The sequence below is a fragment of the Cyrtonyx montezumae genome, unplaced genomic scaffold, assembly GCF_038088225.1.
Source record: "Cyrtonyx montezumae isolate F1298 unplaced genomic scaffold, pur_monq_1.0 scaffold_8, whole genome shotgun sequence".
Classification (NCBI taxonomy): domain Eukaryota; kingdom Metazoa; phylum Chordata; class Aves; order Galliformes; family Odontophoridae; genus Cyrtonyx; species Cyrtonyx montezumae.
Genome location: NW_027072089.1, coordinates 14,224,115 through 14,296,203, shown reverse-complemented (window position 1 = coordinate 14,296,203; position 72,089 = coordinate 14,224,115).

Below are 72,089 nucleotides of genomic sequence, written 5' to 3'. Positions count from 1 at the left end.
TGTGTTATCTTTTCAAATTTTAACCTGAGCATCAATACAATCATCGTTAAAACACAGATCTATTTTGACTAATATCAGTAGAACCTGTGTTGGGTTCAGTTTGGTATTTTTAAATATATATTCTTAATAAGAGGAAATATATTCCATTAAGCTTTCTTCAATTATTTGGCAGGATATCTGTGTTTAAGGATCAGTTTTCATCTGTAGTCCTATATATTAGTTTACACTTCTTTACAGTTCAGTCTGGCAGCTTCTCCAAGTTCATAGATTGCCCCACTAAAGGATTCCAAAGCAGTGTTTGACACATGTTGCTGGTCAAACTATTCATTAGGTGTTAGTGTTTGTTACAGAGACATGTAACCTTGAAAATTGATCTAAGGCTGCAGTAGAAATGTTGAAAAGCTCGGGTAGAAGAAAGTAGCTGGTTATGATGGCATGGTAGAGAATCCAGTATGAGCAGCAGAAAGTTTCCGAAGCAGACACAATGTATACATTCCTAAAGCGACTAGCAGCATGGTTAAAGAGCATTAAAGTATGTGGCATAATATAAGAACCATTTATTTTTTTATAACATGACTGTGGAAGTGGATGTTAAATCAGTGAGATTTGGAACGAGTGCCTGTAAGCACTGGCATACCAGTAGGATTGTATCTGAAGAGAAAATGCTTTCAACTTGAGCAGAAAGTGTACTAAAATTACATAATTTGGTTTAACGGTAACAACTGTTGAGAAAATATTCCAGTACATTCATGTTTTATTTTCATAAATATTGTCATAAATGCTTTGATCCATTTAAGTTAGAGCATAATGCAGATGCAAATCAGATCAGAATGAGATACTATTTTCCTTTAACATTCAAATGCAGAGGAATGCTGGAACTGTGGCCAGCATTGAATAGTTTGTTGCATATAAATGCAAAAACATTTTGGAGTCAAAATTTTGGTAAGTAATAATCTAATATGGGAATTTAGATAAGCTTCTCAGTTCTGTGTCTGCCGTTGTATCTTACAGCTCATGCTAGCAAGCTAAATGTGGTCACATAGATTCTTGTTGCTATGACCCTCAAAAGAGATGGTTTGCAGTTTGAAATGCCTGCCTGTTTCAACAAGAAAGAAAATTACTGCTTTGATCTCACTTGATTAAAGTTAATATTTATGCAACAGAACACATGCTTAAAAATGAATCATCAGCTAAAATGCACACAATCGCTTGTGGGTATATTTCATAGTACAGGCATAATCGATATGACAACCCTAGTTAGACCCTGTAGTAACCATGGTTCTAAAGTGTCTTTCAACAGTCACTGTTAGATTATGTGGCAAACCATTTGACGTAGGCTACTACTGATTACATCAACTCAAACAGTGCAAGTCTTACATCTCAACAGCAGATTTTTACTCTTCAGTTAAAGAAGTAAAATGACTAAAAACTATTTGTCAGTGATTTTATTTATTTTTAAAATAAATTAAAAGGTAAGTACATTTCTTCAAAGACAAAAATTTCAGGCAATCTATATTTCATTTTCTTTATTTCTGTTTATACAGCATTTTTTTTCTCACTCTTGCACTTTTTTTTTTATCCCATGCTAGTCTATTACAATTTTCTAGACTTGAATGCACATCTGCTAAACTCTAAGAGTAAGAAAAGTAACTTTCTATGAGAAAATGTCAGGAAAGTCAGAATCTGAAATTTATTAACCGAGATATGGTAAATGTAAATGTCAGCTTGCATAACTCTGGGTACCTTGGGTTGCAATAGATTTTTCGACTGTCTGGGGAATGAAAAGTGAACTTTTATTTCACTGACAATAAAATAACACTACACCTAATGTAAGAAAATTCTCTCTAGCTAGAGGACATTTTTGAAGCATATGAGTTTATGTTTCTTCATACCCCAAAGTTTTCACATTAAAAGGATTGTTTTTTTCCTATCTAAAATACACAAATACATGTTTTTCATGCTCTATCATTAATATGTTATTTATTTTAACAAATACAGATGAAGAGATGTGTCAATATGTTGCATAGCAAATATGTTTTCAGGCTCAACAGTTAACTAGATGCTACTGAATGAGGGTTTCAGAACAACTCAGGCAGAAAGGCTTAATGGGCAACAGTTGGAAGAATAGAAACAGTGAAATGGTAACTTCTGTTCTCAAACAAGAGACAGAAAAACACATGAAAAGTTTATAATAAAAATAACTTTAAATTTGTGGTTTGAAATCTTCCTTCTCCTTTAGTATAAAAATGCAGATATAAAGCACATTGCATTAGAGTTTTATGTCCATTTATAGAGAAAAGAGACAAAATCACACCAAAACAACTCTTTTCTTTTAGTAACTTCAGTGAAGTGCCGTATAGGTTTCAGTTACAGAAATATTAGTCTTTTCTCTGATGGAATGTAAATGAAATGTAAAATTGTGCTACGCTTAAGGAGCTAACTAAGCTAATAAGTCAGCTAACTACTCCAAAGTAGCTGCAACTCTGTAGAGTTCATGAAGTTATGTGTGAAAAAAAAAAAAGGAAAAAGAAACAATATAATAAGTAAGCAAACAGGAATAAAAAATATCATTATGAATTTCTGTCTCATATAGTATGAGACAGAAATTATACTATATATATATAGTATTTTAGTATAGTACATGTCTTCATATACAGTAGAGTTGGGAACTATTCACATACTCTGTCCAGCTTGTTCTCTTCTGTACATACATGAACATTGTTTACTGTTTTGTAAATGCATGGTAGAGTTTTCCAAAGAAAAGATTTTTATTTCACAATTACATCTATTTCTTGAAAGCGGTATGATGATGAAACATTGCATGTAACAAATGATATTAATAAAAAATATATCAAATCATGTGTTGTTTTCTTGATTACTGAATTAAGATTGCTGATACGAATTTCCTCATCACTGTAAAGGCAGTGACCATCTCGATATTTTTTCTTTTACAGCTTGACCTGTCATTACTACTACTGCCATAATTCCAGTTCAACAAAGTGAAGCCTTCAGTGAAAGACAAAACAGATTTAAAAATATTTTTTCTCAAAGCAGAGCTACACAGTGTAGTTATAGCAAAATAACCCAAAGCATTACATGGATTAGAGAGCCACTTACCTGTACATGCTGTGAAGTATAGAATGAGAATCATAGGAACATAGAATGGCCTGTGTTGAAAAGGATCTCAAAGATTACTTAATTCCTACCCCCTGTTGTGGGCAGAATAACCAGCCACTAGACCAGGCTATCCAGAGTCACATCCAGCCTTGCCTTGAATGCCTCCAGAGATGGGGCATCCACAACTTGTTCCAGTGCATCACTACCAACTTCTTCCTAACATATAACCTAAATCTCTCCTGTCTTAGTTTAAAAACATTCCCCCTTGTCCTATCATTATCAACTCATGTAAATAGTTGTGCCCCCTCTTATTTATATGCTCTTTTCAAGTACTGGAAGGCCACAGTGAGCTCTCCCTGGAGCCTTCTCTTCTCCCAGCTAAATAAGCCCAGTTCCCTCAACCTTCCCTTACAGGAGAGGTGCTTCATACCGCTGATCAGCTTAGTGGAACTCCTCTGGATACATTCAAAGTGTGTCTTTCTTGTGCTGGGGCCCCAGGCCTGGATGCAGCACTCCAGGTGGGGCCTCAAAAGAGCTGAGTAGAGGGGGACAATCACCTCCCTTTCTATGCTGGCCACACTTTTTTAATGCAGGCCAGGATATAGTTGGCGTTCTGGGCTGCAAGCACACATTGGATCATGTCCAGCTTTTTGTCCACCAGGACCCCCAAATCTTTCTCCACAGGGCTGCTCTCCAGTAGTTCTTCCCTAGTCTGTATAGATCATAGAATCATATGCTGTGTTAAAGGTCTACGAAACTGACCTAAACCAGCCAGGGCCAAATGACTGCACTTCACACCAATGTGGTGAAGCAGCAAATGGCGTTTATTGTTTGCAAGCACTCGCTTATATGCATTGCGTGTCCAAGCCCCCAAGCATGCACAGTATCCTACTGCTAACGTGGCACTTTGTACGAGCTGCCACATAGCCGGAAGCTGAGCAAGGGAGGAGTTCTATCACGTCACACCTGGAGTTACCCCGCAGGTGCCTACTCCTATCGCGTTGCATCACGAGATTTTGCAATCGCCTATTGCAACAATCATAGAATCATAGGGGTTGGAAGGGACCTCAAGAGATCATCAAGTCCAACCCCCCTGCCAAAGCAGGTTCCCTACACCAGATACCTGGCATTGCCCTGGCCCAAGTGCAACACATTGCACTTGGCCTTTTTGAACCTCATTACGTTCACACAGGCCCACTTCTCTGCCCTCTCCAGGTCCCTCTAGATGGCTTGCCTTCCCTCCAGTGTATTGACTGTATCACCCAGCTTGGTGTTGTCTGCAAACTTACTGAGGGTGCACTGAACTCTATTGTGTGTCACTGATTAAGATGCTGAAGAGCACCAACCCTAGGGGAGCACCACTCGTGACCGGTTTCCACACAGACATAGAGACATTGGTCATAACCCTTTTTCTGCAACCAATCAACCAGTTCATAATCCATCAAACAGTCCAACTTCCAAGTCCATACCTCTCCAATTTAGAAAGGTGTGGTGAGGGACATTGTCAAAGGCTTTGCAGAAGTCCAGGTAGATGACATCCATCGCCCTTCCCCCGTCTACTGATGCCTTCACTCCATCAGGAGTCATCAGGTCAGGCAATATCTGCTCTTGGTGAAGCCATGCTGGCTGTCTTGAATCATCTCTTTCTCTCGTATGTGCCTTATCATGGTAACCAGGAGGATCTGCTCCACGATCTTAGGCACATAAGTGAGGCTCACTAGCCTATAGTTCCCCAAGTCAACCTTTCTCCCTTTCTTAAAAATGGAACTAATGTTTCCTTGTATGTACAGATGCACAAAAGAAACAACATAGAAATTAACCCTAGAATATATATGATAGCATAATTCAAAAGTTCAGTACCTCTGTCAAAAGAGTTAATGTAGCTTTCAAGCATAGTTTAGTGCTCAGTAGAGAAGCTTTTTTGTTGGTAATAAATGCATCTTTCCTTGCAACACAGAGAACAATTCAGGGACAGGAGATATATTTTAAGGTAATTGAAGTCACATTTGCTTCCAAATAATCAATAGTGCATTCAGAAATAATGTATTTGTTACAAAGTAAATCTGTGTTGAGTCATGTAAAATTACTTTTAAAGAAAATTTATATCTATGACCTAGATTTAGATGCTTCTTTAAAATAAGAACAGTGATGGCAAGTACAAGCAAACATATCCTTTATGACAAACAGCATCTATAATAAAAATTACATTTTCAAGAGGAATTCACTAAACAGTTCTCAAAAATAGGTGACTATTCTCATTTCACATGTTCATAAATCAAGGCAATAACTCTAAAAAATGAGAATATATAAAGAAAATAGTTTTCAAAATGCTTAAATCAAAGATAAAAGTCTATAGTGTTTGTAAAAATGAAGTGCTGTAAATATGAGCATATGGTTGTAGCAGCTCAGTTGTTAATCCTCACTTATTTATAAAGTTTCTATTTAGTAGGAATGAAAACTACACAGGCATTTTCATTTAGTGTAGCCAAGCTAAACACTGTATGTGTTTTTGTGAACTTTAGAATTAATTTGGAACATGCAACTTGAACGAAAGATGCTTTTTTAAGTGTGTTTTGTTTTATGAATGTTTTTACATATAGACAGCTTTTCCCTGAGTGTGAAAATTGTGTCATGGTTGTACTTCTCATTTTACACCTTTATTTTAATTTGCTAGTTATTTTGTTGTGATTTGGTATGCTTCCCAAAGTGGCATCATATCTGTGAACAAATGGAAGCACTTACCTGCTTTATTCTGCTCAAGAATTAGGTCCAGAACAGACCTGTGCTGATAGCAAGGTGATAACTGATATACTGAACACTGCAACTCAAGCTACTGTGAGTATGTTGAAGTTAGTTAGTTGTGCATGTATCACATGTAGGAATAACTGTTTATTCACTCTGCTGAAGCTTTCTCACAGCACAAGACAGGAAGAATCCAAATATTTTAAGAGAATTCATATCTTATTCTCTAAAACAGAGAATGATATTCTTCATTTTAGTGGCTCTACACATATGCAGCGTGGAAAGCTTCTGCACTCCAGCCCTTCGAAATTGCTTCTGTAGTGGATATATTCAGGTCTGAATCAGGAATCAGAATATCCAGAGTTATGCATTCAAGGAGACACTTCTGTCAATGTAAAAGGTTTGATCTTTTTTATGCCATTTGTTTTCCTTACTGCAAAGTTTCCTTAGGAGCTGAGAATTTCATATACTTGAAAATACCTGTTGAGTAGGTCAGTCCTGCAGAATTAATCTCCACTCCTTTTCAAAGGGCTTGTTCAACTGATTGTAAAACTTGTTTTAGATGCAAGGTAATTATTTAAAAGGAGGGTGGTAGCACTGGTACCATGTTGCTAAAAAAGTCTGGCATTCCATTTGGAGCCTGTCAAGGTAATGACATGACAAGAGCAACTCAGCCCCCACAGTGGAGTTAAATGAAGTATACATAATTCCTTCACCTTGAGTAGGCTAAGGTGCAAGCTTGAGCTTATTTTTATAAGCTTTTTTTATAAGCTTTTAAGATAGCAACTTTAAATATAGGCAACTCAATTCCACCTACATTCTATTTTAGGTACTGAAGACCTCCATAGGATCAAGCTCCAAGTTTCTAGAGGAACTGAGATTATATTCACTGCAAATCTTTTAATCTTAATTAGTGCTCTCACTTACAGAAGGATAGCATCTGCCTATATTAAAATGTTAAGCTTCAAAAAGTCTCGTAAATGTCTAGTTTTGAGAAAGAAGGAAGGAAAGAAAGGAAGATGAAAGGAAAGAAGGAAAAAAAAACCAAGAAATGGAAGGGAGGGGAGGGAGGGGAGAGAAGGAAGGAAGGAATTCGGAAGGAAGGAAGGAATTGGAAGGAAGGAAGGAAGGAATTCGGAAGGAATTCGGAAGGAAGGAAGGAATTCGGAAGGAATTTGGAAGGAAGGAAGGAATTTGGAAGGAAGGAAGGAATTCGGAAGGAAGGAATTCGGAAGGAAGGAATTCGGAAGGAAGGAATTCGGAATTCGGAAGGAAGGAATTCGGAAGGAAGGAATTCGGAAGGAAGGAAGGAAGGAATTCGGAAGGAAGGAAGGAAGGAATTCGGAAGGAAGGAATTCGGAAGGAAGGAATTCGGAAGGAAGGAAGGAATTCGGAAGGAAGGAAGGAAGGAATTCGGAAGGAATTCGGAAGGAATTCGGAAGGAAGGAAGGAAGGAAGGAAGGAAGGAAGGAAGGAAGGAAGGAAGGAAGGAAGGAAGGAAGGAAGGAAGGAAGGAAGGAAGGAAGGAAGGAAGGAAGGAAGGAAGGAAGGAAGGAAGGAAGGAAGGAAGGAAGGAAGGAAGGAAGGAAGGAAGGAAGGAAGGAAGGAAGGAAGGAAGGAAGGAAGGAAGGAAGGAAGGAAGGAAGGAAGGAAGGAAGGAAGGAAGGAAGGAAGGAAGGAAGGAAGGAATTCGGAAGGAAGGAATTCGGAAGGAAGGAAGGAAGGAAGGAAGGAAGGAAGGAAGGAAGGAAGGAAGGAAGGAAGGAAGGAAGGAAGGAAGGAAGGAAGGAAGGAAGGAAGGAAGGAAGGAAGGAAGGAAGGAAGGAAGGAAGGGAGGAAGGGAGGAAGGGAGGAAGGGAGGAAGGGAGGAAGGGAGGAAGGGAGGAAGGGAGGAAGGGAGGAAGGGAGGAAGGGAGGAAGGGAGGAAGGGAGGAAGGGAGGAAGGGAGGAAGGGAGGAAGGGAGGAAGGGAGGAAGGGAGGAAGGGAGGAAGGGAGGGAGGGATTTTTACTACTAATTGAATTTCAGTAAATAGTTGAGAAGTTTGACTTTTCTTTTTTAATGTTTGGAAATAGCTGTTAATACTAGTTGTAGGAAAAAAAAAATATGCGTCCTACCTGGCAGTATTTTGTTTAATCATTATTAGAATACTCTAAGCTATAAAGATGTCATTGTTTTTTCTTGTTGACTTTTTGGAGATGAGTGGAAAGAGTGGAAATAGTTTGCAAAATCTTTTGAAACTTCAGTAGAAAGAAATTAAGCTAAAAACTGAAAGACCATTGCAGAATACTTCAATTTTATAGTTCAGTACTGAATGAAATTCCTAGCATTCTCATAGGATTACTCCTCTCATTTTTTATTCATATTTATAGGGAACAACAAAATACTTAAATTTAATTTTAAATTTAAATTAAAGTTCTAAATTCTGGTTTTTTTTGTTGTTGTTTTTCAGGTTCCATCTAGATTATTTCATTTAAATTACTCCATAACCACATATAATATATAGTGTCAGTATCCTGCCCTTTAGCATTTTCACAAAATGTAAAAAGAACAAGAAAATAATAACATAGAAGATATGCAGAAAATGTATTACTTTTGAGGATTTGATAGAACAAAAACTGCAGTATTTTTTTCATGCTAAATGACTTTAAACACCACCTTTCATATTTCAGCAAAAATAATAATAACCAAAAAAACTGACGATATCCTCTCTGATGCTCCTTTACAAAACAAAAATGCAGAATCCATCTACTTCCATACTTATTTCTAAAAAGCAGTAATTTCAGAGGTACCAGAGGTCTCCTATATATGTGGTGGTAGAAGTAAGCAGGTATTCATACCTTCCTGCTGTGTTAAAAGTTAATGTTTCACCATACAGACAGAAAGTAAAGCCAGATGTAGTTCTCTCATAGTTTGTGATGAGGCAGGTTTGCTAGTTGCACAGTCACAAAATCATTTCTACACTTTATGTGTAATTCAAAGGTTACAGCAACATTAGTATAATCTCGTGCTCAACTACTGTGACAGCTGAAACTTCTGCAATATATTTTAATATATTGAGCCATAATATGTTAAAGAAGACTTGAGGAGTGTAACCAGAGACTTGGGCATGAAAAGAGGAAAAGTATGAAAAAATGCTTGTGAATAAAGAATGAGGTAACATAATTGTCACGTAATAGATTTTTAAAACTAATTCTTTCTAAAATGAAAATGAGAAATGCAGTTTCCTGACTTTTACTGTGTGCATGCCCATTGAGCATGAGAATAAACACCACTGACAACCCTTGATATAATGCAGAAGACAATTAACTAAAAATATCCAAAAAAGAAATACAGAAGAATAATTCATAAGTACTATAAAGAATGTACATTCAGCTTTTCATAATGATCATAGCTTTTCAAAATCATAAGTAAGTCTTATATTGCAAAATACATTCTGAAATTTATAACTTTTTTGAGAGCTAGGTAAATAAATAAATAAATAGATAGATAAAATACAGGTAATTATATTTTAGTGCAATCACTCCAACACTATTCATGCATAATTGGAATTATGCAAAATATATGCCATGCTGTATATGAGAATTCTTCTTCTCTTCATTTTCGTGTTCTACATGCCTAAAGGTCTATACATATGTAGTCTAGGAGATCCAAAAAGGATTTAGAAGTGTTCTTTACATCAGTAATTTTGACTGAGTAGGTCCAGCTCAGCTGAGATTTTAACACTTTTCCTCAGTGTCTGGTTTCTAGAGAATGTGGTGATGAGTGCACACAGCACAGCAACCACCACCATATCTTACTCTCTGAACTCACAATGAGTGTAAGATATGCAGTGCTTCAGGTGGGCTAGTGGTGGTTTTTAGTGTTTCAGCGACCAGCTTGTTATCATGTGGCTGCTTAGAGTGCACAAGATTATTTTTTGCATGCCACATCATGACATTTTTGCCCAGTTTCTGCCACTATATTTCCATATGCGTGTGGATATTAGCAAAGCAAAACAGCAAAATAAGACAATAAATATATATTATACTAATGTAAGTGGAACACTTACAGCTTCAGAGTACTCAAGTTATAACTATTGAAGTAGTGATGATGAAAAGATTAGTCATATCAAAAAAGTATACCCAGCTTTAAACTGTTGCCATGTGGATTTATCATAAAATAGGATAAAATACTGTGAACAATTTGTTGTGTTGATTTTTTTCATATCAATATTGTATTTTCAGTACTCATTTACTCATTTGATTTTTCACCTCCACCTTTTAAATACAAGGAGCAAAATAAGAAAACATAAAAATTACATGAAAACAGCCTTGACTGCTTCTGGTATTGTGCACCGTAAAAAAATAATAGCTAATTTCACTGGATTTTTTTTGTTTGTTTGGTTTTTATTACTCATCTTCTTCATCAGTATTGTATTAGTACTCTTCCTGCCTATTCTGATTCTGTTCTTAGAGGATGATTAAACAATGTATTAAAATGGTGAATATCAGTACCTTTGGGTTTATAACTGTGAAATTTTCAGTACTGAGAGAAAGTATATACGAAGATAAGAGGAGAATATAAGGATCAAATTCTGTATGCTCACTAGGCTTTGATACAGAGAAAAAAAACCCAAAACCAACAGAATGGGGTGATATATTTTTGCCCACGCCACTTAAAGGATCTTGATATAATGGACACATCCATTTCATAGAACCACACAATGGTTACAGTTGGAAATGGCCAAAAGGTTCTGCACAAACATGCCCCACCATCACTACAAGCAAAGACATGCTCCACAAGCATTCTTAGAAAGTATTTCCATAGAGTTGCACTGTTTTCATCACTATTCTCTTTCTTTTGGTTCTTTCACTTCTTATTGTCATTTCTGCTTACTCATCAGTACTGAAGTGTAGCTATTCAATGTTAACACTATTCTTCACTTTCTGCTGTTGTTACACTGGTCAGCAATGCTTGCTAGTAATGAAGTGAAGATTAATTTTAACACACAGAAATGTGTCACACACATCTCTTCACATGCAAGAGATATGTTGAACTTTCACCTAAAAATAAATAAATAAATAATCACTTCCTCAAGTAAAGGATCATGAAAGGGAGAAGGTGGAAAAGCACAATTAACCCATACTAAAATGATTTTATTTTATAAATGTTGAGTTTAACATGCAGTAAGAAAGAATCTAATAACACTGTTTAAATAGCTGTTTTCTTGAACAAAGATTGCTAAGGAATAACTTTTTTTTTGTTATTTGTTTGTTTGTTTTTTTAACAAATGAGTAGGTCACACCAAAATACGTTTAAGAAATCATGACACTTTCAGCTAAAAACCTTTCCACATACCCATTACCTGCTTCATTTGAGTGCACAGATTATGGTTTGATGTCATTATGGCTGAAATTACAACTATTATGCTATTGATAAATATTGATAAATACATTTTAAACTACATTGTAGAATATCTGAATCATGACTACCAAAAAAGTCCTCATATGTTTCTGGATATCTTATGGTGGTCCAGTTATTTTTGGTTATGTCTCTTTTCATTTTCAAGTAAAATTAAAAAATATGATACAATTTCAGAAAGAAGTAACCAGATACTACAGAGTTAGTGCTGCTAAAGGTTTACGAATGGTAAATTCCCAGAGAAAATTAAAATCTTTTGATGTTAGTTATCCAAGCTTTGTCAGGATTTGATTAATTTTTATGAAAGGGAAAAAAGGTTTGTTTTTGTTTTGTTTTGTTTTGTTTTTGTTTGCTTGTTTGTTTGTTTTTTGTTTTTTGGTGGGTTTTTTTTATTATTCCTTTGGGAATATGTCAGCAAACAAGAAAGCTAAACTCCTCAGACACTACTGAATCTCTTCTGACAGCAAGTAAAGAACATTCAAAGCCAATGCAGTTCTTTCACTACTCTCCTGGGAAGGGATAGTTTTTCAGAAGCTTAGCTCAATTTAATCAGTTCAGTTTATTGGTTCATGACATTTTTAACAGATCTGTACTGAGTTTTAGGTTTACTGTTAAATACTTACTTTCTTGAATGTATATTTAATATCCATGACTTCTGTGTTTTGATTATTTGCAACTTATATACTGCTTTGTTTTAATTTTGTGGATTATTGAAAGCATCTTTGTATGCAAGATTCTACTTTATTTTTTTTTCAGGGTGGAAATGTAAAAGTAAATGTATAATTGTATCTCACAGGTTTTGGATAAAAAGAAAGTATGCCTTAAAAAACAAACAAACAAACAAAACCAACTAAGATGGAAATTGTCTGTTTTAAAACCTCATGCTTAAATTCTTACACTTGCTACATAGTGCAAAGTTTGAACATTTCCGATAGTGTCAGCTCAACATGCAGCTACACAATTATCCAATGGCAAAGACAAAATAGCTGAAAACATTAAATTGTTTAGAGCTCAAACTTACTCTTTTCAATGTTTGCAACTATGAGATGTCCAGCTCAGAATTTTGAATACTCAAGGCAGAAAAATTATACAAAACTCTTTCATTGTGTTTGGTCACCTGCTTCAGCAGACAACAAACATTCATTTGGACCATTGATGTTTATTTAGTGTTGCTGAGTAATCGGCTATTTTTTGGCTATGCTGATTGCACCTGATCAACTCACTGCTTAAAGACAGCTCTTTTAGGAGATGTCTTTTAGAAGTCTAGAAGCCCAAGAGAGAAAAGTCAGCTACTGTTTTATGTCGTGGAAATGTTTAAGTTGGAAAAGAAACTGAAGATCATCAAGTCCAATTGTCACCAAGACTACCACTAAACCTTCTAAGTGCTATTTCCATATATCTCTTAAATAATTCTATGGATGATGACTCCACTACCTCACTGGGAAGCCTTGTACAAAGGTTAAGATGCTTTCCATGAAGAAATTCTGCATGACATCTGGTATAAGATCCTCATGGTGCAAATCGAGGCCTATCACTTTTCACTTGAGAACAGTGACAGACACCCAACTTGCTACATCTTTTCAGATGGTTATAGAGAACAATAAATTCTCCTTTCAGCATCCTTTTCTCCAGATTTAACAATACCTTTTCTTCAGCCACTCCTCATATATATTCTTTCCTAGTCCTTCTCCTCTTTGCTCTTCTTTGAGCATGCTTCAGCAGCTCAACATGTTTTTTGTAGTAAGCAGCCCAAAAATGAACACAGTACTCCAGGCACAGTTTCATCAATGCCAAGTACAGAGAGATAATCTTCCCTAGTCTTGCTGATCATATTATTTCTGATGCAGCCCAGGATGCCACTGGTCTTCTTGTTCATCTAGGCACCAAACTAGCTCATGTTCAGATAACTGTCAATCAGCACCCTGGTTACTTTTCTTTCAGGCAAACTTTCAGCCACACTTTCCCAAGCCTATCCAGCTGCGTAGGGTTGTTATGCTCCAAGTGTGTTATCTGACATTTAGCTTTGTGTCAGCATTGTTCCTGCTGGTTCAGCATGATTCCATGACTAATGGAGAAGATGGACCCATGGGCCTACACCCCAGGAGTGGAGTAAGGGAAAAAGGGGAAAAGATAGGGAGATGGGCCTGAAAACAAAACAGCAGCAACAAGCTAAGAGAGAAAACTATTTACTAAATATGATACTGGAATACAAGATAACATAATATATTGCAATATAATTGGAATTGAAGCTAATAAATAAAATAAACAAGAGAGAGAGAGACAGAGAGAGAGAGAGCATCCAAAACTGAAGGTCTTACTCTAATGCTGAAGGCGAGAAGCCTAGGTAGCACACACTACAGTGACGAGCAGTAAAATAAGGGGGAGTCCTGTGACTTGTGAGCAGTTTTATCTTTCCCTCTAAATGGAAAATGGATCAGTGAATGTATTCTGGGATGTGTAGTTCTTATTCTCTTCTGAGGACCACTTGGGAGTATTAACAACCCACAGAGCTGGAGCAATTCACTCAGCTCTGTAATAAAGGGAATACCTGCTTGGCATAACTCACTGGTGTGTGTCAGGTTACTTTGATGGTTGTCTCGGTTTCAAAATTCAGCCTAAGCATACAAGATGTCCATACCACCAGGGAATATAATATGTGAAGAATTAAACATTATTACTTTTATAATTACTTTTTTTTTTAATTAGTTTTACTAATTAGTTTCTGTGGACATTTTTTAGGTTAATAGATTTACAATGTCATTTGTTCTTTGACATTGCTGCAACAAAACAAGTAAAAATTCCAATAGATTAAAAAAAATCATATTTTTACTTACAAGATTACAGCAATGCCTACAGAGTTTGTAGTCTAGAGGTGTAAGTTAAAAATGATGTATACTAAATGCATAGCTTGATTTAAACAGAAATAATATAGAAATAATAAAAATATAAATATATAAAAAAATACAGAAAATCAGATGATGTACGGTTATAAGTGTGGATTAGATGGTCTACATATATAAAAGCTGTAGTTCATGATGTATGCAAGTTATCTATTTGTATGTATGTGTAAATAAACAAGATCATATATAAGTAATAGAATGAAATTTTCTTCACTGACAAGTGCATGGATTACTGAAAAGACAAGAAGTAATTAGCGTGATATAGTTATTTGATCAGATTTCTTTTAAATGATATTCTGGAAAGCATAGTCAAACAAAACCTTCAAAGATATCTTGTCAAGTCAGTTCATAAAATTTATTGAAAGAAGAGTTAACACAAGAATCAAATTTCAGAGAAGGAAAAATTGCATACTAAGAGAAAATGAACAAAACAATTACATTTTAACGTATTGAGCTGTTTAGATAAGGAGTCAGAAGAATTCCTTTTAATAAATGGTTTCCAGAACCAGCATAAAAAATTGTTTCAGAAATAGCCTAGCTGTTCTGTTGGAGATAAACTATTGATTACATTTTGTGGAAGATGTCTTTCAACTGTATGCAAGATTTGGTGTATCATTACTCACACCATTTATGTTTTAAAGTGTTGAATATGTATTATTTGAGGTTGTGGATGCCCCCTCCGTGGAAGCATTCAAGGATGGGGCTTTGAGCTGTTTGGTCAAGAAGGAGGTTATAGCAGGGGGAAACTAGATAATCTTTGAGGTCCTTCATAACTCGAGCTATTCTATGATACTCTGATCAGTCACTAGTCTGCAAGGCAGTTTGTACTTTGGAATATATCAGAGGAACTGTAACTAGGTGATCTTAAAGGTCTCTTTCAACCCAAACCATTCCTTGATTCTATTATAATGTTAAATGTATACATGAAAATTTGCAAACAAAACTGAATATGTTCTTGAGAACCTGTAAGTTGTTTATAAAGTCACAGCTTTTAATAAAGCTGTGATCCCCAATAAAATTTTACCTTTCTCTCAGCTTTTAACTTAAGTGAAAATGACTTAATTGTGATCTAAAAGCTCCCATGTAAGCCCTTTAAATTAAGAGAGAGGGTTGAAAATATTTGTCTCGGGCTTGCTTCGTAAGGGTTATAAACATGTCCTGTATCTTTTAAGAAACATTTTTCAGTGATGTAATCTATCTTTGATGTTTTCTCAGATGTCTCTGTGATGTTATCTGTGAATTTCCTCAGGCATTAGGAAAATCAAGTACAGGTGCCTAAAAGGTCCAATAAGGTAAACAGTATATGCAGCTACAAGCAAACAAATTTCAAAAATGGAGTGCTAGTATTTCAGAGAGCGGTTCATACACATTTCAGATGTAATCATTATCATTAAATAGTTATTTAATGACTGGACTTTTGTGGATTTATTTTTTTTTAATAATCAGGTGTAGAAATTCATACAAGCTTCATTAGTTAATTTAATTAAATTATGTAATCATAGAATCATAGAAAGGTTTGACTTTAGAGTGACCTTAAAGTTCATCTTATTCCCATACTTCTAATATTAACATTATGTTATCTATAAAATATAATATTAAAAAAAACATATAAATAAGATTTCATATATATATAATGAAAATATATTATATATTTTATAATATTATTACATTATATTATGTTATTATATATTTTATATATATTATAATTTTATAATATTATATATAATATATATATATAATGAAAAATAATATCTGGGTTTTCAATGAATGACTTACTGGTCAAAATAAGTGTTCTAAATACTAACTTGTTTAACATCAATACCAACTATTAGCAAGTATCTGGGGTTAAAGATGGTGAACTAGACTTCCAAAAGAAAATTGAGTTGGTCATGACAAGACATTACACATTTAAAATTGGTGTTGGAATTTGCATAGGGGATTTTTTATAAATATAGTATAATTTTATTTCACTTGTTTGCATTGTCTGATCAGTTAATAGGATATCATGTATTTGTGGTTTGAACTTGTTTTATTTCCTATTATGGTAATAATTTATGATTATGGCACATAATATGGTTCTAGTGAATAAAAAAAAAGGAAAATAAAACAATTTTGAATGCACATGATGCTTTTTTTCTTATTTTTCTACTTTGTTACTTCTGTTTTTCGTATCTCAAGCAGTAGGCAGACACTTGTTGATTCAAGGAAAACTATCCGCCACAAAACAAATACAATTTATATGCCTAAACAATAACCAGAGAACTGGAAATTACTCTTCCCTAGCCTCCAGCAGCAATGTTTTCTGCTCCTACAGTTCTCATTCTTGCTAAAATATTTTTATGCATGGATCTCTTTAACATAATATTTTATCATAAAAGTATTCTGACAATATAGGATTCTAGCATCACTGCTATGTTATCACCACCACAGTGCAGGGAGCTGAAACACAGAACTTATTTATTTCACGGTGCAAGTTTACATAAATGCTGTATCTCTAAGCTGTGGTTGAATCTAAGTTCATGGCTACAAAGACATGATCAGGCTATCTGTGTCAACAGTTCAGGAGCAGATCAGAATCTCAAGGCCTGTGTGTGCTTCCTTGGAATAAGGTCAATAATTCTGAAGTGTAAACTGCCTTGCAGTCAAGTCGCTAATCATAGAATCATAGAATAGTTTGGGTTATAGGGGACCTCAAAGGTTATCTAGTTCCAACCCACCTTCCATGGGCAGCGTTATTCACTAAATCAGGGCTCCTGAGCACCTCCAGGAATGGGGAATATACAACTTTCACCAAGCAACCTGTCCCAGCAGTTCACCATCCTGTCAGTGGAAAACAAAATTTTTTGTACTGAATAGCCATCTGTAGCAAGAGCGTGGGGTACAGATAATCAGTTGTGCTGTAACCACAAAATCTATTCTATACAAGTCACTCCAAAAGTAATGTCTCTTATTCAATGTCATGGGAAGTATAGTAGATACTAAGAGTAAAACAACACTATATGATATAGCAATATCTCTGTTTATAGTCACTACCATTGGCTATGCATTTTTACCACAGTATGCTAGAACAAAACAGCACCAGAAGAGGAGACCCACTGTCACTGTTGTCAGTGCTAGAAAACATGATCCACCATCTCAACTGTACTAACACCCGCTATTTGAACTCCAGAAACATTCAGCTAGCCCTGATGAATGCCAGAGCATGCAATTTTTTCTTCACAGGGAAATTCAATGACACACCTTTCCTTCATCTGGACTTTCATGTCAGATGCCATTTTATCAGACTGTCTCTCTGCTGCCATCTGTCACATGGCAACAACATGTAATTAAATGATAGCAGGAAGATTCAACCTCTAATGTTATACCACTAACACCCTCCTCTGACATGATGGTCCAAGATGATAAAATAGGAGGCATTCTTTCCAGAGCAGCCCTCATATATCACAGACAATTCACTGCAAAGGAAATGTTCTCAAGCTAGGATAAGTCCCAACATGGTGATTAAGTCAAATAGCTGCATGTCAAACTCCCTCTGAATTTGAACTTTATTCATCTTATCTGTGAATTTTTTGACTATCTCTCTTCAAGAAGTGATTTACTCTCAAGTTAGATGAAGAATAATTCCTTCAACTGTCCTCATAGATGGTCGCATAACCCTTCAAGAACTGTTCTCTCATTTGCTTGTGTGAGAGTGACAGCTTGCATACAACCAGGCTTTAATAGAGGATTGTGCTATCCCAAGCTTCCCAAAGATTTCTATTATTGTAATAATGTATTTTTGAAGAATGAAAAAGCACTAATGTAGATGATTATTATTATCTTAAAAGTGTATTAATAGAAAAAAAATGTAACTGGTATAAGGATAGTGGCTAACATAATGGTGATGGGTAGATATTTTAATTAAATTTCTATTACATAATTTTAATCTTTTACTGGGAAATGATAAAATTGCTACAGTGTATTGATGTACCTTGAATGGAATAATAGATTTCTGTCCTATTTATAATTCTTAAACTATCATAGATGTCTTAATTCAGGGGAAAAAAAATAATAAAAAACGCAAATCTTTAATGTGAGATGCTGTAAAACTTTCATTCATATCAGTTTAATTCTGATGATACTTGGGGAATGGTTCCATTTTCATAGAACTGTTAAATCTGTATAAAACTGGTATTTATGGAAAAAATACATTCCCTTCAAATTGTGTAATTAACAAAATTTGTTATTATTTGGAAATATAATTTTGGTGTCAATTAGGAGTCATTCACGTAGCACAGATTCACAGACAATGCTACAAACTACTGAAGATGAACAGATCCAAATAATAATCCCTACTCTAAAACCTGAACTGTAGCTTTCAGTGAATCAGTTTTCTTAAAGATAATTTTTCTTATCTAGGAATTTCAGCTGGTCACTCAGAAGTCCACTATATGAAAAACAGAAGTGTTGGCATGTTTTTTCACTTCATGGACCTTCAGCATTTATTCTTTGCCCTTATTTTTATGTTTTATGGTGAACAGTTACTTATCAGTAGGACACTGCAAATAACTCAGAGAATCTTTTCAGAATGGATTATAAAATTAACCTACGCTGCATTATACAATAATTCAACTGAGAGAAAGCAGCTTAATGGATTTCTGATATTCTATTTTGTTACTTCTCTTACTTTTTTTTTTTTTTGTTAAAAGTCTTATAAACTTTCTCGGATTCAAATCAAAAGAGAAACCTTGAAAGTAGGTGACAGAAATAAGTCCTGAATGGACTGGAAAAATTAATTGAAATCTTGAATATATTACAACATATGGATTCGCTGCAGTTTCCCTTCCTTTCCCTTCCATTTTATTTTATCTATGCTTATGTCATTGCCATATCCTTTTATAATGTCTTCTTGAATGTAATGCAACTTAGCACAACTATTTTTTCTTACTGGTACTTAATTCAATAAATGCTAAGTGTTCTGACTCCTCATATGTATGGTAAATTATGGAGTAATATAATCTGCACTAGGCATCAGATTTATTTAACTCTGTCAGAATGTTAACGTCCATGGATTATAAATCAGTTTTCAAGAGTGCTGATTTGTACCACTAAGTTCAGTATAGTTTGTAGGATTCAATAAAGTTTTATCTATTTATTTATTCATTAATTTATTTATGTGATTGGAAATCTCAGTCCAATCACATAAATAAATTAATGAATAAATAAATAGATAAATAAATAAAGTCCCAGATTCCTTCCAGTTTGTAAGATTAATGATATAATATTTCCCTAATACAAAGCATTACCTATCCAAAAATTAACATTATGTTTCTATATTTCATGAAAAGGAAGGTGTTTTCCCACTTCAAATCTGTCTTCTGCTTCTTTTCAAGGTTAATCTCTTTTCTGTATCCAACCAACACTTTCTTTTCTGTGATAGACTACCTAATACATGACCTGTTTCTTCTAAATTAACATTTATGAGAAAAACAACAACAACAACAAACCCTGTAAACTATCAAGGGCAGGCATTCATTTTAGAACTGTGAATAAGATTCTGATTGAAGTGTAGATACTGAGAAGAAAACTGTAAAGAACTTTCAGAGATAATTATACTGTAATTTTTACACACACACACACACACACAAAAAAAAATCTGAGATACTTAGAAAATATTTTCCTCCCATACATTTAAGTCTTTATTACTTTTGCACTTGAATTAGCCCATTCTGGATATCATAATGATGGTGGATAATTTATTTACTGGACATTATATCCAACATTTTATTGTTCTGCTATCCAAGGGAGCAGCACTGACTATAGAAAAAGTCTTTTGTATTAAAAAACACAGTGACTCTTTTAGATATGAGTCAACTGACTTGTTCCATTTAAAACAAATATTTAGTTGGCTTTGTTTGTGAGAAGTCATCCTTAGCTTCAAACTGATAACTCATGCGTAAACTCAAAGGGAAAAGAAAGGTCCGTGAAATGTGGAAAAAGGGTCTGATGACTTGTGAAGAATATGGGAATGTTGTCAGGGCCCGCAGGGTTGTGATGAGCAAGGCCAAAACCAACCTGGAATTGGACCTGGCAAAGGAGATAAAGGATAATAAGAAAGGTTTTTTAAGTATATCAACAGTAAAAGGAAGACTAGGGAAAATGTGGGTCCCCTACTATCAGAGGCAGGTGTTCTGGTAATGGGGGATGCAGAGAAGATGGAGATGCTGAACGCCTTCTTTGCTTCTGTCTACACTGTGGGAACTCCCCCTCAGGTGTCCTGGGCAGTGGGGGGAAGTGAGAGGGTCTGGGTAATGGAAAGCTCCCCTTTGGTGAAGCAAGAGATAGTCCGAGATTGTCTATGCAAAATCCATGGGCCCCAATAGGATACATCCATGTGTGTTGAGGGAGTTGGCAGACGTGATTGCTGAACCACTCTCTATCAACTCTGAGAGGTCCTGGAGAATGGGATAGGTGCCTGAAGACTGAAGGATAGCTGAAGTTACTCTGGTATTCAAAAAGGGCAAGAAAGAGAATCCTGGGAACTACAGGCCAGTCAGCCTCACTTCCATCCCTGGAAAGGTGATGGAACAGTTTGTTCTGGATGCCACTCAGCAAAGCACTTGGAGTTTATCCATAAACAGAATCACTGCTCTGGTCTGTGTAGCGGCTGCTTTCACTTTTGTTCATTTGCACTTGACATTCATGGCTCTGAGCCTTTAGTTTACGCTGCCAACAGAAATGCCTTCCAATGGCACTGTGACTAAATATGCTTTGGAGGAATGGAAAGCTGCTTATGAAGTTAAGTCTAGAGTACCTTTCCAATTTCAATCTGGCTAAAGAAAGCAACAGCTTTTCTAAGGATTCAAGTTATTTTTCCACAATTTATATGATATATATAGTACATGGCATATGATATATCATGTATAATGTACCATATATCATGCATAATAGCATGATATGTAGCATATAATACATTATAGAATATAGAATATATATTTGTTTTTATTTATCATCATTGAGGTCCAGGAACTTTTCCTCTGAACTGTTTATAAATTTCCTATATATAGGATATTAACTCAATATATAGGAAATAAGGAAAAACAAAATTTGCATAGTGATAGTGCACAGCTTAGTTCCTTCACTAATCTGAACATATCTGTAAGAGTTAAACTCCTAAATAATACAATCTTCTCCTGGATATGAACAGTATTTTCAACTCATCTGCTCTTTTAATGACTTATAATTTTCCAAAACATTTACTTTCATTCTCCTTGCAATTCTTGTAAGGCTAATGTCTAGTCTTGCAGAGACTCAGTTAAAAAATTCATTTCATATGTAAGAAACATTATTACGTGGTCAGAAGTGTCTGCATATTCTGAGCCTATTTGTTCAACCAAGTAATAAAAAATAAAAAATTTAAACTGTAAAACAGTTAAGAGGATGCTGAAAGAAGGTGAATATGATGCAAAACGGCAGCCCTAATATTTTATATTTCTTTTTCCATTTTCTTTGCATGCAAATCCTGTACATTTGCATGCATCCTACGGCTGCCTGTACTATTAATGAAGTAAGCCTAAACTCTGAAGAAGAATCTCAAGCTCAGGTTATACAATTAATTTCTGAACTGAATATTTAACTCTGCTGATGCTCTTAAGGATTGTCTACCATGAGTTTAAGAAGCAAGCAGCATTGGCCTATGTCTCACTCCAATTTGTAGGCGGGAGAAGAGGTTCTTTTTTAAAATATTTATATGTATACCCAATGGCAAGATCAAGACACAACAGGTCAAATGTTAGCCCAACCAGTTTATTACAAATCCTAGTTGCTTAGGGATATGGGGAAGGGAAGGTGAGTGATAGAAAAGAGACAGGAAATGAAAAGCAAGGAGTCTTTGTTGAAAGCAAAAGAGAAATACCACCGTGGGTCCAGCAAGGTTTGTAGTCCAGGCACTGACCTCCAGTAGCGATTGGTCATTGGCGATTGTGTTATTTGTTTGATGATAATGACTTCTTTTTTCCTCCTCCCCTTTCTTTTTTCCCTGAATTCTTAACGAAAGTATAACTTATTTATAAGCCCAACATTGTCGAGTCAGCTCTTTTTGGAGGAGCAGCTCCTGACTTTTGGGTCTCTACAGGAACTTCTTTGTTCCCATTTTCCAGGCCTTGCCAGCAGATTAGAGGTGACAGGAAAATGGAAAATTGTATCTTACTTTCACAGGATATGATGGTATCATTCTTCTATCTCCCATACCACTTTCAAATGTAAACACTGTACACAAAGAGTTGGCGGCTACTTTACACCCCCCTAGATAATATGCAGTTGTCAGTTAAAGTCTTATCACTAGAAAGGCCTTACGAAGCAAACTTTGAGACAAAGAAAAAGAAAAACAATTTTTGTCTTCCACAGCCTATCCCTAAGAATTTGGAGGAAGTGAAGAAGTTTTTTTTTGTTGTTTTGTTGTTGTTTGTGTGTGTGTGTGTGTGTGTGTGTGTGTGTGCGCTTTTTTTTTTAACTATTATCAAGTTCAGGGCTTGCCTAGTATTGTGTTATCTTTCTGTGAGTTACAGACAGACACAGCCTCCGTGGTAACAAGGAAGTTTCTATGATTGCACAGTCTGTGAATGTGAATGAACTGTGTTGCTGCACAGACAGATTTGACCTAGAAATCACCTTCTTTACAAGGGTCTTACAAAATCTAACGCATATTCTTTAAACATTTGGAAACAATATGAGAGGCTCCATGTAAATACAGAGAATTGCTACAGTAATTAGTCTTGTAAGCTATCAAAATACCTTACTTGGAAAGGAATAAAAAGGAGATTTTTAATTATATCTATTGATAAAAAACAAAGGTTGGTTATATTCAGGGAAAATAGTTAAATAAAAAAGATGCGTAACTATGTAGCTATTAGTTGTGACCTCTGCTTTTGTTAAACACTAACTAGAATGCAATAAGGAGGCTGTACCAAAAGGAACAGCTCAGTAGTTACCAGTCACACAATTAAGGCAATTGTCTGAAATCAGTCTGCATTAGCTAAGCTCTAAAAATCGTAAAACAGTGGGTATCACAGAGATATATAGTGTAGTCTTCTGTTAATGCTGCTTCAGATAAAAATGATGTTCACTGTTAGGATTAGCTAATTTGTGCTTTTAAGGTTTTCTTTACCAACGATTCTATGGTTCAGGGTCAAAATATACATGATATGAAGAAAAGTGAATGTTAATATACGTTCTATGAAAATGATAGTATTTCTACTACTCTACTACTCCACTGGACCTGTTTTATAGTATTCTATGTTTCGAAATCCTAGTTTCAAATGTACCCATATATTCACAGGTAATGACTAGATATTTTAATTCTTTTAAAATTATTATTTATACTACACAGAGGTGAAAATGTCTTCTGCAGCTGTTACCATTGCATGCACATGAACAAATCATTGTCCTATAATTTCAGGCATCAACTGACAGTCAAAGCAGGAGGAAGAATTCACTCAGATCTAACACAGAAAATTTGATCTTACCGTGACACTATTCTTCTCTCTCACCTTTGCTATACAGAAGTTTTGGAATGAGGCTAACATAGCTATGAGGGCATTATTTATAAGATCATGATCATAACCTCTCATTCAGTCTTGATGGCTATCTCATTAAGATGGTAGAATTTGGTCTGGAATTAACCAAATATTGCTGAGGCACTGTGTGAGCAATGAATTTTAAGCAATGTGTAGATTCCATAGTGGGCTTTGTAGATGGTGGAATAGTAACATCAGAGGATTTCCTGCTTTTCTTTTCTACTTGTTTGCATGCAAGATTTACTCCTGTGTTAGCTCACAGACTATGACTAGAAAGATGGAAAGTCATTTAGCCGAAGGAGATGTTCTTGCTATGTGCCTTGAAAGCTTAAAATGACTTTTAAAGAGGTGTAGAGAAGGTATATAGAGTACCAGCTTTCTCCGTGTACAGGATTCTTCCTTTACATACTTTAAATTCCTTATTTAACATGTATTTACAATTACCATGGCAGATTAGAACACAGTTTACTCAAATACTCAAATACACACAAATATGTTCTGAAACACTAGGAGAAATAAAAAGTAGTAAAAATGTCTTCTCAGCAAGCTTGATGGATATGAGCATGAACATGGGAACTGGAGAGAAGGAAGTTAAATTGTAGTGATTTTTAAAACAAAGCATTCTCTTAAACATGAACTGACAATCAAAGAAACAAAAGAGTCCTCTTGTAACAGTCTCTTTTTTTCTAAATGTTATATAAATACAGTTTCATAAAAGACTAAATTCTCTCTCTATGACATATACCTTGGTAAGGGATATAACAGAATTTCTGAATTATTACCTTCATACTCTTTACTGCCATGTCTCCCAACAAGTAAAATCGGAATTCAAAATGCTTTTTCCAAAAAACAAACAAACAAAATAATTAGTATTCAAATTTTTGCCACTCATATTGGCCTTCTGCTGTTTTTCATCTTCTCTTTGGAAACTGCTAAGTATGGCAGATAACACTGAAAAGCAGAGGAATTTGTTACATGCTCTTTCTAAATATTGAATTAAATCATTTTAGAGACTATACTCAGGTGAACAGATCCTTACAATTACAGTGCATATAGATATCCGTATCTTCTTTCACTGGTCTTTTCTATGCAAGAAATTCCAAATGCTAAGTTTCTCAGTATCTGCATAAGTCCCATCAATGCTATCATGTGGTTTGTCATGCAGATGGTTTCTACTTTCAGAATTGCTAGTGTCACTGAGAGATTTTGTGCCTCTTGAGTCTATGCAGGACATATCTGGCCAGAACTCATCAACCACTGCCTTGGTGGTCTGTGTTCTACTCTCAGAGTGACATGGCTCAACAAGACATTGTGAGGGATGTGACTGTGTAATTTTCCTGAAGGCTTTTTCTGTGCAATTTATGAGAGTACTTGATCAAAATCAAGCTTAGAGGCACAGCAAACTGTGCCAGGCACTTTAGAGTCACAGAATGCTGTGGGCCTGCACTGACAGAAAGTGTCAGCCTAATCTTGTCTTTCTTGTTTTTCTAATGCTAGCTCTTCTTGTTGTTTCTCTGTGCAGAGACAGTCTTTGATAAGAGATTTTTTCCTGGGAGTCTGGGAGAAAGCAGGCAGCAATATGTAGTCCAGCTGCATTGTCTCTGTCCTTTCCCATGCAGCAGCTACTTTTCTTCCCCATCTGCAGAAAGACAGGTCTACTGGCCTCTAAGATGCTGCATGCTCCAGATGCCTCCAAGTCTTGAAGACACCAATGAGAAGGAATATCCAAAAGCCACAGAGAAGTACATGAGCTGCCTATGACACTAATGAGTGCAGCTGGAGAGATTTTACTTGGTGAATACTGAACTCCTGAGACTCTTGGATACCATCAATCAACCTGACAGCTGCAATTGCTAGACTTCCTGTTCATCTCTCCAGTACTTCCCTAAGGGCTACTCACTGGAAGATATACTTTTATCTAGATGGAAACCTGGCAACCTCAGGGGTTAGTCCCAATATCACAAAATTGCAAATTGGTTGAGGTTGGAAGGGAACTCTGTAGACTTCTGGTCCAGCCATCCTGCTCAAACAGGGTCAACTAGAGCCAGATGCTCCAAGTTCAAGATCTGAATATATCCAAGAATGGAAATTCCTTAACCTGCCTGGTCAATCTGTGCCAGTACTCTGTCATCCATATAGTTAATAAGTGTTTCCTAGTGTTCAGACAGAATCATTGTGTTTGCTTGTGCCAGTTGCCTCTTTTCCTGTCACTAGGCAACACAGAAAGTAGCTTGGCTCTGCACTCTTTGCATTTTCTTTCCAGATATCTTGTTGATGAGATTATCCTGAATCTTCTTTATCAAGGCTGAACAGGCCCAGCTCTTTCAATTTCCCCTCACAGTAGAGGTATTTCAGTCCTCTGGACACATCAGTCCTACTTTGGACTCTCTCCAGTATGTCCACATCTCTCATTCTGGAGAGCCAAGATATGGATGGCCTCGAAAATGCTGAGGGGAAGTACCATGTCTTTTGACGCACTTTTCAGGGAGAAAATCATTAGAAAGAGTTTATTTAGAAATTATTTATTAATATACTGAATGAGCACATAATCAGTCTGAATTTTCTTCCATGCTCCATCACGGATTTCATCATGATGATACTTTAAACAGAAGTATCTGACAGTCTGTTCCTCACTTCATCCAGTGTAAGAATGATAAAAATATTTTTTCTCTCTTTTTCCCCTCTTGCTCAATAGATTTAGATTCTAGAGCGCCCTAGAATATTTTGTGCTGTTCTAGATTCTCTACTTATGCAGTTTTATCTTGTGCCTGTTAACATGACAATGCTTTGCTGCACTGATCTTATTGAAAAAAATTAGTGTCATTCAGGGATATGTAATCTTGTATTACCTCTTCCAAAAATACAAAATTATAGTGTTGAATCTGCAGAGCTTGCTTTAATGCACTGAAAATTCCTTCTACAAAATCTAAGATGCATAACTTCATGCCCTGATTCTCCCACAACAATTTGCTGTAAGGCATCTAGAAATGAAATTAAAACTACTCAAATTTCAATAAAAGTAGATGAAACACCAAATATACTATTCAACATAATTAATTTAATTTTACAATTATTATATAGAATACATCTTCCTGCGGCCACTATTATTTCACACAGAATCAATGTCCGAAGAAGCCAGTTTTCCATCATCAATAATCAGAGCAGGGAGCACTCTCCTTAGTCTGTCTCTTCTACCTGTAGAATCCCTTCTTGTTATTTTTCTCATCCCTTGCTAAGTTCAGCTCCATTTGTGCATTGGCTTTCCTGATCTTGTCTCCACAGATGTGGATGACGTCCCTGTACTCTTCCCAGGCTACAAGAACCTGCTTCTACTTCCTGTACATCTCTCTCTTTTCCCTCAGTTTAATCTGCAGGTCTTTTCTCAGCCCTGCTGGTTGCCCACTTCCTCTGCTTGACTGTTAGTATGGTAGATACTCTACAATCTTATACACTGTCATGAGCTCTGGAATATAAAGAAAAAATAATAATAATTGTAGCCTATTTTATGTAGAGCCTGACAACCGGACAAAAGATAATGGGCTCAAACTGAAACAGAGGAAATTCCATCTGCACATGAGAAAACACTTCTTCACTGAGAGGGTGACTGAGCACTGAAATAGGCTACCCAGAGAGGTTGCAGAGTCCCCTTTTCTGGAGATATTCAAAACCTGCCCAGATGCGATTCTTGGCAATGTGCTCTAGGTGACTTTCCTTCAAGCACAGAGGTTTGAGTAGATGATCCCAAGCAGTCCTTTTCAGCCTCAATCATTCTGTGATCCTGTGAAATATTATTATTTTTATTATTTTTATTTTTTTATTATAATTTATTGTTATTATTTCCTTTTCTGAATGTACCTCAAAGGAATATCGTCATCATAGTCAAACTTGTACCTTTTCATTTTTAAGTGAGATATAGTTGAATTTACCATTCCAGAGAAGATATCAGGAAATATGACTGCTACGTCAATCATTCAAAAGCTGTTTGTTTTCTCTGTAATTATTATTAAAATAAATACATCTCTATGTAATTATTAATAAAAATTTATTCGTGCCATCTCTCTTAACCTCTCATTCAGTCTTGATGGCTATCTCATTAAGATGGTAGAATTTGGTCTGGAATTAACCAAAAAATGGCATGAAAATATTGGTAGCTGGCAAAGCAGGGACAAAACTTTTTTTTTTTTAACTTTTTAGAATGCATCAGAGTAACAGAGGTTAGTGAAACTTTCGATTACAGATTGTTCTAAATACTACTAAATAATATCAAACTATAATACTCTTAACTGAAATTAGTTCTCTCCTGTATAAATGAGCTCTAGAAAATATTTACTGTTTAAGTCACTAAGATATTGTAGGAGATGATATATGAAAGAACAGAAAATTAAGATTTCACATTATACAAATAAAAGTTACCACATGGAAACACAGACTGAACTATTAAAACACTTTGTTAAATTACAGCAGTCTCTTAAAATGATGCTTCTAAAACAAAGAAGCATGATTTGTTGATTTTAATTTTTAATTTTTTAAAATCAATTTGTTGATTTTAATTTTTAATTTTGACATCCAATATTAGAGTCTCTGTATAAACAAATGAAAATAGGCTTATCATATCTTATAATTTATTCATTAGGAAAGTTTTCCTCCTCTCTATAAACAGTTGACTAGATGCTTACCAGAATTTTTTGGTTAGAGTACGTATCCTGTCTTTCAAATGTTGTTACAAATGGAGTGATATAAATTACATGTGCATTACCTAATGTTATAATTCATGATTAGGAGTGTCATTGTTTGGTTTCTAGTAGAACTATGGATAGATTTTGGAGAAATCAGGTTAATGCCAGCCTGCAGAGGAACCAAATACCTGTAAACACTTGGAACGTTATGAAGAATCATCAAAATCTGTCCAGACAGCATTTCTGAAAAGATGAATTCGGAAAAATTGCAAGTACAGTAGTTTCATTCAAGAAGGATATTTTTATATTGGTAGTGGCATGTCATCTGATTTCAAATTGACACTGTATTAAAAACATGATATTGTATAAAAGTATGTAAACTTTAACTTTTCATGCAAATATACAATTCTGGACTTAATAAGCTCAGAGAAAGAACTTGGATTAACATAGGAAAAAAACAACAACAGCAACAACAAAGCAAATAAACAAAAACCCACTTAGTTAATCCTGGTTGATTTTATAAAGTTATGGGAAAACAAAGAAAATGGCTGAGATCTCCATTTTATCCTAAGTCCCTGTTCAAGTAGTTACCCATCTAATTGTGATTCTCGGTAAAGTTTTACTCCTGATAGAGCTGATATCTTGACCCTCAATCTCCCATATGACTAATGCCATAATTACTGTGGATAAAACTCTCTGTAGAACTACAGAATATGCAGTTGTTTCAAATGAGACAATTACAAGTTCTGAGAATTGGAATTACTGTATAGCACACCAACAATAATTCATACTGCAGGCTTGAAAAACTATTATATATGTTAAACTGATAGTTTTTACAGTCTTAAAAAATAAATTGCAAATGATGGATTTTTTAACAGTTCTGAGTAGCTCTTGCACTTACATTAAGAAGATAAAATCATCTCTCATCTCTGTTTTGATCACTGTTATGAAATTTCCACAACCTTACTGGTAAGTTGTTACCAAATTGCAAGAATGAGAAACTGTGATAATAAATAAACATAAATTAAAAAAAAAAAAAAAAACAACAACAAAAAACAACAACAAGGAAACAGTATAAATGGATCTTTCTTTTACCTTCAGATTTTCAAATAAGCATAAATTGTTAATTTGGGTCTATACTGCTGGTCAACTAAGACTTCCACTTTGAGCAAATAGTTTGGTAAGGGTTGAAGTTGTTACCAAGGAGGTGTTGAGTTAGAGTCTGTTTCTAAAATAACTTGAGATGTTGGTATTAAAAATGTCAGATATTTAATTTATTCTAGGAAATCAAACCTGTTTAGCAGGTATCCATTACGATTACTGATTTGTGTCTCAATTCCAAATCTCTTTTCAGGTCACTGACAGTCTTTATGAAAAAAACAAAACAAAACAAAAACTAGTTATTTTCAATTTAGAGGAAAAAAATTTCTTTACCACAAGTCTTTTTCTTCACAACATATCTCTTCATCCTCTTTTTGATTTTTTTTTTAATTCTCTTTTATTTCAGTTAGTTATACATATAGGCTTATGTGCAACCCATTTTTCTTGAAGGTTCAGTATAATCTCATTTTAAATCGTTGGGATTTTTTGTTGATTAGATATTTTGTTTTTCTCTGTGTTATTTAAATCATTTTATCTTTCAGTGTTACTTCAAGTTAAAAAAATAGATCTTTTCTCCTGCCTATAAAGAACTTTGACAAATTTCAGAAGTTGAAGAAAAAAATCTTGAAAATATGATACAGAAAATAAACAGGTGGATCTTCTTTTGGTTTAATTCCATTATATATGAGGAATGAACCCTTCTCATTGACTTTGTCCTTGATTCTGTACTGTTTAAATTCATTTTTCTAGACCTCTCTTGTGTTTTAGGATGCTGTTGATAGGCTTAAAAAATAAAAATAAATAAATTTTAAAAAAACCCTACAAAATCACTGACAGTAAATTAAACATAATATTTTCCTCCTTGGAAATTCTTTCTGTTATACTCTCCTGCACCTTGTACACAGGCAGCTGAGTACCTCAAATTAGTAGGTTCAATACATCTCAAGTAGATGCATGTATGGCTTTTGTGCTTATTATTGCTCATCATGAAGCACCATTGGATCAACCTGCTATCTGCATATCCGTTATGGTCATCAGAACCCAAGGATTTCAGAATTATTTCATAGAATCATACAATTACTTTTTTCTAAATTTTTTACTCTCCAAAAATTTTAAAATTACTGTGCCCTCGCCCTGTTATTTTTTCTTTCCCCCGTTTGTGCCACAATTGCTTTTACCTGTGGGAAAGTCACAAAAAATTCTAACACCACCACAGAAGCATGCTCTGTGGTATTACTTGGCACTCCATGCACCTCTGCACTTGGTCTGTCATACTTAAAGAGTGAGAAAATTGTTCTTGCAGTCACTAAGACTTTGCTGAAGATCTAATGTAAAGCCTGATCAGGAAAGTGTTGCAGAAGTTCAAGCTGCATTTTACTGAGTCTACCAATAAGTTACCCTTGGTCTAACTTTAACTTTCAAACCATAATAGCTTTCTAAGAGTCAGACGTCTTCACTGTAGCTGCCTAGATCACTTGTCATGCCATTCTTGATATGGAGAAAACTTGAAGTCCTGGTCACTTTCACCGTGTTTTTAACTGGATCCTTAGCTTCAAAGTAAACAAACTCCCAAAGTTCAAAGAATTTTTTACAGTTTTTCTCTCCAAGCAAGAAATTCTGCACTTCCTAAAAACAAAATACCATTTTTATGAGTTATTTTTAAAAGATACAAATGAAAGGGCCAAGGCTTGATGCTTAGAATTCTTCAGAATAAAAGAGAAGAAAAAAAAAATGAAATAGAATTGTGTAAGCTATACATATGAGGAAAAAAAAATATATATATATATAAAAGCATATAAAAACATCTTCACACTACCAGTAATACTTTCAGTAACTTTATGAAATATCTAAAATGAATGAATTTAAGTCATCTAAACATATACATTAAATTTTTGCATTATCCTGGATATTCTCAAAGTTACAGGTGGATAAAACACAGATAAGCAAGTTCTTAAAACTCATGCTGCTTTAGTTCAGAACAAATAAAAAGTGATGGAAGATATTCTCTTTGAATCAACACTGTTATTTCAGGACCACAATAGAACTTCCCAGAGGAAGCAATTAAGATGATTTCAGATAGATATCTGGAAGATTTAAGAAGTCTATCAAAACACAAGAGGTTTGAGAGTTTGATGTTTACTTTCACAGAGTTGTTCTTGTGTTTGAGTAGAGATTTTTTAAAAAAATATGAATGACTTAGATGTATGAAGTAAACAGAAATTTGTGTAAATATTCAAGGTCACTGTTAGACTCCTGAGTCAAAGTTCAGAGACCTCACAGTTACTATTCTTTTGGAAGTGTTTTGGGAACCCATCAGTCTTCTTACCAATATAGAATAGAGAAAATCAGCAATTTGGCAATTTGCTATGATGATTTAAATAATATACCCATCTTCATAAACATTGATTCAATTTTCAAAAATGCATTATAGAATCTGTTAATATTATTTCCATTATTGCAATGGACACATTCTGACAGATTTAACAGGCTATGGAAATTCAGGTCTTCAGATGCAGGTCTTCAAGTGCAGTCAGCACTAAGCAGTGTCACTGAAATGTAGTCACCAAGAAACCTCTATAGTTCAATTTCTGTTGCAGTTTATTTCTTCAAACACGTTTACAGATGTAAAATTTTTTAGAAAGTTAGAGCTCTCAGCATATAACATAAAATTTATTAGATGTAAGAGGTGCTTAACAAAATACAAGCAGAATAATACAAGACAGCATATAATGGTGCTTTAGAAGATCCCTCTAAGTACCCTTATTTGATCCTCCTAAATTCAATGTTTGCTTAATGCATCTACTGCATAGTCCATATACAAAATGCTAAGTGTATTATAGTCTAGGAAGATACCACCTTAGATTTGTGCATGACTGGGACATTGAAAATATTAACTATGAAAACAACTATAAAAGAAATTACAGTGTTTGGTACAAGTAAAAACCAATGTCCTTATTCAAACCTCTGTCGTCAAAAAAAAAAGGGCTTATGCCTTGTGTTGAATTTTTGGTGAGGTATAAATGCCCTGAAAAGTATGATTTTTATTTCTTACATAATGTAAAAAAATATATCTATAGAAATAATGTATCTACAATGTCACTGCAAGTAACAGTCTAAAGAAAAGATCTTTTGATCGGACTACTATTTTCAGTATGTTTTTTAAACAAATCACTTTCTTTCTGCGCAATAATTTCTCTGTAAATTTAACATACCAGATAAAGTAGGAGTTGAAAATAGGAAAGATCACCTTGTAATGATCAAATTAAATGTTGCCTAGCATCTGCTTCTACAGATGAAAAGGAAAAAAAGTAGAAGGTTGCTGGCATTTTATATTTTTAATTACCTTTAGGTTACTTTTAAACACTTCTGCTCTGTTAAAAGATGGTGAATAATGTTTTCTACTCATAATGTGCTACTCATGATTATAATACTGTGTTATAAAATAAACATATTCAAAAAATATTAATATGATTTTTCATCATTTTCCCCTATTAAAAAAGAATTCATGTTTAAAAAAAGTATAACTCTTTTCAAATAATACAATACCAGGCAAGATTTTTCACAGTTTGCCTTTTGAGGAAAATAACAAAAGAATTTACCATCATTCCCTGAAAGTCCATGTTTTTACGATTTCCGCGTTTCAAGGCTTACAAAGTAGTTCCATATACCCCATTTTCTTTTTTATAGCAGCTGTTTTTCTTTTGCAGTCACTACATGACCAAAACTTCATACAGCACCTTCCTTGAACCCAAAGTAGTAGAACTCTGGAGAGCTGTGCCCTATGTTTCAGGTGCCATGAGTTGAACGCAGTTGCTATGGAGTCTCTGAAATGCCATAGAGAGCTCTTACTGCAGTAATTTAACCACGCTCTGACTTCTGAATCAAAAAGAAAAGCATATATAATCTTTGATAGTAATCAGTTAATGGGTGATGTATGGGCAAAGTAAACTATATTACAAGGAATACTAATTATTTTTATTTTTGCCTACATGGCCACCATCCCACGACTGGAAAAAGATTGTTCTGTACTGCTACAGACAATCTTCTTATTATGTCAACTCACTGCAAGCATCCTTAAAATGAATACAGTAGTATTTACACAAATAGAAGGGAGAAAAAAGAGTTGTTCCCTTAAGCAAAATTTTCTCTAACCCTAAATTTTGCAGATAATAATGAAGAAAATTCTAGCACTTCATCAAATAATAATTTGATCATTTTTTGATCTTGTATCAACTGGAAAAAATATGCATGCTTTTCCACAATATTGTACTTGGAATGACACACAGAAAGAATGCATTTTTCTTCTTCAAGTCTGAGGAAGTTTGACCCAAGCTACAGTAAACCTTTGTTACTAAAGACAAAATAACAAAATAAAAATCAGAAGGTAGAATTATGCATGTCAAAGGAAAATGAAAATGTTGGTTAGTAATTTTGAAAATTTAATTGACTCAAGCAATGTATTCATACTGTAGTGATAAATGCTAAAGAAAACAAATGGATGGTCTGAATTATTTTTACTGCAAATATAAACCTCTATCAGGCAGTGTTAGTGAGTATCAAAATATATCAATGCTGTGATAATTTTATAAAGATGAGAGACAGTCTGAACTTGGTTAGGACTTTTACACATAAAGTCTGACTCAGACTTGGCAATCCAAGTCTCCTATGTATCTACACTCATAAGATGCTTACTTGTTTAAACGAAATGTCAACTAAGCCCAAATGTGTATGTACCAGCGTACATTAGGACTTCAGCTATAAAGTTTAGCTGAGATTCCTGATTTGAGCTTTATTTCTTAGCCTTTGATCATCTAACAGTAGTAATGATAATAATAATAAAACAATTCTGGAGAACTCTAGATCTACTCTCTGTTTTAAAAGAGATGATTTCACGACTAGGCTAAATTCAATTCTTGCAATCTTTTGGCCTCTACCTACCGGTTATCATTTGTGGGATGAGCACTGAATCGTGTTTATGTGAATAGAACTTAAGACTCAGGTTGCCACCAGGTATGGCTGTATATGCAGTGCTATCAGTCTTACTTTATATCATATCCACAGCCTAAATGAAGTCAATTGCTAGAAACATCAATTTGCCTAACAAGACTGTTCTTTATGTTCTAACTTAACCGTGTAAGATTAAACAAACAAGATACTTTCTGAACTCTTATTTCCTTGAATGTTATGGCATGCAGTCCAAAAAGCTACCATTGAGGTAACGCACCAATACATAAAACTGAATTAAATTGTACTCTTAAAGAATTGTTATATGTTTGGTAGAATATATAAAAATCAAAAATACCATATTTATTTCTGTCTTAACTGGGAGTTTGAAAGTTACCTTTCACCAAAAAAACTGTTGAAGCTTGTAAAGTGTTGTATGCTTGTACACAGCAGTGGAAATAACTTTGGAACAGTATATGGCTGTTTTCAGATTCCAGACCCATTGTGACTGTGCTAACCATTGTTAAATGTGGATATTTCTCAATATATGTTCTTCTCAGAATATGTAAGTTAATATCTATAAATGATCATATTTAACACAAGCTGAAGACAAGCTCATTTGCATTCCTCTTTTTTTTTAAATGTCTTCTTTAAAGAAAGAAAATCATGATAATAAACTAATCCATTTATTGCCCAGAAGGTATCAAATCTAATTTACATGATAAAACCTTAATAGTCAAACTTACTGAGTTTGCAGTCTCTGTTCATCTCTTCTCAAGACTGATGTTTTCTAGTCCTCAGGGTACAAGAATATACATGGAAATACTCATGAAAAACAAAGTTTAATATACTATTGAAGTATAATTGAATGTCTGTCATAAAGGTTTTTGTTTTTAATAAAATAAATCAGGCATATACTGTAATTCATATCGATTAGGACTAAAAAACATTTGTTATAGGAATTCTTAGCCCAATAGAGTACCTGATTCTTTTTATAGTAGATCTGCATTTTTAAATAAATCAATTTCTTCTTCCTGTTTTTAACTGGTTCTAGGGCTTGAAATTGAATGAGAAATTATCTGGCATAAGAAAAGCAATTGATTACAAATTCTCTTGTAAACCTTGTGCAAAAACAGGCTTTTCATTCATCACAGCATAAGGAAATTTGACTGTTCTTCTTTTGCCCTCCATGTAAAACATTCAACAGCTATTAATTCAGTTATACCAAGTTTTATCATCCTGATCTGTGGTGATCTATGGTTTTTACTATAGAGATGTATACTCAGTAACCTAAGTAAAGATAAATTGATGTGCTCTATTCCAAATATCATTATCATTTATGGTTCTCTGCTAACACAGAAATTCAGCCAACTCTTACTTAAGAAACACTGGCATTCATAGATTCATTGAGCCATTTCAAGATACTTCCAGATTGTCAACTAATTCAGCTAATGGGGTCTCCAAGATCTAGAAAGATAAGGTTTATGCCCTCAGTAATGTAATTTATATGAAAATTAGAGTACTCTTGGGGAAATTATTTAAACTTCTAAGATTGTATCAAGTTATCCAACTTCTGAAAAACATTTAATCATTACAAAACTTGCTGTGAATAAAATATTCTTATTTCTCTTTAAGGAAGAGAAACTGAAATTAAATGTTTTTTTGTTTGTTTGTTTGTTTGTTTGTTTTGCAATTAGAGGGATTCCATTGCTACTGTAGTGTGAAGCTACAGGGAAATGTAGATGTATGAAAAGACTCATTTCGATGAATTCAGTCTGATTAGTAAACATGCAATGTTTCATACAGTAGCATAATATGTGTTTCTTTCTTTCTTTGAATAACTGGTAGATGGATTATGGGAATTGCCTCAAAGAAAAAGAAGTTATTGCAACATTTTCCAACTAAGCATGATGAGATACTGTCATGGTTTTATGATTTTTGGTATTGGTATTCCACATCATAACATTGCGTAGTGCATTAAGAATTAAAGAGTTAATGCTTCAGCTCTGTGGGTCATTGATAGCTATGGGTATACCTGTCTCGGAAGAGAAGAACTACGTTCCCCAGAGGACTGTGCATTGATTTGTATTTTTAGGTTTTTCCACTCAGAGGGAAAGATAAAAACTGTTTGCTTGTCATGAGACACACACTTTCCTTTTTTGGATCAACCCAGAAGCGAGTGCTCACTAGTTGTTCTTGTCTTCAGTGTTAGCGTAAAGCCTTCGGTTTATCGAACACTCTCTCTTGGTCATTTTCTTTGATTTATTAGCTTTACTTCCAATTGTATCGTATTATATTGTGTTATTTTGCTTTCCGATATCTTATTTAGTAAATTAGCTTTCCTCTTCAGATTATTGCCACTGATTTGTTTCTAGGCCCATCTCCCTTTTCCCTGTTTCCTTTCTCCTTTCCTGGGGCATGGGTCTGTGGTTCCCCACTCCAATCATCATGGAATTGGGTCGAACCAGCCCGTAAAATGTTGATAAGTACAGGCCTTAAATTTGAGTAAAATTTCTTCATATACGTCACGGAATCCGTGATAAAAAGACTTGTTGAAAGACCATGCTTGCTCCTCTGATTCTGATTCTGATTTCTATGCATGTCAGTATGAAGACAAGTTCTCAAAGGAATATTAATATTAAAAATTATAAATAATACTGAAATAAATTGATATTAATCAATATTAATATTAAAATATCATGAAATGTAGATATAAATAGTATTTTTGTTTCCAAATATACTTTGAATAGCTGCTACCGTAGTAGCAACTTTGAAGTTATACTATAATTTTTTGATTCTTTATATATATATATATATTCTTTATATAATTTTATAATTCTTTGAAGTTATACTATGGGATTTGTAAAAGATACAACCCATCATCAGAATACTGATATTTGTTTCTCAAACACGATCTTCTTTTTTTATTTTTCCAATTGAAAGTGCAAAAAATACGACATAGGGAAAAATCTTTTTATTTATTTATTTAATTTTGGCAAAGATATTTTACTTAGTAATAAACCACTGCCATGGTAGAAAGATCAATACCATCATAAACAAATACAGTGCGCATAAATGAATGATATCCAGTTATCAAATAAAAAGAAAAGTAATATTTAAAGAATTTAAAACCAGAATTTAAACAAATAATGCCTTAAAATACATACCGAATAGAGAATCAGCACAGATGATTCTTTAAAACGATTTCAGTTATTTATATTTAATTATGACTAAATAAATGTCTTTGTTAGATGTGCACTTTTTTGAAAATCTAAGGGTACTAAAACACTTTACAAACTACACAATATGGAGTGTTTTGTATAATGAAACAATTTTCATTATGTGTGTCTTATTAAACAATTGATCTGAATTATAGTTTATGTTGATTTTTTTTCCTTTGTCAGTACCTGTTGTCAAAGAACACTGGGCGAGTGAGTCACAACTTACATGACAGAGGAGGAAGAGGTGAGAAAACTATAATTCATTTTGAATTGTTGTCCAGGGATATATCATTGATACAGGTTGCACTGTCCTATGTGAAATTCTACACTTAATGTATATTCATTTATTAGTGTATCTATACATTTATTTTTACTGTAAATGCAGAGTTCACATTATTTACTGCCTGGGGACACAGATCAGTGCACTCAGAACACTTTTTTCAGCTGTTTTTACTCAATTTGATCACTTAAATTTGTTGGTGACTGACAGTCTGAAATTACTTATTTCAGAGCCAGGGAAAATAATTCTAAGGGCACAGCAGAACAGCTACAGTCTGATCCAAAGATGACTGAAATCAGCAGTTTTCCATTAACTTCAGTAAGTATTCAGAGGTCTCCGTGGCAATTTCTATTCTGATTGCTGAGAATAAAATGGTAGAAGTTTACACATTGTTTGAAATTAAGTTTTACAAGTGCATTAAGTGTTCTGATGAATAATGTACAAGTACTTACACAGCTGCTTAGATCTTTCTGTGAAATGTCTGTAAAATCTCCTGGAGTATGAGAGCTTGAACCCAGTCTCATTATTTTTAGTGTCAGTTTTGAGCTCAGATATGCAGTATTTAAAATTATTTTAAAGAATGTTTAATGAGATTTAAAATAGAGAGAGGCTACTTATTTACTTTATTGGATGGCTATTCCCAAATACTTGCGCCTGTCAGAAAATTCTGTCCTTCTGTAATGCACATAATTATGCATCAATTGCTTTGTTCACTGTTTAACTGTCAAGAACATTCTTAAAAGGCTGTCATTTAGGAAGTCGCACAAATGCAAACAGAATTGTACTGCAAATTCTTTGAACCATGACTACCTGCAGTCTAATTTACTTTGTGCAAATCGGAGTAGAGGATGTGAAGGAAATGAACATACAATAAAATAGCTGAAACTACATCTCTAGTGACTAGCACTATTAAAATTTAAGTTTCCCTAGTATCCCTGATTATTCATCTGATTTGTGCCACTAGTCATTTATGAATAACTATCACAATGCAAGAAAAGTTAACAGAACATTAAAATAAATAAATAAATATATGTTTTTATTGGTATACTTGTAACTCCATTTTCAGTTGACTTAAATGCATTACCTGGAAATTTTCAGATACAATATGTAAAGTTGAAATCAGACATTCAGCTCAAAAATCTGACCATGTCTCTTCACTTTCATAAGCCCACTCTTACCAGAGAAAAACATTCCTCACTACACAATCACACCTTATCGATGTCATCACTTTTTGGCAGTATGTACATTTGTGAACAACTATTTTCATAGATAAAGTACAGGAAGAGCAAAATTTCATGAATAATCTCTGACACCTCAGAAATCTCAACAACTTGAGAGCTTACCGGTAGCCACTGCCATCAAACCAGCTGATGCATTAGTTTCACAAAAAAGGGTCAGATATCTCACTATTTCTGTGTTTTTGTTTCTCTCTCTTTTTTTTTTTAATAAAAATGATTAAAGATTAAAATTTTTGCTACTTATATACATGAACTACATATTTTATGAGGGCTGCTCTGAACTAATGGCTACTCTTTTATTATAATGACCCGCAGTATCAAAGGCAGATATTGTTGATATGGCAGTACAAGTGAAACCTTCCCATCAGTATCCTATTACATTTTGTTTTCATGTGACAGATGGCAGCAGAAGTACAGACTGACAAAATGGTCTCTGATATTGGAGTCCGGATGAAACAAAGGGGTTGATTGGAATTCATCCATATGGAAAAATGGCACCCACTGACATCCATTGACACTTGCAAACATTTCTGGAGACCAAATAGTTGATGTGAACAGGGTGAAAATACAAAGAACAAAATAATGAGCCATCTCTGTATGAGTATGCAACAGTTCTATGAATCTGGGACTTCACTAGAGAATGAAACTATACCTGGGAGCTTTCCTGAAACTCATTATGGAATATAGTATTAAACTCTTATCTCAATGGCAACTGTGGATCACAACTGCCCCAAATGATTCTTAGGCACCACTGAGGAATTATTATGGCCCAGGAATTCTGATGTGTAAGTAGAAAATGTGACAGCCCAGTTTAGGAAGCTGAAACTTAATATAAATGATTTTTATGTGACCTGTGCTAGCTGCCAAAAATGAGCCTCAGATATGTAATATTTAACAGACTTGAATCTACTTCACCCAAAGGCAGTTTGTTTAGTGAATATAGCTGTAAAGTGGACCAAAATTCCTTTCAATACAACTTTGTTGACATTAAAAGTTACTTCAGAAGCAAGATATTTGATCCAGTAAGTACTTCTAAGACAGATGAATTTCAGTGCTGAAATCATAGCTAATATATTTTCTTAAGCTTTCTCAATTTCTTACTAAGTTTTAGCATTAATAAATTATTTTTCTTAATTGCATAGGTAACAGAAAGAAAAGTTGCTTAGAAAGATGAATTTAGTAAATTTTTGTTGGTTTAGAATGTTTGATTTAAGCACCTAAAGTTAAAGTTGTATTTAGAATAACTGAATATCTGGCTATTTTATATATAGATATAGATAGATATTATATATATATATTATATATATATTATATGGCTATAATAATAATAGCCAGATATTCTGTTATTATTATTATTAATAATAATAATAATAATTTCCAGAGAGATTCATGTCGAAGGAAATAGCTACAGATGCATTTTAGATATGTTTTATATAAGGTGTCCTAAGTCTTAATCCAATAAGTTCCATAAGAAGTGTTACTCCTTTGGGAAAAGGTATTAATTTAGTATTAAATTCTCAAATGTAAGAGGTTATGAAATAGTAACTTCAGGCATTGTCTTTTGTTCTACATGCTTGTTCTGTGATTTGTGTGAGGATTTTCTTCAATAAGCTGAGAAAAATACTAGGTACTAGAGTCAAGGAACTGAAAAGCACATGAAAATACTAAATGAAGTGGAATGCTTCTATGACCTTACAGTTACATATGAAATAATTTAATTTTGTATCACAGAATCAAAGAAAGTCTGAGATAGGAGAGAATGTCTAGAGTAATCTTTTCTAACCCTCTTCACAAGCAGAAACACCCAGAACATATTACCCAGGGCCATATTGAGGTGGCTGTTGAAAATTTCCGAGGAGAATCCATAACTTCTGTGAGCAACCTTTACCAGTGCTCCATCACCAATGCAGTAAAGTTTTTTTGGATGTAGTCCTCTCCTGGCACTGGACTCTTTTTAATTAATGTATATTAAGAGATGTTGTATAGTGTAGGCATTTAGGTAACCTACTCTCTGTCTGTACTCTTATTTTATATTATCTTAGTTAACATCATTAAATCATGTAAGTCATGTTTTATCATGTAAATCACTGTTTTATCTGAAAGCATTATGAAATACTGCAGTGCTACCAATGGTGAGAGATATCAAATAATTTCTGTCTGTTAGTGATTCTTCCTTGTGTGCATTACTGTCTACCACTAAAAATGTAATCTTCATACCTGACAGTACCTATATAATGCAAAGTATGGAGAGGAGCTTATTTATGCTCACATTAAACTTGTGGAATATTTTACATTTTATTCATGTTTTTGTAGGTAAAAATTCTATCTATCTAATCTAGTATTGGGTAATTCATTTTAGTTTATTTAACATAAATACCTAACATGAGCAGCGTACTGATTATTGGAAACTCAGATTGTACATTTTCAGAAGTACTGTCTTCAACTTTTTCTACTCAGAAGCTAAGGATCAAGTCTAAGCATTAAATCCTTCTACAGAATGGGATCTAGTGAAGAGATAGCTAAACATATGCACAGTGGTTATTACAGTTTCCCTAAGGACTGGATTGAACTAGATATCCGCTTCTCTCCCCGGATACTATGCCTGTAAATTAAGAGCAATGCAATAAACTACGTAATTGGAAGAGTAGCATTGTTCTGCTGAAATGAGAGAAGACTGCATAATTTCAGTGTTAATTGAAATAAAATTACTGTACCTCTATTTACTTCCAGATATCCAGACATACAACACATACGATCACACTCCTATGTATTAATACATGCAGTATGCAAAATATGCTATGAAAACCTCTGAATATCTTGACCTTGATGTTTGTGCTATCGTGAGAGTAATTGGTACTAATTAAAATATTGATGGTACAATGTTGGATGCTATGAAGACACATAAAATATATTAGTTATGTGAGTATTCTAAAGTGGAAGACTATTTTTTTTCCTAATCTGCATTTAATTCATCATCTGTATGCCTAAAAAGACTAACATCAGCTGCATACAAATGACTGTACATACTCTTCAATGCTGTTCTGTTTCATGAAAAGTTGCTATTGATCATGCATTATGATTAGTTTAACAAGTTATTATTGTATTACTGCACTTACTGTATATATGTCCTCTGTTAAGGCATGGATATTTAATATGAACCGTTATTGCTTCTTTGCAATTGTGGTATATTCAAGGAAAGCATCTGACAACTTAAACCAAAATGGCACTTTTTCTTCCTTCACTAATGTAGAATTACTCAGAAGTAGTAGCAGTCTTCTACGGTACTTTTAAGCGCACTGCATGCACTGATGGCTCATAGTCCAGATAATTCAGCCTGACTAGTGGAGTGTGCAAGGAATTATCCTTACCCAATTTCTTTTCATATTTGTCATGCAAGTTGTTTCAGATGAAACACTAGCAAAAGCTTTGGATTCATTATTCAGGCCAAACAAGCCCCATAAACATCTATCAAGGTTCTGAACCACCTTTGCTGATTTTATTGCTCTTCCAGAGGATAGTTTTAACTGTGCACAGAACTTCCAAATACTTAATAGAAATGCAATGAAGGTGAGGCATTAGGCCAGTGCATTTTTGAAAGAATTATCATAGCAAATAGCTTTCATACTCCAAAATTCCATTTGAACAATGAAGGCTCTGTGTCTGCTCTACTGCCTCTGTTCTTATTCAGTAGGGTGCTACTAAGTCATCCTTATTTGTTTTTGCTTGAAAAATGCAGTGGATGCCATTCTGAACACTGTATCTTCTTTGGTCATATTTATTAGGATCAAAAAATATACTGGGAAGTACTGGAACAAAAGTAAATCTCCTGTCTATATTCATCCTTGTTGAAAGAAATCATACTATTTTTGCCATGTAGAAAATCCTTTCATTGTGCACCAATGCAGATAGTTTCTTCTGAAACAGCACAGAAAATGTCAAATCTCAAACATGAAGTTACTGCTGGCTCATGACTAGTTATGAGCAGTATTATTCTTTTGATATCCTTTGGATGTATTCCAGTATAATAACAGTTATAATTGCAATTGTTACAATTTCCACTGTAATTTTCTAAAGAGAAAGACAAATTTTAAAATTCCTTTTTTTCTTTTCAGTGTGCATTATATTAGCACACAGCTAATGTTCAGTGTACATTATATTAACACACCATACAACTGGTCATTGCTGTAAATCCTTCTCTTTCCAAAGTGTGTGTTATGTAATGTTTTTTGATTTGTTTATTTTGTTTTCACAGAAGCTTCACTTGAGTGTCTACAGGTTCAAAGGTTTTCTTATAATCCTTCCTCTCCACCCTCCTTTATAGAAAATACAGTGTCATGGATAACTCCTCTTTCTGTATATTTAAAGGCCATCAAAAACAAAATAATGTCACTTAAAGCAACTTGATTATTCAAAAGCAAATCATCTGGCAAGCAAAAAATCATCTGGGTGAAAATGATTTTCTTATTTATTTTGAAAATAGTTTCTAAACTGAGAAGGCAAATGCTGTCAGTTCTGCCTCTGCGTGTTATCATATATATCATACAGATAGAGTGGCAACATTAATCTCTGACTGAAGATTATGATGCTGGTCTCTTCCTTTTTGAAATGTTAAAATTTAACTTTAACTTATTTAGTGAATCTGCACGTATTTTTTTTGTAGGCAGTAACGTATTCTCTATATGGTTTCATGGGCCTTAAAATGTAAACTGGTGGTCATGACCAGAAACAGCATAGTCAGAGTAATATTCTTCAGTTTGTTTTCATAAACAAAACTTGTTTATGAAGATAGAAGATAATTTAAAACTTGCAAAATTAATAAAACTTGCAAAATTCTAATTATCACTACTGCAGAATATATGAAAATGTCTTCAGAATACTGGCAAAATAAAATCTTCAAATGACATAAAATATCTACAACCACATATCCTCAAAATTTCCTTGAAGTTTCTTTTTTCACTATAAATCTAGACTTTTAAAATCACTTTATGTTTCTTATAAACCAACCAGTTCAACTCTCCTTCTATGTACGATCCCTAGACTACAATACTGTACTCACTCTTCTTGGCCTTTGTCTCTGCCTTACTGAAATGCTTTTCTAACCAAGAAATTTAGACTTCTGCATGTCCACAAAGTACCTGTTTCATCTGCTAAAAGGTTTTGACGTACTTATGACCATCTTATACATAATTAATCATATATAAATATCATATATTTACTTAGAATAATATACAAATATATGAAGACATTTCTAAGATCTTCTCTCCCATTTCCATTATTTATTGCATAGAATTATAGAAACATCTAGTTTAACCATCAACCCATCGAAATCATGCCCATTAAACAACATCTCTTGGTGCCACATCCACATATTTCTCTAAAACCTTCAAGGAAGGTGTCTTCCCTGGAAAGCCTGTTCCAATGCCTTACCACTCTTTCATAGAAGTATTTTTTCCTGTTATCTAACCTGAACCTTTCATAGTGTAACTTGAAGCCATAACCTCTTGCACCAATTTCCTGGGTGAAAAGACAAATTTCAGTCTCACTAAAGCTTCCTGTTGGGTAGTTGCATTTATCAGTAAAGTCACCCCTGAGTCTCATCTTCTCCAGACTGAACAATCTCAGTATCTTCAGTAGCTCCCCTTAAGACTTGTGTTCCAGAACTTTCACCAGCTTTGTTGCCCTTCTCTGGACATGCTCCAGGGTCACAGTGTACTCAAGGTAAGGCCTCACCATTGCCAAGTACAGAGGGATGATCACTTCCCTGCTCCTGCTGATGACACTATTTCTGATACAAGCTATGATGTCATTGGCCTTCTTGTCCACCTGTAAACACAGCTGTCTCACATTCAACCAGATTTCAACTAATGAGCCCATATCTTTCTCCTCTGTGCAACTTTCCAGACCCAAACCTGTAGTGCTGCATGGGGATGTTTTGACCAAAGTGAAAGACCCGACTCTTGGTCTTGTTCAAGATCATACAATTGACCACAGCTCACCTATCCACCCTGTCCAGATACCTCTGTGAGACCTTCCTTCCTTTAGGAAGATTGACACTTCCTTCCAACTTAATGTCATCTGCAAAATTACTGAGGATGCACTGAGTTCTCTTGTCAAGATCATCAATAAAGATATTAAATAGGGTTGACCCCAATACTGACTACTGAGGAGTACAACCAGTGGCCACTAACTTGCAAGTCACAATTGAGAACATCTCCCATAACCTTAGCAGAAGCAATATTTCGTTTATTAACTAAAATTATGTCACTTCATTCTGGAACTCTTTCTGATATATCCCATGATCCTTGTTTCTTTCTGTATTTCTGATACACCATTTTATCATTCTTTACCAAATTCCTTTGAACAACTCATGTTAAAATTTTTGTGGTATGACTATGGTCATTCAGTCTGATTTCTTTAAAAATATAGCTTAATAGCATCAATCTAATAGTAATTTGCATTATAATTCCTACAGTCAGTTTACAGAATCTAGTGGATAATATGACAGTAATTAAGTACTGGCTATTCTACAATGTAAAAGAGTAATCACAGATAGAAAACATATTTAGTGGTAATATTTAAAATATTTGCAGACTGATAATGTCCAGAGTACCCCAGGGGTAAATATGATGTCCAATTATGTTTAACATCTTCATTAACAATCTGGATGTAAGATTCAGGTCTCTTCAGAGAGAAAATTACAGTCCAGTGCACTGACTAAATCTTTTCTTTTTGAGAATTTGCTTCAACATTTTTTTCTGTGCATACTTTTCAGCACTAGTGGAACATCTACTAAAATGTCGTCCTGAACATAACAGAATCTGTGAGTGGAAAATGGGAGTCAGCTTTTCTCCTCTCCTCTAATAACTTCCTTAAATCTTGGACAGGGTTCCTTCCCACATTGGTGAATCCCTGCAGTCACTGGAAAAGACTGTGTGCCTGGAAGTGGTTTTGTTAATAGTTGTGCTTTCCAGAAAGATATTCAGTATATCAGCAGCAGTTTTATTTATTTATTTATTTATTTATTATAGGAAAATTAACCATTTTATGGATGTTTTTCATGAAGCTTTTAATTTTGAATTAGCTTTTTTTTATTATTTTTGAGAACTTCTGGCTGAAATTTGCAATTCCCCTAAAATATCACAAAAGGAACATATAAAATTTTTTATGGATTTATGTCCTACAGATCAGTATGTACAGATCAGTATGTGTAGAGTTTTACACTGCTGATATTCCTGTTGAAATTTCCTATTAAAAAATGGAAGATGTCAGCGTGCTAGGAACAGAATAAGCTTCATTGATTGGTATTCTTGGTCAGTGTCTGTGAAGAATGGAAGGAAAAAAAGACATGGCTGTTGGTCATGAAGTAAATAAAATCTTTATGAAAGGTACCACTAATTTGTAAAATTTGTATTTTTGTTTCCTATTATTTTTGAAAGAATCTGGAAAAAAATAGTTCAGATATCTCAAGAGCAGATGATTGCTCATAAATAATGATAAAGTGATCAAGATTTCTAAATAAAAATTAATTAACATTTTTATTTTTTATAGGATACAAATTATTTTAACATATTTACTTAAACATATGTTACAGTATTGGACAGAAAAAATGCTCACCACTTCACTTAGTTTACCTTACTTGTACTAAACATATGTCTTGATCTTCTGTTAGGTTGTATTATTATGGAAATATGCAGTTTTGTTGCTATACTAAGTTTCATTCCTTATAAAAACAAATTAGATGCTTGTCTGAGAACAGGTCTAGTCCTTCTGGGAAAAAAAATGAGCACACAAACAAAAACAGCAGTGCCTTTATTAGCTGTTTCATTAATAAACATTTATTTCTTGTCTTATCAAAGTAATCAATAAATGTTAACCTTTAGTGTATTAAAATAAGTGATAAATATAAAGGCATGAAATACTTGTTATGAAAATTCTTTCAGCCAAAGTAAAATCATTATTATTATTGTTATTATTATTGAGAAGTTGTAATTACTCTGTATTTAGCTTTCCATTACCTTTGCTGATAAGCAATGATCTTTGAGATATTGCTTCAAACTCAATTTCAAACCAATCAAAATATTCATAAGAAACCACATAAACATACAACTACAGAATATCAGCTCAAGACAGATATAAATGAATTTTAAGCAATGAGGAACACTGAATTAAGATGTATTTTCGCTAGCCATGAACAGGAGCCTGCAAAAGATCTGGTCCCTCTTTATTTCATATCTATTGTATGCTGATACAAAGGGCATATGCTTAACCTGTTCAGCTTTTTACCTGGTAGAGAATTTGGAGCTAAAATCTATTGAGAGTTATATTTTTGAAGAAGAATCACAGGGGAAATTAAGAGAAAGTCACTGCTGGTTTTGCTACTGATTTCAAAGGGAACCGTTTAACTTAGATGGTACTTAAATCCTGTTATTCAGATGTTCCCACCACAAAACAGTAGTCCTTCAACTGTTCTACATACTGCTAATAACAATAAATGCAGTGATTTTGCATGATTAGATGCATAATTTAAGACAGATACTAAGAAATTATATAAAATTTATATTGGATATCTGTCTGAATTATTCTAGTCCATGGAAATATGGAAAGCAAGGAACTTGCAAGGAACAAGCAAGGGATTGTTGTGAAAGGGGAGGGAATGACCTACTATCGCTTCCCTATTTCTGTAAGCTAAACAAAAACATGTATCTTTGTATATATTTTATTTTTTTCTACTTATTCTATTCTATTTATATAAAATAGTTCATAATCACTACTTCTTTCATTCCAAGTTATGCCTAGATTTGTTTCACTTTAAGTGAAAAGGTTTGACAGAAGATTTTAATGAGAGCTCAGAGATTTGGGGAGATTCCGGATGGTTAGCCATCTTGTTATGAAATAAATAAATATGGACTTATATGCATGTGAGCCTGGGGACAGCTTAATTAAAGTGCATGGGGAAATTAAATTAAAAGAAAAAAAAAAGAAAGAGTGATTAGAAGGGAAAGAAAATTAGTCAGGGAAACTGCTGAAGAAGAAGTATTAAAAAATCAAGAACTAGAAAATAAAAGGAAGGCCCTTCATAAAAATGCTGTGAATATTCCTTTTAGTAGTTCTTGCCATAAATGCCTTTCACAGACGTCTATCACATAAGGAAAAGACCTCCCCAGTGGAAGAACAGATACTCGACTACCAATGTGAGACCAATGAGTCTGTGTAACTTGAAGGGTTTGTCTACATCAACAAGCCGGCAGAGTACTTATTCAACTTTAAACTATTCTGATATGAATCCCCACTATCAAAATTATTTTGGAACAAAAATGCTTTAATTATTGAGAAGTAAAATAATTAATCTTGAGGTCAGATGAATTTATTCAGTGATTGACTGTTCACATCAGGGAATTACATAAGCACAGCTTGAGTAAAATAATGTGATTGCTGTATCTTTGCCAGGAAATTACCCCACATAAGCAGACATTTATTAAAGAATGTAAAGCTAATACCTGCCCTTTTTCAGTGTGTAATTTTTTAAGTGTGGGTAACAGATTTAGATGCCTGAGGAAAGACAGCTTTGTTTTGTTTTTTTTTTTAAGAGGTACAATATGAGTAATTTGAAAATATATTTTATGAACAATAAATGAACTATTGGTGTTCTTTAACCTGTGAAACATAATTCTGAATACATTTTGCAAACTATTTTTATGGAAAGGCAACAATTTCATTAACTAAAGTATGAGCTTTAAATAAATGAACAAGATCTGACAAGATGTGGCAAAATCCAAGCTAAATCCTGGTTAGAGACAGATGCTCTTAATTACCACTTATTATGTTAATAAAGCCACTAGAGAAAAGAGTCATTAGATGCATTAGCTGTTTGTAGTAGGGAACGTTTGTGTGGATAGGTCATTTGGTTATGAGCTGGAGTAAATGCCCATTTGAGACCTTTGGTATCAGGTAGTATGTGTGTGAAGCAGGTGCTTACATATCTGTTTGTGAAGGTAGTAAATGTCAGTTAATGCTTAAGTTGATTCTAAGGTATTTAGTTAAGTTTACTTAATTTTATGTTTTTCTGTTTGTGCTAGCTCTGCCCACTGTTTTATTTTCTTTTTACTTTTCAGACAGTCTGTGGATTTGACTTATTTAAAATGTATAGAAATTTAGCACTAAATGACCATTTATTTTGTCTACATATTTTAACTCTAAACTGCATTACTTACTTTTTCTCTACATCACACTCAATAATTCATAAGATTCTGTAAGTTTTCTTGAATTTTAACCTATAATTAGCTCTAGATTTCCTTATATATGAAGATAATGTTTGGAAGTAGACAAATGAACAGAGATCAAATTGCAAGTAACTTGATATCGGTTTTTTATGAGGTTGAGGGGAGGAAAAAGAACACAAATATGAAATAAGAGCTAAATCCATTTGATGGGAGAGGTGTTTCTTGATAAACTGGTAAGGACACTCATAGTGAAAGTTTAAAATTGTTGACTTAGTTATATTGTGAAATAAGATCCTGTGAGGTCACTGAATAAGTTTTGTTTTATTCTTAAAGTTAGTGAGTTCTCTTTTGGCTATGACTTTACAAAGTTAATTTAAGAAATACTCAAATTTTTCTTCATCTATTACTTAGAAGTTCTGAGACTGCCAAAGTACTTTGGCTTCACAAGGAAGTCTTTCATTGCCAGAGGCAAAAGTATGTTTGTTAAAGCTGACAGACACAACTATGTGTTTGGCTTTGAAACCGTAGGTCCTGATTAGCTTCCGTCTCTACATCACAAATCTAATTCTCATGAACTAAGCACAATTGCATAGTATTAACTAGGAGCTAATGTCACTAATGAGTATTTTGCTGAACAAGCACTGAACAGCAAAGAAATCATAAATGTTAAGGCAACTGCCACCCACAAAGCACAAGTTTTCAAGTCTTTTGTAATCCTTTCATGTTTTAATGTAAAACCGAATTGAAGGCATTCCGTGCATTTTACATTTCACAATATGCTTTCTTACATCTTATTATCTGTTCGTAGTATTTACAAAATAGCCCGCAGCTGGTGCCTGAAGTTTAGGAATGTGTTAAATGTTTGGGGAGATTACGCACAGCACAGAGGTATTTCACAGGGAGAGGGAAGTTATAAACTGAAATAAGAAAGACAGTTTTAGAGTTGAGTGATATAAGCCTCCATGCCACTGAGTCTAGAAGCTAAAACATCTTCTGAGACCTTTCACTTGTGAATATTATCCCCAGATTCCTTAAATATTTGTATGAGTAAAATCTTGCTTGAATGTTCACAGCAGTTGTTGCTAGGGAATCTGCTCACTGTACATTTATCCAAATCCTTAAAAGGTCATTTATACTTTAGTGCTCTATATCTTCTTGTACAGTGTTTCCACAGTCTTACTGGGGGAGGAATAGGGAGGGAAATACTTTGTGTTGTTTGCTCTATACTTCAGCTTAACAATGGTTTGCTTGAAATCCACGCTGGCTTAAGTGTACATTTTCAGTCTGGATTAAGGATCAAACAGACAGAAAATAAGAATTAAAAAAAAAAAAAAAAAAAAGGTGAAAATGGAAAATAATAAAAGATTCCAAAAATAATAATAATAATAATAATTTGAGAAGTATGACAAGATAAGTTGAAGTTTATGAGGAAGATTATTTTTCTAGATGGCATTCAGAAGATATGAGCCACTTGAAATTATGACCTCTATTATATATTGTATATTGCTGTAGTTTAGTTCTTTAACTAAAGTAAAACTTCACAGCCTGCTTTGATGTCAACAACAATTTCTTCATTCACAGTGGTTAGCAACAAAAGGGAAAGTTTCAATCAGTCAAAACTTGAATTCAGTGCAATTTTAGCTGAAGTAGAAGAGACTTATTCCATTCTGTTTCTATATTTGAGACAGTATATGTAATATTTTTTGTGTCATCAAACTGGCTTATATATTGCAAAACTTATTATCTTCTAAAGTAGTTTGATTATTGAATTGTTTGCTACATATTTAGATGAAGCACTAATGGATAAAAATTCATTTTTCATCGTCTTAAATTATTTAATTAATTTATGTATTTAATACATTTTAAAACATTTATTCTCTGTGACTTTTATATCCCTTTGAAATATACTGGAGCTATCCTATGGGATTTGCCCATGTATATCGAGGGTAGAAGTGAGCTACATGGTAGTTCAGAAGCAATTTATAATTTCACAGTAGGCCAGACTTCTTATCCTAATAAATATTTTCTCAAAGACAATATTTTGGTGGTCAACAAGTTTTCATTAGAAGTATTGTATGTACGTAATTTACAATGTTAATTGTATATCAAGTATATTTTAAACACATTAAAAGAAGATTTTGGTGGTAATTCAATAGTATGATGCAGTCAGCTGTAGCAAATTATTCAAAATGTTGTCATTTCTATCGCAATTATTTGTATATTTTCTAGATGAAAGTTATAATCCACACGTACACCAGTGTAAAGATGACTGTGCAATTACTGTTCATATTGGAACCACTCCAGGTAAAGAAAATGCGCTATGAACTTGAGAAAAATTCCCAAATATAATTTGAACTTAAAAATTTATTATGGAATACATGCAACAATATATCATGCTGCACTTGGACAGACGTAAAACCAAGCTAAATATTATGACTGAACTTAAAAACACTGAGATTTAAATTTATATCATTTAGACAGTAAGTATCTATTCTTAAAATTAAATCAGTCTTAGCATGGGGTGGTGTGATGTATCACCCTATGTGGAATAAAACTTGTCCCTGTATTATAAAAAGTGATTATGATAATTATCCTCCTAACTACTATGCCTGAAATTAGGTGACATGAGGCTAGATCTGAGAAATGGGTTCAAATACAGGGAGAGGGGTTTTTTTTGTTAACATATTTTCATTTAAAAAAAATGCAGAAAGAGAAGAGGATACTTTTCCCTCTGTACTAAGGGAACCTAGTTCTGGCAATTTGCAGTATATAATTTTGTGGTCCAGATTGGTGTTAGTAGGGTAGACACTGGCTGGTTAATAATTTCTATGAAAATCCTACTGTTATGGAGCTACATCACCAGCTGTGGTTATTATCCAAGACTTCCTCAGACTTTTAATTAGCCTTTTGATTCTAACCCCAAGAAAGTACTTAAGAAAGAGGGTAGCTTAAGCACAGGGTAACAAAAATGACTTTAGTGAAATTCTAGATGAATTTGAATCCTATTGAAAGAAAATACTGAACCTAATATAAAAGAAATGTGTGCTTTCATTTCTGTTGGACTAAAGCTTTATTTATTTATCACCCAACAGATTCTATTTATTTAAGGAAAAAGAAGTAGCCCTATGTATATTTTCCTAGTAAATCTATTTTCCAAACCTCTGCAAAACCTTACATGAACCACAGGATTATATAATGAAAATCATTAGAAATCTTTCATGTAGTCAATTTCTACAAGATTCCATTTCCTAACTCTTCATTTAAACTGCACTGGCAAATGTTGTGGGGTTTTTTTTGTTATTGTATTTTTTTCCCTGATGCCTTTTTTTTCTTCTTTCTTTGCTGTAGATATCTTATAAAATTAAAAATTTCACTTAAAGTTCAACTACTCATTATGCATCCAAACTCTGCTGTACTTTGTGAGATTTCTTACTAACCACTTCTATCAAAACATTTTGTATTTTATTTCCTTAAAATGTTGCTTCACAATATGCACTATGTGTTTTCAGGTAAGCAAGCTCTTCTAAGTAGCCTCACAAATGGCAGGGTTTAATTTAAAAAAGGTTGATACAATCTCATCAGTAAACCATTCCACTTGTCAAGAAGATAGGACTCTAAATGTTTATCTCTTTGTGAAAGAACTTGAAGGTAATTTTTGAAAATATCTCCCTATTCAAAACCACAAACCCACATGTCATTACCAACTATTCCATTTGTGCTTCAAAGATTGACTGCAATTGCATTGTGATTCCTCAGTGGCTTGAACAAAATTCAAGAAACCACTTAGAATATAAAACAACAAAATATTCTAGAAATGATTATTAAGTTAGCTTTTGAATTTCCATCCAAGGAAAGGAATACTTAATCATATAAAATATGATTATTATCTGTACAGCTTAAAATCCAAGGATTTTTTTTTTTTAATGCCTAATTTCTAATTTGAAATACATTTCTGAACACACATTCAGGAAGCCTGGTGTAATTTTTAAAAGAGACAAGAAAATGAAGGACACTAAACTCAATATTTTTAACTGTTAGACTACCAGAATGCAGTATATATAAAAAAATGTACTTCTTACCAAACTCAGAAAAAAAAAGAAAAAGAAAAGAAAAACAGGAATACTTTTCTACAAGTATTTTTTTTAATAAGTTCAAGCATAAGCTAATCACAAAAATAAGTGTCCACTTTGAGGACACCATCAAAGAAACTATATTAATAAGATAAGACCCTGCTTCATAAATTATGTGTATTAGTTAAGTTTGAATAACCTGAAATTAAATCAACCATTTTAAAATCTTCGCTGTATGATTGGCTAGTACTTCAGAATTCTGAACTCAATACAAAAGTTGTGTTTGTACACTTTATATTGTAAAAATAGCAAAGAATATGAAATCAGAATACCTATGATTTGTGACAAGATCAACATGCATCTCAAAGAATGCAAATGATATTTGTACCAAAACTGTTGTATTCCATCCAGATTCAGATGTGTCCAGGAAGAGTATTTCCAATACAAACTTTAACATAATAGCTTGCTTGTTCTTTCACTGTCATCAGGTATTTTTCCCATTCTTGTTTACTTCACATGATCCTCAGCTGTTGTTCCAAAATCTATCCACCTTATGGTGCCTTTCCACCCATACACACCTACTTCTGTAGTGTTCTGTTTATTTCTGATCACTACTGTGATGTAATTGTCTTTATTGTCTTTACCCTTTTTCTGCTTCACTGTCAGTATTTGTTGTTTTTTTTTTCCTCCTTTATGCCGTTAAAAATCTTGATTAATCTTGATCATATCTTTATAAACCTGTTTTAAATTTCATTTACTATATTTAGGTTTGCTTTTTCTTCCCACTATTTCCTCTTTTTTTGTCTTTTATTGAGATCATCTCAAACATTTTTCTGAGCTTTTCCAAACTATGAGAAGTAGAATTTTCTGAAGTTATTGCTCAAAAATTAAATACATGATTAAAATATTTGGAAAGTATATATCTTCTAAAAAACGTAGTTTGCTTCAAATAAATTACAAATATCTGCAAAAATAAAGTGATCTCCAGGTAAATGGATGAATTTTTTCACTCTAGCCATCAAGTATCACATAGGTAAATCATAAAATCAACAAATTCTCTTCAACGTTTTGGTGCTCAGTGAACTGGAGTTGACAGATATTTCTGGAGACAATTTTTTGAAGCTATTCAAAGCCTAGTCATCCTATAACTAATAGCCAAGATACTGAAGCCAAGGGGAACTAATGGCTCTTAACTAAACTTTTTGCAAAATTGGCATGAAAATTTTTGCTTAAATACATGTATAGGAGTTATTCCAGCCATTATATAAAATGTCCTGTGACATCAGCGAAACATGTTGCAATGTTTTAGTCACAGTGGAAAACCTCGAGGGAAACTGAAAAAAGAATTTATCTCCCATGCAACAATGAAATAATTCTGAAAATGTTTTCCATCTTAACAAAATCCTGATTCCCTCACATCTTACACTTGCAGTATTAAGAATCTAACATCTATTTTCAATACAATGCAGTGATTGCCTCTTTGTGTAGTGTTTGACCTGTTTTCTAGAACTGAGATTCAGCATGTAACCACTGTAAATATTTTTCGAAGAATATAAAAATATGTGATTATTTCTTAGCTGTTTCTTTCCAAATATGGTTGCTTTAGTTATTATTTCCTTTGTACACGACATTTTTTAACATTTTTCATTCCAGTGAAATAAATAGCCTTCCATCAAATGCACAAGTAAAATCCTTTTGTAAATTTTATAGAAATATATGAAGCAGATTGATTTTTTTTTTAATTTTTTAAAAATTTCACTTCTCCTTCAGTATTGAATGTCAGAAGACTGCTCAAGATGTTTCAGATACCACCTTATCCTAGAAGCACATGTTAAGATATTGTTTTGTAGCCTCAACTTAGATTTGATAATTATGTACAGGCACTGCCTAAAACACTTGCTATTTGTAATGAGAAGTGTTTATTTACTGGCTAAAGAAAGTTTTAAGCATTTTTACACTCCAGACTCAGAAACCTTTGAACATTAGCTATTCTATCTAATAAATGAGTTATTCCTTAATTTTATAAGTAGCCATGCTGAATTACAGGGATTTGTAAAACTGAGATGGTTCCACTGTGGAAGTTGTGCATAAACTCATTATAGAAGAGAGTTAGTCTGAGGTGGACTCCAACAGTTTCAGGGAATCTTTCATATGTTTTCAGATTTTTTTAGTTCTTTTTTCAACAATACCAGCTTGAATTGTCATGAACTAGTTTGACTTCCCATGTTTCTACAATCAGAGAAAGAAGGAAGAAAAATTAAGTACATGGGAAAAAAATATATATATATATATAATCTGAGTAACTGTAAAGATTTAGATTATTTTACAACAGGGTTCTTGGGGGCAATGTTGACTGAACCAATTTCAGGGATACATGAGAACAAAAAACTATGCATCTTCAAAGCAATCTAAGAAATTAGTAACAGGAAATACAATAGTAGATAAGAATGGTAGATTATATCAAGCACAGCATTTCTAGTTTGTAGAGTCAGGTGATTGTTTTGCTCTGCTCATGTGCTAGTGTGGCCTCACCTCAAGCACTGCATGCAATTTTGCACCTCAGCAGAAGAAAAGTATAAAACTATTAGAGAACATCCAAAGATGATCAAAGATCTAGGCAGCAAGTCATGAGGAGCAGCTGAAGTTACTTGGTTTATTCAGCTGAGGTCCTTTGATTTGTTCAGACTAGAGAAGGGAGGTCACAAGGAGGTCTACAGCTTCCTCACAAAAGGAGGGGAGTGGACTGTCAGAGGAGATGACCTCCTCTTCCTGGTGACTAACAGGACCCAAGGAAATAACATGAAACCGCATCAAAGGAGATTCAGATTGAGTATTAGGAAAAGGTTCTTCATCAAGAAAATTTCTGAAATAAATGAAGTTCAAATGGGAGACAGTAAAAAACAAACAAAAAAGCTATTTTTCTATTGCATAAGAACTTATTTCTATTTTACTGTTTTCACAGAAATTTGAGAGACGTTTTGTCAGAATTTTCAGATCAGACAGAGTTTTAAATAAAGTTTTAAAGTTAATTGTCCCTGTTTTGCAAGACAGTGAATCTAGGGACTTTATGTTCACTAGTTACCAGATGGTATTTTTCATAGTCTTAATTTTAGTTTGGAGACAGACTGAAGAAATTTAGTTGTACTGGTTAGCATTTCCTGCATGTTTTCTAGTATCTACCTGTCTTAAGTTGTTCTTAGCCATATGTGAATGCAAAATTTGTCTCATATCTCTTCATTCACTTGTGCTGAAGTACTTGTATAACATTTTTATGAACTCTCTCTACTTTAGGTTTGTAACTTTTACTGTCTTTTTTTTGTTTGTTTTCAATATCTATTTCATCATTTTGTGCATGACATTCGGGCTGACGTATTCTTGATTTATGAGAAATATTTCATGACCTTCAATTATTATTTTTTTCATTGTTTATATACTCACACACACAAAAAAATAAACATATTTCAATCATAAGAAAGAATGTGCAAAAAATTTCAGCATCTACTTTACTGTGGAAATCTGCTCAAGCTAATAATTGAGATTTTGAGGAAAAAAAGAAAATGAAAATACCTGAAAGATAATTCACACAGATAAAAGTGCTTTCAGACATCTAATGTTTTCTCTATTGAACTCTAGCAACTAATTATATGGAATATATAATTATATGGAATTATATAAACAAATCCATGTTAACAGTTCAAGGAAGAATGTGTGAACAATTTATGTTTAGGTGCAATCTTTGACTCTTGTTCTCTTAGAAAGATCTGCTATTAAAATACTTTCTTACATAGTAGCATACATCCCATGTAGGAATGTTAAACATTCTCTACCAGTTCTGTACAACTCTGGTTAGAATCATGATGTCAGGTCTGGAACTAATACCAGAACCCACATCATTTGCTGTGCATGTTTGCATTAATATTCATTGCAATTTTACTTCAGGTGCTATTGAGAAATAGAAATACAATTATTTTTCATAGCTAAACATTTTCTTTTATTTAAGGAGGAAAATACAGGCTAGTATTGTTTCTGAGATGTATCAAATAAGTAAAATCTTTAGAACTTCTAAGAAACTATGTTTTAAATTGTGTTTTTTTCTGCAGAAGAAAGTATTTTCAAAAAATAACCCATCTTACAAAAACAGAAAGTTGGTAATGAACTGCTCTATAAAAGGAAACATTTGGAGATCACACTAATCTAACAAAACAGGAAAAAAGTCTTTAATTGCACTGATATTTGGATTTCTGTGCGTTATCTCTGACAGTGGTTTAATTCAGTTTTCTGAATAACAGTTAATTCTTAAGAAATATGCCCCTTTAGCACCAAGTAATGCTAACAATGGTAAGAGTTATCGTAAGTATGACTTTAAATATAGAAAGAGTTTAAGTAGGTAAATGCAGTCTTCATATCTGTAGAAAAGCTATTGCATAAAGAAAACATACAACATATTTAACTGTCACATTTGTTTGTATCTTTCTCCTGTACTTTCTCTTTTTGTACATGCAGACCAGTCTTATCCCACCTTCTGAAGCCTCCACCATTTCTTTGGACAAACTGTTTCAGTGTTCTTCCACACGCACAGTTAAAAAATAAAAATTAGAGAGTTCTTGATTATAAGTGCAATTTCCTTTATTTCAGCTTACGTCCACTGTTTCTAAGCCTCTCATGCGTACCACTGAGAAGAATCTGTCTCCATAGTTACAGTTCTGTGCTCAATCTCAAACAGTTATTCATACACATATACCAAACCTCCCTAAGCCTTCCCTTCTGGCTTTTCACTGCCACAACCCTTTGAACATCTCCTTGTAAAATGCTATTGATAGTATTTGAGATAATGTGCTGAACCCTGACAGGTTTGCGCTGGGTAACACAGCAATGAACTCAGCACTCAGATGTATTTTACCGTGGCTGTGCAGAGGGGAAGCATTCTTGACCTACTTGCAGTGCTCTTCCTAGTGCAACCCAAGACAGTGTTGGTCTTTTTTTGCAGCAGTGGCATGTTGCCAGTTCATGGTCATGGTATTGTCAATTGGGACTCCTGGCATTCTATGCTCATTTCTTCTGGTCATCTGTTAGTGACTATAAAAACACTACTCTGCCGCCATAATTTAGGGCAGTATTGAATGGACAAAAAAAAAAAAAGCAAGCAAACAAAAAAGAAGTGGACATTACTTTAAGGATCACAGGAGTATTACGTTAATACCAAGTAAGATTCATACTGAGGATATGCTGTGGACTGGCTGATTTTATAGGGTACTAGTTCTGAGTAGCATTAAGACATGAAGAAAATGGTAAAAGATGTTTTACAAGTTCCTATATATAATATAAAATTACTTTGTGCTCCACCAATAAAAATAAAAACAAAACTTTGTATTAGTCAGGTAGCAAATATTTTTGCAAAAGATATTATGAAGTGTTCCAGCCTACTACATCCTTGTATATGGGGATTTCAAGTGTAAAGTTGTTACAAAGAATCGTATCAGAATTTGTTTATGACCATGATATTTTTCAGTAACATATTGTTAGCTTTTTAATACACTACAGAATTATTGATTACTGACATAAAATCATTTCTTTAGAATGGTGAAAAATGTTTATTGCTCACTACCGAATTGCAGTAAAAATTTCATCATCACTTGGAGACAATTTAGAAATCACTGTCTCTAATCCACGTGAGACTCTTGAACTGTTCAAGTTCAGACAGCTTCACCATATTCTCATAGCACTAGAGTTCCAATTGGAAATTTCTAAAAATAATAATAATATAATAAAAATGAAAGTAAAAATAAAAAATAAACTTTTTTATGTATTGTAACAGGATTTCTTGCTATTTGAACAGTCTGACCAACTTCAACCTAGGCACCTGTAAAAACATAATTTGCAAACTGTCAGATTTAAATTTTCATTTATGTTTTTGACTTATATTGGGAGCTACCAACTGACACTGATTTTAATAAAGTGGCATTTTGGATTCATTCTTAAAAAGCATATCTATGGCCATGTGGCATGTGGTCTGAGAGCAAAATTATTGTTCATATTTTAGGCTTCATTTTGTATATATTAATATGTTTATGTATATAACTTTTAGCTTCATTGAACTCTTCTTAACTCTGAAAGAATCATAGAGTCATAAAATCTTCAAGGTTGGAAAAGACCCACAAGATCATCCAGTCCAACTGCCCACGTGTAATCAATATTTCCCAATAAATCATGTCCCTCGCTACAACATCTAAAAGTTTCTCGAATACCTCTAGAGATGGTGACTCCACCACTTACCTGGGCAGCCTGTTCCAGCACCTGATCACTCTTTCAGAGAGGTATTTCTTAACATCCGACTTGAATGTCCCCTGGAGCAACTTGAAGTCATCTCCTCTTGTCCTGTTGTTAGGAACCCCTCAGCCTCCTCCAGTTTGGATAATCACAGCTCCTTCAGGCAGTCCTCATAAGGCCTGTGCTCCAGACCCCTTACCAGCTTTGTTGCCCTTCTCTGGACATGCTCCATGGCCTTGTTGTCTTTCTTGTAGTGAGGGGCCCAAAACTGAACACAGTATTCAGGGTGCGACCTCACCAGTGCTCTATACAGAGGGATGGTCACTTCCCAGCACTTGCTGGCAACACTATTTCTGATACAAGTCGGGATACTGTCGGCATTCTTGGCCATCTGGTCACCCTGCTAGCTCATGTTCAACTGAACATCAACCAGTACCCCATGTCCATTTCTTCTACATGATCTTCCACCAACTCTGCCCCAAGCCTGTAGTGTTGCCTGGGGTTGCTGTGGCCAAAGTGCAGGACCAATCACTTGGTCTTGCTGAACCTAATCCCATTGGCTTCAGCCCAATGATCTAGATCTAGATCTGTCTAGATCCTTCTGTAAGGTCTTACTTCCCCCAGACAATTCCTGTTAGCTTGGTGTAGTCTGGAAAATTACTGAGGGTGCACTCAGTGCCCTCATCCTGTTCATCAATAAAGATTGAAGAGGACAGGCCCGAATACCAACCCCTTGTGATTGGCTGCCAGCTGGAGGTGACTCCATTCACCACCACTCTCTGGACCTGGCCCTCCAGTGTTTGTTTTGCCAGTAAAGAGTGCATCTGTCCAAGCCACAGGCTGCCAGCTTCTTCACAAGAATACTGTGGGAGACAGTGTCAAAGGCTTTGGTGAAGTCTAAGTAGACTACATCAACAAGCCGTTCCCTCATCCACCACATCAGACACTAGATCATAGAAGGAGACCAGGTTGGTCAAGCTTTTTTTCAGTTAAATGGGAAAGAGGTCTTTTTCCAAATTTCCTTGAGCTTTTAATCAGTAAAATTAAACCCAGATTCAAACTTAACACTTTAAAACATGCAAAGGCATATGGTAGCATGTACAAAACTCATTAAGGGTTGCCATCGTAACTGCCCTGTCTGGCAAATATAAAAAAAATACTTCATTATTTTCTCATGTCAGAAAGGTCAAGAGAGTAAGCTGCAAAAAGGAGAGTTATCTATTTAGAACACTGAGGAAAAGGAAAAATTCATCAAGGAGAATCAAACTTTCTTAGTGTACGCTTACTGTTATGCTATAAATGGTAAAAGAAGCTGTGATTTCTAGTTATGGTAGACAGGATAAAAGTGTTCCAGGGCTGGCTGCAGGATTATTTTTACCTGACTTTGACCAGAGAAAAGTTAACATATGGCCTTGCTATTATTTAGTCTCTTTTGAGGTCAATGGAAAAGGTCAAATATCTTCAGAAGACAATTTATCTTCATGCTGGACAGATATCTTGATGAGAAAATCTCTAATGAAAGGCGATTCATTTCTCTCCATTGAATACAGAAGGGTTTTAGAAAAGTAATTCATAATAAGTGATATTTTTAACATTAGTGTACTTTCATGACATGAGCAATACAGAAGGGAGAAGAAAATGCTCAGTGTCCATGGTTTCATCTATATTCATCTTTGGGTCATACTACACTATCATACAAGTCTATCCATTAGACTCACTCATGCAAAAGTGGTTTTAGTATATGTATATGTACATGTGTGTGTATAACAGACAAATGAAAAACACTATCCATGGTATGCCAGGAATTGTCTAAAATTCTTGCAAGATAAAACAATCACTATGACACCAGACTGAAGGCTGAAGACATGGTTTGAAGGAGGGAACCCTGTGGAGACTGTGTTAAGTGTTTATAGCAAAATTCTTTATTACAAACTAGACTGTTATGAACTTACTGATGAACTTGCGATGATGAACCCCATATAAGAGAAGCTCTGGGAGGCTTCAGTAATTTGAAACTTCTGAAGGAGAGCACTTAAACATGGAGGGTCTTTCTCACTGGCTGGACCAGGGCTGGTACACCAACTGGTAATCTCTTTCTATCCTTCCCCTCCCCTGCCCTGCCTGTATTTTCTTTCTTTCTCTCTTGTAAAGTGGTTAAGTAATGCAAGGCTTGTGTTGATTAAATATAAAATCAGATTGCTTACCTGTACAGCTTAGGCAGATATAAGAGTGCCAGTACATTTGAGATAACTGTAGTATAGAGATTCTCATTAAAATTGATTGTTGTGGTTCAAACTTGAGTATTGTTTTATCTTAATGTAACCAGGGCGATTTGTGAACCTGGTCATCCATTTCTCACTTCACAGGCAGGACATGACGATGTGTAAAAAATTTCCCTTTAGAGTTGAATGTTCCAATTCAATTTCAATTGGAAAATTGAAAATATAAGTGGTAATGCATGTACAAATAGTACATTTTCTAATTCAAATGGATTTCAAGACTCCATTTAAACATTAGAACTCAGATTACTACTGAGTTGGGATAAAAAATATTCTTCTCTGAGCAAAAAAAAAAATTGTTGAATATGATTACTGGAATGAATTTGTGTGAATCTTGTCTGCATTTCTGTGTTTAGAAGAACATCTGGTATAGAAGTCCATAAAATGTTTATCTAGAAACTTGAATCCACCTAACTCACCTTGCCAAATGAATATCAGCCCAGAACCATGATATCTGACTGAATTTATGTGATGTTTTTTCTAGACCTAATATAAACCTCAAATTTCTTCAGTAGGAGCTGGTCTGAGTTTTGCCAGTATGATTTCATTTTGCATTATCCATTTTCTTTAGTCTAAACAAACTGGTAGTCTCTCCCCAAGTCAAGACAGTGCAGTGTTCTATTATGCAATCCTTATATCCTTTTGTGTAAGCTCTTTTCCTGTGTTTAGTTAACTGAGAGTTTAACTCCACAATGAATAACTTAATATACCAAGTTGGTTGCATATATTCATGCTTTTTTTCCATAAGGGAGATGGTGGATGACCTTTATGTCTTTGTTGTGGTTTAACCTGATAGGCAGCTAAGCACAGCACAGTGGTTTGCTCACTTCCCAGAAGTGGGATGGAGGAAAGTATTAGAAAGAAAATAGAACTCAAAGGTTGGGATAAAAACTATTTAAACAGAAAACGGGAAATGGGAACAAACCAAACAAAAACAAAACAAAAAACTAAAAAAATGATAATATGTGATGAAAACTAGATAGATTGATTGATTGATTCACAGTGCAATTAGTCTCCAACTAACTTGACAACTGATGCTCTGTTAAAAATTGAATTTCTCAACACCCACCAGTCAACGTCCAGAAATCCCTAAGCTGCAATCAACTCTGACCCCAGCCACCGTGCCATCATGTCAGCAGCTTTTCTGCCAAGTGGCCCAGCTCACCCCTGGGAGCTCATCACCACAACTTTGGCATATTATTAAAACTATTCTGATTAAAATTAGGACAGTCATCTAAAGCAATCTGTTGGATATTTGCAAAAATAAGCTCCCCAAGGAAGAATTTTGGTGCATATTAACACTTCTTCATTGGAAAAAAAGGAAAAGAAATCTAGTTGCAGTAAATAAAGATCTTTAGTATTTATTGAGATGTATAAGTAGTTGTAGGAAAAAGAAAAAATGAAACAGAAAAAAAAAATAATAGTAACCAAGAAGGAGAGAACAAGAAGGAAGAAATTTTATTAGCAGAAGAAAACTAGTTTCCCAAAACTATTCTGATTGGGAACATGGAGACATTTCATTTTTCAAGGAAGTTATAGTAATCAAAGTACGATATGGTAAAGCCTCAATGGATATATCTTGTAGAAAGAATTTGGATATGAGGATCAAATGGCAAGTGATATCCACTTTTCAATTTTTGTATTAAATCTCCCTCATACATTTGAGGAGCTTCTGTACTTATAAAATATTAAACAATGATTGACAAAATCCAATACTAGCATCTTTCTGAATTTTATAAAAACTTATGTTTCTGTATGGAACTCATTCAGTCCTCAGATTCCATAAGAATCATAGCTCTCATTAGAAAGATGAAATTTCACTATCACAATTGAAGTGAAATATGTCAAGAACACTATGAACAGTGAGAAGTCTACTGGAAAACAGTGATTTCTTCAGATGGAGAGAAATAGCCAGAATCATTTAAAGATTGTGAGCCAATGCTCTATATCCAGTTTCTCCTCTCTCACACACACTTTTGTGATTTCTACCAGATTGATTTTTTTAATTTGTTTGTTTTGTATATCATATCCTTTCCTTTTTTGGATGATTTACTTTCTATCATTTGCTTCAGAAATGTCTTATTTTCTATGCTCTTTACCCTAATTTAAACAGATTGTTCCTAGTGCTTAAACACTGAAGAAAATACAAGGTCTTTCTATTACATTCAATTTTCTTATTTATTTATTTATGTATTTATTTTTAGGCTGCCTATCAAACTGTGAAGAGCTGTCAGTGCTATCAACTCTCCAAAGCTAGTCTTATAAAGCTGTGAATTTTATGGGGCTTTACAGAATGTAACAGAACTAATTTAAATACTGGCAGTTCAAAGTTCTTAAAATGGTTTTTAATATGGTAGGATTATTAATTATAATCACAGCTGATTTGCAGGCATAATCTCCACACTGTGCATTTTATTAGTTTATCATGTAAAGCCAGGTTAATAAAACTAAAGGAACATGGTGTGGGAAGATTATACTGTCATAATTTAAGTCCATCAGAATGTCAAAATTGCAGTACTCACTACAGTCATCTGAATGTGCATTTTCTGTCTGTCTTCTATCATATAATTTAGAATACATATGAAGTACTAAGCCAAATGCAATTTTTAAATTGACGTTATTTAGTACTGATGATTTGGCAGCACACGTCATCCAATTTCTTTTTCATTGTTTTAGGTGTGAGGTAAATATAAATCTCATATGAATTCATAGCTTTCTATCATCTGGAATGACACATTTATGTTATTTTGAAAGATGTGACACAGTAACACACCATAATTATTATTATGTTCTTAAATTTCTCTTATCATTTCCTTCCATTTCTTATTAACTTATATTACTAACATATTGAATACTACATACAAGAAAATAAGAAAGACAAGAAGATAAGTTTCACTTGCAAGAGTGCCTATGCGCAAGTGTCTATGCCTAGTGAGATGACAGAGTGTCTGTGCCAACACTATGTTTCTGAGGACAGGATGATGGGGGAGGTTGTCACATGCCCTCTGTGAATGCAGTATCGCTAAGATCCATCTCATGTGTCCATACACAAATGCAGGTGGAGTGGGAAAATGGATGATGTGAAGTTCTCCATCATACTATGTTTCACAGAGTTGCTGAGTTTATGGTTAGTTCTTATTTTTCCAACAGAATTTGCAGCAAATCATTGGAAAAATAGTGGAACATGATTCAGTACTGTTATTACTGCAAAGAAGGCTGAAGATATACTGTCCGTTAGCAAGAAAGGGGAAATAATAGATTTTTTAAAGATATAAATGAACAAGAACGAAAAGAAAACAAACACAATCCTTGAAGTCACATGGTAAAATCCCAATGAAACTTTTTTCAAAGAAAAAAAAAACAAAGCAGCTTACAATAAAGTCATAAAGTATGTTGAATTTAATTGAAATTATGAATTTCAAGTATCCTGAAAATATTTAAATACATCATGAATCTGATAAATACGTATTTTGAAAATGTGCAAATTAAAAAACATCCAAATTAGAAGGTAACATTTTTAGAATGCTTTGATGTCCTATAAATAGTGTGCCCAGGTAGCCAAGAAGGCCAATGGCATCCTGGCTTGCATCAGAAACAGCACTGCCAGCAGGAGCAGGGAGGTGATTGTTCCCCTGTACTCAGCCCTGGTGAGGCCTCACCTTGAGTACTGTGTTCAGTTTTGGGCCCCTCACTACAAGAAGGACATTGAGGCCCTGGAGTGTGTTCAGAGAAGGGCAACAAAACTGGTGAGGGGTCTGGAGCACAAGTCTTATGAGGAGCAGCTGAGGGAGCTGGGATTGCTTAATCTGGAGAAGAGGAGGCTCAGGGGAGATGTTATTGCTCTCTATAGCTACCTGAAGGGAGGTTGTAGTGAGATGGGGATTGGCATCTTCTCTTGTGTGGCTAGTGACAGTACTAGAGGGAATGGCTTCAAGCTGCACCAGGGAAGGTGGATTGGATTCAGGCTGGATGTAAGGAAATACTACTACTCTAAAAGAGTAGTCAGGCAATGGAATAGGCTGCCAAGGGAGGTAGTGGAGTCACCGACCCTGGAGGTGTTGAAGGTACATTTGAGTGTTGTGTTGAGAGACATGGTTTAGTGAGAGCTATTGGTGATGGGTGAATTGTTGGACTGGATGACCTTACAGGTCTTTTCCAACATTAGTAATTCTGTAATTCTGTGATCCCTCCAAAATTCCTCTTCAGAACATTTAAACCCATGTCAGGAAGATGAAAAATGGGGAAAATCTAGTTTTACCTGATGCTAAATTTCCTTCTGAAGTTACTGATAACAGAATAATGGTATTTCTTTTTTTTTTTTTTTTTTTTTTGCAAATTCTATTTTGAGAGATTCAATTTCTATTCTTCTAGTCTGATGAAAGCTGGAAAAAATGACTGTGGAGGAAATCTATAAAAATAATATGAAATCATAGAATGATACTGTCATATTTGAACATTTGTTTTTAAATTTGAACATTTACATTTGAGTATTTAAATTTTTAAATATTTGAACATTTGTTTTTAAATGTAAATTTATTTAAAAATTTTAAAAATTTGTCTATTTTTTTTCTCAAATGTGAAAGTTTCTCCTAAACGTTTGATCTAAAATTCAGGAGCAGTTACACTTAGTAACTGGTAGGACAAGAATTCTAAATAGTTAATAGGAGTTCTCAATAACTCCCACATAATCAAGTGTAGGACATTACCTTCTTTCATCCTCAGCACTAGAGTATTAAATTTTGCTTCAAACTTAGTGTAAATATTCCTTCTATTAGGGAATTCCTTCTATTCCTCCTGATTACTTTCCCTTTAACTTGCTGTGTAGCTAAAGAAAACAGAGCAAAATTCCTCCACATACCGTGTGTTGTTTTTTTGTTCTGTGGTTTGTTCTCTCTGTAATGATTAAAATAAATTCAACACTGCAGAATTAATATAATATTTGTGTGATAAATATTTCTTATTATATTAATGCTAGAATGTATAATGGTGAGCGGGAAACCTTGAATTAAACGGGAAACCTTGAAATGTTTGAAATAGCACTGGTGACACTGCTAGTAGCATGAAAGCAATTTAATCTGGATGGGTATAGTGTCAAATAAAACCAAAGATTCTGTACAGGAAAATTACATCAAAGATATAGTTTCAGCCAGTTTTGTCTGGCTGAGAAGTGCACTTGTCAGGTAACAGTGCAACTATATCATGGAATAAACTATAATAAGAAATAGTGGGGACTTAATATATGTTTTTTGGATATGTTTTTCACTGGAGATAGCCAGTAAAAATAGAGACTTAAAAATTTTCCCTTGTGTAAGATTTGGCATTGGGAACTGATATTTAGACTGGGACAAATTGTGCAGGATGTGCTGTCTCACGGTGGCTAGGAGTTGGCTTGGAAGGAATTTTGAAAACCCACTACGGATATGGGAAAATTTCAAGTACACTTCTGTGTTTTTTCTTCTCTTTCTATCTCTGTTTCAAGTTTTTTATTCCAGAATTTTACCATTTGCTTTTGGTGGATGAAAATCTCTGCTCTTCGACAGAGGCAACTTTTAAGTATAAAGTACATCAATGTTGTTAAATAATTTATATTCAGATCCAAGTGTTGGTCTACTGATCATCTAAATTATTAAAAAAAATAGTCATTTATTTCCAGATTATTTATTTCTTAGTGTGAACAAAGTAGTTCCTTCTGGAATTAAACTTGTATTTGGCTCTTTCCTAGGCTATGATTAAATAGGCTTCAGATTCAGTTTGTGATGCTTTTCTTCTCCAGCATGATTCCATCTTTCATATCACTCTTTAGTGATAAACACATACTTGCAATTATGCACTATATGCAGCATTCTGATATGCTGCCTTAGTAGCCATCTTACTATCTGGGCACTTCAAACAGAACTCCTTTAACCCTTTTTATAAACTTCTTCCAGTACATAAGCAATGCCCTTGAGAAGGCTGGAGAGGAAATATTTATCAGGGAGAATAGAAGTAGGCTAATCTATAATACCTTTAAACTAAAATAAGTTTGATTTAGATTAGATAGAAAAAAATCTTTGCTGTGAGGGTGGTGATGTACTGAAACAGATTGCCCAGAGAAACTGTGAATTTCCCAACCCTGGACATATTCGAGGCCAAGCTGAATGGGACTTCGAGCAACCTGGTCTAGTAGGAAGTTTCTCTGGCCAAGACAGGGTGGTTGAAACTAGACAATCTCTATCTGACACAGCAAATTTTTAGCTACAAACACTATTTTTCAACAGCCACCACCGTTAGCAGTGCACTTTCACTAGTGATGAACAGGAACCTGCATGCCACGCTCCTAAATATCTATACCAGCGGATATGACTCTCTGCCACCCATCACTCACTATATTCATGTGCACTGTTGAGTCTCCACAAACATTTAGCAAGCATCAATGAACTGCAATTTTTTTCACATGGAGGAATTCAGTGACATACCTTTGTTTCATCTGCACCACCCCTCTGCTGCCATCTGTCACATGTCAATAAAATGTAATGACGTACTAGCAGAAAAATTCAGTCTCTACTGCCATAGCACCAACATCGACCTCTGGCACTATGGGTCAACGTAATGAAATAGGATACATTACTTTCAGGGCATTCCTTATATATATGTATATCCCTTCTATATATCCCTTATATATAAACATATAATTGCAGATATAGAACATAATCTTTCTACATCTTCAAAAACTTTAATTGCCTATATTTAATGCTACTTTTCAATGTTACGTCTTCAATTTTCTCAGATTTTCTGAAATTTATGCTATTATTTGTGCTCAATTGCCTTTTATATTTTTCTTCTATATAGTTTTATCCCCTATATCCAAATGGAGGGAGATTCAAAAGAGATTATTCATGAATATAAATATACAGAAAGAGCAGTAATTTCAGTAAATCAGAGTTATACACACTTTTACCTCATTGAAAATAATTCAGTTTTTATTTTGGTTAAAAGGTGATGACACTTTTTTCACTTCTGAATGCAAGAATATGTCTTGTTGAACAAATATATATGAACTATGACACCTGCTTCTCCATGACTTTGGTATTTTTTATATTCTATTTATTCTCTCCAATGTTGTTGAAGAAACAGGAGCAAGCGTTTCTTCAAAAAGTAAGATTTTCCCTTATTGTATTACATATAATAATATTTTTCTAAATAGATAGGAGGTATTAACATTAATATATAATATTTCATTTTCAACATATTCTTCTGACATATTTAAGTTTATGACACTCACTTCAGGACAAGTAGAAGTTCTATATGTGAGTCATTCATTTGATTATTTTTTTTTAAAAGCTCATCCAAGCAACTAATAAAAATTCTTTCTTATGCTAATCTTTAATTCTCCTTTTAATATTTATTTATTTTTAAATCTTAATCCTACAGATCCTAATCCTACAAAGACAAAAATATCTATGCATTTCAGATCCAGTCTTTATCAATTATACAACATCAGTTTGCAATAATTTTTATTGGTGGAAAGACATTTCAGAACAGTGATTGTATACTACGTGTTTATAATTTAATAGTATGGAACACTGACATAGAAGAAGGGACTTTTCCTGTTATTCAGTTATGAGACACAGGGCAATTTATTATCCCATTGTTCTGAGAGCCACAGGATCATTCACTATGCTTTAGTATGTTTGTAAAATAATAGGGCTCTATCAATGTTTTTCAATAGCATATCATAGTTTTGGTACAGTACGATTTTCTTGCAACAAATGAATATACATATAACTGAAGTTTATAGAAAAATCTCTTTGTTACTATACTAAATCTGAATTTTCATTTTTCTGTTTATTATACATTTTCCTTTACTGAATATTAAAATTTGTTTTTCAAATAAACTGTGAATCATGAAGAAGGGAAGACGTTTTTAAAGGTTGCTGCCATGTTAGTAAGCTGCACTTTAGTGTTCTATATGAGAAACAGGGAAGTGGAAAGACAGTAAAAACAAGTGGGAAGGTTTATATGACCAAACATATCTATCATCCTATAAGTTAATATCTTAATTCTCCTCTTACATACAGCTTTTTCCATGTAATTTGGTTGTCTTTGGTGAGAAGCTCTCAAATTCCATAGTAGAGTAGGTGAAATTTTTTAGCTTTAAATTTCTTAGAAAATGATAAATAGAATAATGATAATTGTAATAATAATAAACAGCACCTAATTAAAATAACATTAATAAGTGGTAGAAAATGAGAAATGACACTTCCATTTGGAATAACAGATGTGCTAAGGAAAACAATAATCTGTTTAAAGAAAAAGTGTAGCTTGTGAAAAAAATAATTTAGATCCTGAGATAATGTCTCACTAAACATATAAAGCATATTTCATTAGAGAATTATGAAGAAATCAATGTATATTGAATTTGAATTTAAGTATTGCCTTATTTTGCTAGTAGTTTACATGCTGCAGAATCACAAAAGAAGTAGAAAGCTGCTTATCAGAAATATCAGAAATACTGTGAGAGAAACAAGCAAAGGTATGAAAGATCTGAAAAATGCACAAGAAAACAAAAAGATGAATGATTTTAGATCTTGTTTCTATCACAAAGATATTTTGTTAAATTACTGTACTGGATAAAATTTAATACAGTACTTGCAATGTACTTGCTTTTATAATGCAATAGTAATTTTTTCCGTACTGAAAGTTGTTAAGTAATGTTTCATTAATTCTTCCATTTATTCATACATTCAGAAAATCATGCAGTTTCTAACTGAAACAAGGAGTTATTGTAAATAGTAAAAGTGTTTTGAATCAAGATCTTCCAATCAACATGTATTTTATGAAAAAACATTGCAATAATATGAACAACATCTGAAAATCCTGTGATTTTCAGTGAAAGGAGTCATCTTAGAAACCATACTTAAGATTCATCTAATTATATAGTCCTGTTGTCTTATTATATACTCGTGGGCTTTTATAGCTACTGCTTGCCATCCATAAATGAGGAACTCACAAAACACTAATGACACAGCTCAGAAAGGCAGTATATCTTCTGTCTATATTAATTTATTTTTGCAATTGCTGCGGGTGGCAAATAAATAAATAAATAAATAGATAAATAAATAAATATGAACAACGTGTCTCTTCCTAAAATGTTTCCATTTCCTTGTGCAAAAAGAGCAGTCCAAAAGGTCTATTGGTAAAAGAGCATCTGGTAAAGAGACAACTGACCACCCCTCTCTCCTCCCCTGCTTCTCTCATGCATACGCATCCACATATATACTAACCTCACACCCTTCTGTTTTACAAAGTTCAAAGCACCTGTAGTGAGGAGTCCTGTGCTCTGTTATCTCTCACTTTTCAAAACCAACTGTTTCCAAGGTGGTCCTGGTTTAAGTGACTAAAGTAAAAATAAAGTTATCTCCACAGGGTTCCAATCAGTGGATTTTCTGAGACTTTAATATATTTTCCAGAACTGCTGTTTCATAAGCTCACATATTTGCTAGTGCAATGGCAATAATGCTACCACAAAGGTAGGCATACCAACTTATGTTTTTATGCAAATCATCTGGAATCTTCATAGAAGTGTACTGTAAGAAAGAACATGCAGTTCCATAACGCTTTGAAATGTAGCAGTGGCAACACATTTTACCTGATAATCTGATTGACAGCTTCTGGAAGGCAGAAATAATTTGAAAATAGGTACAAAGAAAAAAAACAACTAAACTGGGCACAGGATTCCATACTACCTAAATAAATAAATGTTACGATTTTACCTTAAAGCACTCTGTACTTTAAGTAAAAGTAGTCACAAATGTGGTTCTCAAGTGGCTTCAGAGAATAGAAAGGAGAACCTAACTTCCATACTGTCAGTTTATCATTAGAATGGCCAATCATTGTCAGGGCAAATGAGAATTGTCACTTTTATGTGAGCAATTTTTGGGGAAGCTTTCTTTCAAAAGTGAAAAAAATCAGATAGAAGAAACAGTAATAATTAGAAACCAGGCAGAAGAACAGGTGAGACTATTATTTTACTAGTTGCCTCCAAGATAGCTTGCCTATAAGAAGATAAAATATCCTTAAACACTGACAATTGCTAAAA